Genomic DNA, 72089 nt, shown 5'->3' with positions numbered 1-72089 from the left:
ATACTACTGCAACAACATTTACTACAACAACTACTGCTGCTGCTACTACTACTGATAATAATAATAATAATGATAATGATAATGATAATAAAAACAGTGATAATAATGACAATGAAGTCTATATAAAGATAATGATATCTATTATTGTCGCCATTATTACTATCGCTATTATCATCATCGATGTATTTTGATATCTCGCATTCCCTACACACGAGATTGCCCAATTCCACATTCACAGGAATGATTGCGCACATGAAATTGTTATCATTAATTTTTCATTTCTTTGAAAGGAGTGGGGAGTGGAGGAAAGCACGACTTGAATCTAGACAAAGACTAATGAGAGACGAAAAATATCACGTGTTTTTGACCATCATTTAGGCCTACCACTTAACAGGCCTTTCCTTAACTGCAAGTGTTTCTATGATAACGTTTGCATCAAACAACCCCATACTCCTGTTTCTCGAAGAAAAGTAACAACCACAAACGAACCCAAAACCGTAAATCCAGGAATCTTCTTTTATCTGTGAAACTGAATGATGTGACAACGATAAGGAAGAAAAATAAGCACGTCTTGAATAGCTCGAAAACAAAAGGAAGGAATATATTTTAATTAGATAATAAATATAGCACGTGGAAGTGGTCAGTAGAACATGCATCTGCCTATACTATATAGGGAGAGAGAGAGAGAGAGGGGTGGGGGGGGGGGGGGTGATGGAGAGGGAGAGATGAAAAAAATGAAGTTTACCCCGGAAGTGGGCTATTTGGTTATCTCAGGGCTCTCGCTGCCAATGACTTCCTGTAACAGGTCAATCAATCCCACAGATGGAGAACTTGGAACTTGATGGGAGACAAAAAGCGCGGGAAATAGCCAGTGCTAATAGTAGTAGTAGTAGTAGTAGTAGTAGTAGTAGTAGTAGTAGTAATAATAATAATAATGATGATGAAAATAATCATGATAATAATAATGATAAGAATAATAATAATGATAATAATAATAATAATAATAATAATGATAATAATAATAATGATAATATAACAATAATAATAATAATAATAATAATAATAATAATAATAATAATAATGATAAAAATTTTATGTATATATATATATATATATATATATATTTAAAAGTTGGCACATTTCTTGCATATGTATCTATATATCTATATCTATATCTATCTATATATATAATATTATATACATCATCTCTATCTCTCTCTACAGTAAAGAAAGAGAAAGCCATTCAGATAAACTTTATCATAAATGTGTATTCTCGACATAATCTGCTTCCATGTTTTGTCATTTTTCGTCATTGACATATTGTATAAGGTCTACTGAACGCTCATATTTGAACCTATTTCTTTGGAACCTATCCTACAAGCCTTGAATTTTAGTAGGTTCCTCATATTACACGTCATTTATGTGTCCTTATACATTGTGCAATTTTATTTCATATCGACGGTTGTGTTAAACGCATTTTTTAAATTTAATCATGGACTAACAAAACTTGTACGAAATGTGAAAGAAATATGGAACAAAAATAGACAAATGAAGAAGTATATATGATATTACAAAGAGTGGTATTTTACTATACAGAGTATGCTCGCCATCAAGGCAACAATCTCGCGAAGGCACAGACCGACAACGCAACCACCAATATTTCTTAATTCCTCAATCCAGAGATCGACAGACAGTGGGGAAGAGCATTTTTGGATTTCCCTTCCTCCTTCATCTCGCTAACGCGATAACATTACGTTCAACGTGGAAGTCCTCGTCGAAAACGACGATTTCATTATGCCGCGGCGACTCAAACATTAGAACTATGAATATATCAAAAAGCTTCCAACTTGTAGGAGTAATCTAGTCAATCAGAGCAGAACATGACAGCAGCGTCTTCTGATGGGTCGATGAACGGAATCATTTCCCTTTCTCATGAACTTTTGGAAGTATTTCGTTTAAAATTTCTTCTTTTTTTTTTTTCAACAGCGGTGCCAGCCAAAGATGTGAATTGTGATAAACGTCTGCTGACGTCAAATATCATTATTATGTGTAACATTTGAGATATTTGTAGATTGCAGTGTGTCCTATAAATAATATTACCGTCCATCCACGCGCGCGCCACCCAAACAGACAGACACACTCGCGCAAGTCAGCGTCGGTAATAATTACTAGACTTGAATGACATGAATGATGCGGAATAAGAATAAGAAAGAGACAAAGAAGTAAAAGAAGAAGAAGAAGTAGAATAAGTATTAGCAGTTGTAGTAGTAGTAATAGTATAAAATGTAGTAGTATAACAGCAGCAGTAGTCTTACAGGAGCAGCAGGTATAGTGTATAGAAGAAGAAGAAGAAGTAGTAGTAGTAGTCTACCCTCGAGGCGCTAGTCTAAAGAAGAAAATATAAATTATGTGTCATAGAGGTGGAGGGACACCGTTCCACTCTATGTTTTGTCTTCTAATCATTTTTTTTTCTAAATTTTATCTTACCTCATGCTGTTGACCAGTGTTGTTCATACCTAGCCTTTTACGTTGCGACTCACCAAATTAACATTATCTTGCATTAAACCTCTTAAGCCCACATCTCAAATGCCATTGACATCGCCAACGAAAAGTCTGCCCATGGTGATGATAGATTTGAATAACCATAATGAAACCATCATCCGATAGGACTGGTATATCAGGCTTAATCTGTAACTCAGGGGCTGCCATCTTCTGTCTTCTATACTGAAAACTTTGCTGGAAAAAAAACCCCACAACAACAACATCTTATGTCGCTTGAGCACAATGTGAAATATCAGGGGTTTAATCGAACCTGTTAAGTTGATACAAGCTACTTTAATGATCGGCCAAGTCTGTGACAAATGAGGTGGTTTTAGAGCCACCGTATTACGTAACATGATAATCCTCCTCATGGACTTTGGAAACATGACCATCTGCACGATGTGATGAGAACCCTCCTCTCATGTGAACCCTCCTCTCCTCTCATCTTGCATTGACCTCGCAGAGAACATGACGAGTAACTGCCCAAAAGTGCTTCGACCTGTATCCCGAGAATAGTGGTGTTGTATGGAGGTAGACCTCCATTGTTGCGGCAAAGATGTATTCCGTGACCTGCGATGACCTGTAGTGTATAGTTTTTCACGTTGTCACCTGGTTGTGATGGTGCCATATCCAGGATGTGTCTGTGCATCTTCTTCTTCTTCTCCCCAACCCCCCCTTTTTTTTTTGAAGATTAACGGGATCTCTTCGTCACACCGCTTGTCGCTTGCACTTGTGACCTACGACGGACAGCTGGAAATACTGTAATTAGGTATCTTAGCTAACGGCTGTACATGTGTATGTCAGGAAAGTTTCTCTTGAAACAATTAGGTGAATCGACGACCACTGCAGTGGGATTATTCCAAAGTTAATATTCTTTTCATATTCATATTCTGTCTGTTTTCATGAATCGGAACTTTGTCTGATGAAGTCTGATTTGCCTTTCTTGTTCATTTTTTTTTTGGTCCTGTCTATCATTTAATTTCTTACCGAGTATGTAGAACACTCCTGTGTCTAGCTCATGACATGCATGGAGAAGTTACGTAGAAGGGATCGAACTCTGAACATTGCCATCGAAAGCTCATGCAGTCCCCATCCAACAGACCCCGACACAGCCACACTCCGCACGAACATTAATTCAGCTTGGCGAAATCTGCATGTTTCAAAGCTTCGAGCCTATAATTTCAACGGGTTCAAGCAGACAAGACCTTAGAAAACTGACAACTCGTGGATTTCCCTTTTCCTCTGGCAGACGAATCTGATAAGGAAAGCTATTAAAGTCAAGAGAAGGAAGTTCACATCGGTCGAAGATGTGTTACTATATTCTTACTAGCCCATGCATGCAGGCTGATACTCAGCTAATCATTGAACAATGGAGGAGGGTGTGAGAGGTAAATAGGAGACCGACCTTGGGGTCAGAATGGTCTTCCGCAGGTCAAGTTTGAAAATTAGTCAAAATAATAACCGTGCAGGTTTCGATATTGGCAACAATCTAAAGACAATGGCATGAGGTGGCATATATTCTGCTTGCATTTTGTCATATGTTTGTTTTCCCGGTATGTATACACTGTTTCACATACACTGATATGTTTCCACCTATTATACGGTGTATTACTGAGATATAACTGATGCGGTATTCGCCAGAGAGTTATGTGTTGCTTCTCTGTCTTCTCTCCCTCCTTTGGCCTCTGTCTTTCTTCATCTCAGCTCTCCCTTCCACTCTCCCCCCCCCCCACCTGGTTCCTTCCTTTTCCATAAAAGTGTCAAAGTATATTATTTTCTCTGTCCGTCTGTCTAATTCCTCGTACATCCCTATCTAAAGCACGCTTGATTCAATGCAATCAAACTTCTTCGAAAAGTGAAGTTCAACCTGGATAACAGCTTGGCTGGAGAATATGAGCCTTCGCTACACGCTATAATGAGTAATGATCAGCTCTGTATATAGAGAACATAATGATAATCCAGGGCCTTCAATTTCCGGACTGGCCTTTGTTGCATGAAAACTCTGTATTGCTGGATGGTATATAATTCCTGCAATTTCTGATTAGTAGTAAAAGCTTCCGCGATTTTTGATTAGTAGTAAAAACTTCCGTTTTTATTCCTCTTACTGAGAGGGAGTGGTTGTGAAGTGAAAAGAAAATCATTGTAATAAAGAAAATGATCATTCAGAAACTACACTGTATTCTAAAAAGCGGGTCGAAACCTGAAACAATACAGATAGCAAGAAATGTGTTGAATGACTCATGTTCTGACCGTTCTTAACCCTTTCTGTGTCAGGGCCTTTAGCAGATCAGTGTACAATGCTATAGGGTCTCTGTGCCAATAATGGCACTCTAAGCCAGGGCTCCACACTAACTTTTATTTTTGGTGGCCATGATCGGGCCACCAAAATAATTGATATTTATTTTTTGGTGGCCCGAAAGTAAAATCTGGTGGCCCGAAAAAAAAAAATCAAGATAAACATAAGAAAAACTAAATCGGTCCTACTAAACATAGAAAAGTAAATATTAAGCATTACTGACTGTGATACAGGTACCCATGTCTATATTCATTTCCAAAATCAAAAACACACATCTGAAATTTATTTTAGCATCTTACGGAGCCGATTGTTACCGCTGTTCATTTCCAAAAGTAAAGGCAAACATCCGACTTTTTTTTTGGATGGCCCGATCTTCATTTCCGAATTTTTGGTGGCCCGACACGCGTTTTTGGTGGCCCCGGGCCACCAGGCCACCGTTAGTGTCGAGCCCTGTCTAAGCACATAAAGGGTTAATTTAGGTGCCAGCACGAGTAGGTAAATCTTTGCATCATTAGCATACGTTCGGGTCAACAAACCTGGTGTCATATTTCCCGAATCCATACTCAGAGTCATGACCATCACCTAGCTTCCATCTTTTTACTTTAGCCTCGTCAGCAAGCTTCCTCTACCCCTTTATAATACGTGTCGTTCGGTATATCTCTGTTTGTCTGTCTGTCTGTCTGTTGTCCTTGTTTACCTCAGCTTTGTTGCCTGTCACCCCCCCCCCCCCTCTCTCTCTCTCTCTCTCCCTCTACTGGCTGTTCTGTCCTTGGCACAACACTTCTTGGAGTGAAAATCCATGACTGTGTTCGCTGAGTCAATGTTGTTGATCAGTCTGCGCATACCTGCTAAACAATTTAACCCAGCCACTTGTTAAAAGTGCATCGACCACATTACGTCCCTTGTCATACATACTGTATCAACCAGCTCAGGTCTTCTTCCTCCAGCGCGCTCCGAACGATGAGGGCACTCTCCTCTCTGGCGCCCGTCAGACCTCCGCACCAAAATATGACTCACAGTACATCACACATTGATACGTTGCTGACGAGACGTACATCCAGGACCCGAATTTGTCCCGAGTCTGCTGATCACTTGTTGATGTCACAGATCATTTTTCTTTGATGAAGAAAAACCACCAACACTTATCCTGCACAGATATATACACAGAAATATTCCCAAAGTCTTATACACATAAACACAAACCATAAACGTACATTCTCGTCATTCATGCACACAGGAACCAAAGATATACATCTCTCATGTACATTAAGATACATTTTATACATAACACACATAGATGATATAGACATACACACACACACACACACGGTGATATTTACACGTAAATAGATACACTTACAGGTGCACGAAATACATGCAGCATGATTTTACGTCCCATATTTTCTTTTTTTTTTATTATTGCTGTTGCATAATTATTTTCAAGCCCAAATTTGTGCAGCAGGATAATGTCTGCAAGTCATGGTGTTGTAGAAGTACGTGAAACCACACTGCTACATTACTGAGAAATTTTATCTCTCAAAGTGATTTCCTCAGCATTTCCGCTCACCAAGCGATATTAAGCAATCATGGATTCGGAAGGTTTATCGATGATGAGCCAAGCGTCTGCCGCATTGTGTTTAGTAAACACAATCTGCGAAGAAGATTGACCCGTCAACTGTCAGGTGACGTGTCTCGGTCATGTGACCTTGTCCATGCGCTACCCGGCCTTTGCAGCGTACAGGCACAGACAGTATCACTTGCCTTCCTGTTTTCTAACCTCATCTCCTAATAGCCCCATAGGTAACGAACTGCGTCAATCGGGTTGATCAAGACGTTGATAAGGTCAGTACCCTGGTTCACCGCATCAAACGAACTGTACACCTTCGCTATGTCCTCGGGCTATCCATCAGACAGTGATTGAGACGGACACGAAAAGTCCATGACCGTGACTGAGTTTCATGCGGAATGTACACTTTGCTACTCGGGTGGAGGTCATATAAATCTTTATTTGTTTCCTCTTTTATACGTAGGAATGATTTAGCTAAATTATTACACTTTGCCATTTTTCAAAGACGCAGAGTTCATTGATTTATGCCGTTGCGATACCTACACCTTGAAATTTATCTCAGGGTTTTGATTGTCTCTAAAAAAAAAATAATAATACCCGGTATGACTACAGAATTCATGAAAGAGCATGTCCTTAATAACATCGAATGTCAATGACCAACTATGCAGCAGTCTGCTGTATACGATCAGTTTTTCTCCCTCCGTTTCCATATGTCGACAGATCTTTTTTTTACGCTTTGCTGAGCAGGTGTGAGAGCCAGCCGTCGAAAGAAAACTAAAATGTTCTTTTTTTTTTTCAGATGTCGAAATACCGGAAGAACAACAGCAGGAGACATTTCGGTCACTGTGCACAATCGTTTATTATTTTGTATAAACATATGGCTTTGTGTTCCGCACACATGGACACTGGTTACTTGTACAGACAGCGGAATTCCTTCGCGAGATCTCACGCCTTTGATACTTGGGGCTGGGCTACGCTGCGGATGCATGAGTTGCTGCTGTGTACGCTTCATTATCTCACTACGAAGTGACTTCGGAGTATCACTTCATCGTTTCCCTAATCACATCTAGTCATGCAAACGTCTGTCATACCGATGGTCAGTTACCATGTTCAAAACTGAAATTCTAGAAGGCAAATATCTGAACGCAGAATACTGGTAGAATAAAGGTGGTAAGGCGTGGTAACCTGTGGACAGCAGTGTTGCGCATAGACACCAATCGGCATCACTTGGTTAAAAAAAAACAAACAACAACCAACAACACACAACAACAACCACAGCAACAAAACTGCGATCAAATATTATACTAGTACTAGGCTTAGGAGGTGGACAAAAACTACTTCTTTTTCTTTCTTTCTTCGTTCTTAGAGTGTACACTTCACAGCCGAAGTTTTCTCACTGCGAGTTGATATGCATGCAAAAAAAAAAACAACAACAACAATAACAAAACAGTTCAGAATTGATTATCGTAATTTTAGAGAAATACCGTGTCGAGCTTAAGACCTCAATGCAGGTAGCAAGGCATCGGGAGAATCCATATGAATTTTCCTGGATCTTCATTCGGTGTATATTCATTCAGTGCTCTCGCGAAGAAGTAGAAGTTATTAAAAACAAAAACAAAAAACAAAACACTATGTCTTTATAGAGCACTATATTATAGTATCGGTAGTGAATTTGCAAAATAAGTCGTAGACAGCTTGAAAGATTAGCGCTTTGTATAATAACGCCATGCAGTGAAATCATTCATACGTCGATATATTTGTTGTTGTTGTTGTTGGTGGTGGTGGTGTTGTTCAAAGACAGTTTGCAAGTCAGTATATCCGATGTTGCTTTGCCGTACCAAGAAGTGTTGAACAAAAGACTTCGGTCTGCTGAAATCCTGCATAATTAAATGACGATACCTGGTTATCAACTAGGACAAGGTTGTGAGAACGACAGCGCACGAAAGTTTAGAGTCACTAGATGGCGCTACATACAATCGCATTCAGGACAGTAGTCGCAGAACCACTCGAGTGCACCTGCACATTTATTGCCTGTGTTACGACGTAGTCAAGTAGTGTCAAACAAGATTTTGCCAATAGAGATTAAAGAAAAAGGATGTTTTAACAAATAAAAAATACGTTCAACGTGTACAATAATATCATGATAACTATCAAAACTGCCTTGTAGCATCTGATATTCCACGCTAGTAATCCAGATATCTTTAAAAGGCGAGTGTCAAAGTCTACTTTGGGAATAGCTTAAATTGGTACCGATGTAAGAGCAGCTGTACGCAAACATTATTATGACGATGAGCTTGCTTCCAAAAGGCGCTAAATCCATTGAAAATGATGGATTTAGCGCCTTTTAGAAGCAAGGTGTGATCTGTGAACGAAACTAACTTGCAAAAAAGTGATAAAAAGTAAAATCCTTGTTTTTCACAGTGATTACACTACATTGATCATTGGATTGTGATGATATCCAAAGATACAGGAGCAAAAGGGGGGGGGGGGGAGGGTGAGGGAGACGGGGATGGAGAGAGAGAGAGAGAGAGAGGGAGAGAGAGACAGAGACAGAGACGGGGCAAAGACAGAGAGGGAGAGAAGACATGATGAGCAAGAAAAAGGATTTCACTTGCATACTTAATACGTATCTCCGGGGTGTATCAGTCGCAACTGTCATTTAATGCTGAAGAGTGCAGGAGATTAACTTCCGCCCTCTAGAGGCAAACTCGTTGCAGTCTCGCGTTTCGCTCAATTCGTCTAATCCGTAAGGTCTGTCTGTCCTTTTTTTCCTCTATGAAATCTCACGCTGAAGGTTAGACATAGAAATAGTGACTTTTATATATATAATAGATGGATAGATATATTGGATCATCATCACTTTAAGTTAATCAGGAAAAAGTACTGATATAATGATTCCGTGATTTTTTTTTTAATGTGTTGTTACCTTTTTCAATGTAGGCCTACTCCTTAGTTGTGGTTTGATAAACTTCAATAAAGTGATATGTATATTATACATGCTATATAGACTTGAGACATAGATAGATAGATAGATAGATAGATAGATAGATAGATAGATAGATAGATAGATAGATAGATAGATAGATAGATAGATAGATATTTCACATAGTCTACATCATAGGGCTTCTAGTCTGTGAGGAACACGATAATAGAGCTGAGACAAACTTCCTATGCATCATGCCACTTTACTCTGCGCCTATCATCACGTAATTCCCCAAGAAAAACTAATTCAAATGCCTCCATCTTCAGTCGTCACTGCAAAAGTAGCTGGTTTCAACTTCATCACCTCCCCCTCTTTCGCTCCCTCTATACTGATAAGGGGTATACTTTCAATTACGGGTTAACCTTTCTCCAGTTTTCAGAAGTTCACGGTTCTTATATTCGTATACTTCGTAAACTTTCTTTTTCCGCAAGTATCATGATAACTTTTAAGATTTACTTTTCCCTGTCAGCAGTCTCATCTTTCAAAGTGCGTAAGGAAAGTCATATCATGACCCAACACACCCATCTCCGTCCCAATACACCTGTCTTGTGTGTGTGTGTGTGTGTGTCTTTTTTTAAAAATGTAGATTGTATATTGTAACTGGTGGGACCCACAATCTACAAGCTTCGCTTTTTAGTGGGTCCCCCATCTCCTTCCTCCAATTTACTTATCACCAAAATGCCTATAATTCTGCAATCCCCATTTGGAGTATAATGTAATCTCCTTTTTAGCTCACCTGAGCCAGAGGCTCAAGTGAGCTATTGCGATCGCCCTTCGTCCGGCGTCCGTCGTCCGTCGTCCGTCGTGCGTCGTGCGTAAACTTTTTACATTTTCATCTTCTTCTTGAAAACCCCAAGACCGATTTTCATCAAACTTGGCAGGTAGCATCCCTAGGGGGTTAGGAACTCAATTTGTTAAAATGGGCACCATGCCCCACCCAGGGGGCCCCCAAGGGGGCCCAAACCCCCCCCCAAAAAAAAAAAAATTAAGGAATCTGTAAAAATCTTCTTCTCTAGAACCAGAAGTGATAGAGCTAAGTTAATACTATGAGTTAGTACATTGATGACTATAGTTTCAAGTTTGTTCATGGCAGAATCAGGGGTGCCCCCCTTGGGACCCAGGGGAGGGGGGTGGGGAGGGGTCCTAATGGGGCCTAAATTGTACATTTTCATCTTCTTCTTGAGAACCCCATGACCCATTTTCACCAAACTTGGCAGGTAGCATCCCTAGGGGGTTAGGATCTAATTTTGTTAAAATGGGCACCATGCCCCACCCAGGGGGGCCCCCAGGGGGGCCCAACCCCCCCCCCCCCAAAAAAAAAAAAATGAAGGAATCTTTAAAAATCTTCTCTAAGATAAGCTAAGATAATACTAGGAGTGAGTACATTAATGACTGTAGTTTCAAGTTTGTTCATGGCAGATCCAGGGGTGCCCCTCTTGGGGGCAAGGGGGGGGGGGGTTGGGAAGGTCCAAATGGGGGCCTGAATTGTACATTTTCATCTTCTTCCTGAAAACCTCATGATGGATTTTCGTCAAACTTGGCAGGTAGCATCCCTAGGGGGTCAGGATCTCAATTTATCAAAGTGGGCACCATGCCCCACCCAGTGGGTCCCAGGGGGCCCCAATGCCCCCAAATTAAGGAATCTTTAAAAATTTTGGCCCTTATTGTACATTTTCATGTTCTACTTGAGAATGCCTGGTCAAATTTTAGTAAAGCTGTGAATAATTTAGATTAGTGACTGCGTGAAAGGTGAACTTGCGATACTCAGGTGAGCGCTAGACCCGCGGGTCTCTTGTTTTTTTTTTTGTTTGTTTGTTTTTTTTTTGTTTTTTTTTTACTACAGGCTTATTTATGTTTATTTCTTAACTTCCATGTACATCTTTATTCATCTACTTCCAATGTAGAGATAGAGAAAAATCAAACAAACTTGAATTTGATTTTTTTTTAAAGTGTGTGTTTGTGTGTGGGTGTGTCCCCAAAGAGTAAAATCTTCACAGTGTATCCTGCTTCATGGGATACAATAGTCATGCTCTCATTCATTCGATTCTTCCTCTACAACTGTAGTGTTCCTTTCCAAGCAACTGCGGAGGGACCATGACAGTTGTGTGTTAGCCGGAAGTACTCTTCACTCGTTTCTTTAGCTCGGAGGATTTACGGAGCGTGACGCTCCTCTTGACTCAGCGACATCCCACCTTCTAGCGAGGGATGAACATCCAAAAATGGAAGATATTGAACAATTTGTTGAAAGGGTAGCGAAGGAGGGGGTAAAAGCTGAAGGGGGGGGGGGGTTAAATCAACAAGAGGAATACATGGAGGGAAGGGTTATGGCCCTCAGAGTGGGGTGCCAGGAGGGGGTGAGTTATGAGATGGTTGGCTGACTGAAGGGGGTAAAAGAGGGAGGGGTTAACATCGATAGAGGAAGATATCATACAGAGGGAATGATTGAGGTAGAAAGTTGCTGAGAGGAAAAACGAGAATAAGGTTGAAATAAAAGAAAGATATTAAAAAATTTAATTTGTAGAGGGAAAAAGATTGAAGAAACTCTCACCTGAATGTTGAAATAGTTTGATAAGGTTGGAGGGGTAAAGAGGAGAGATATAACCATGATTAGAAAGAGGAGGGTGCATTGACGGAGAAATCGATTGAGCAAAGAATGTGATGTTGAGAGGAGTATCACGAGAGTTGGACGCCATCTTAGGGGGAGGGATGCCTAGAAGGGTAATGAGAGAAAAGGAGGTCAAAATAACACCGAAGAGGAGGATTATTACGAGGATGCTTTCCGGGTAATTTAGGAGGGGTCAACGTCCGGAAAAAAAAAAACGCATTAGGCCCTACTTATTACGTGTTTGTTAGTTGTTGTTTCCTTAGCTTCCTTGCAATATTGTCGTAGATTCGTCTCATTGGTCATGGAAAAGAATCAAAACGTAGTGAGTGTGTATTGAGGTGGAAGTTACAGTTTATAGTTTTGCTCTTGTCTTTGTCCTGATGCGATGAATGGAATGACACTCGTCACTTCTCAAAACGTCGATGAATCATTGTGACATTGGTCATACGCCCTCACAGGCAGCAGCAAGGCAAGTGAATTACGGGGGAAGACGAAAGCTTGACGATGGACAGCCCAGTGACATCCTGGATCTAATTCCGTCCCCGTCCGGTTATCTCAGTGTCTGTTCCTGCTGAGAGATCGGTCAGGGGCGAGTCTACGCCTCCACCCCGCCAGGCCATGGAGTGGGCGATCACAGCAGGTCGAGTTTTTTTTTTACCCAGTTTCACTTTCCTTGGTGACTTCTTTGTACAACTATAATTAACGATCGCCATTTCATGTCCATGCTGAGATGAAACTGACAGGGCAAAGTATCGATATAGAGCTTTAGGTGTCTTCTAGATTCATGCCTGGTTTCGTTTAAATCCATCAGCAGGGGGTTGATATGTACAGTCATCGGCGGAGTTGTCTGTGATAACATTGTATCCATTCCCATTTCCTCCTTCTTTCCTCGTAAGATTATTCTCCCTAGTTTGGCTTTGCTCATGATAAAGCACCAACTCGTTTGACGTTCTTGAACATGTTTTTATAAGTGTTTGAAAACTTTATTATCTTTTTATGTCGTACACATACATACAAACAAACAAACAAACAAGCAAACAAACAAAACAGATAAACTTGAACAAAACATCATAACTGTGTTATTGCCCAGTGTAAAGGCATTCAAGGAGCAACTCAAACATGAAAACTCGACAGAAATCGAATATTTTTGCGTAATATTGACAATATTTTTTTTCGGTATCTCATTAAAGAATCAATTCGTGGAAAACGGTTCGCTGCAATACATACAACACACATAAAAGACACACACGTACACACGCACTTTTTAAAAATCCCTTCCTGCGAGCAACCCTGTTTGCTGAGAGAGTTTTGCGTTTCCATCTGTGTATAGTTTATGTCAAAATACAAAATGCTGTCTTAGGGATGTGTCCTCGGTTGTTAATGAACTTGTCCTCGGGAGTTGTGGCGTTTTGTGAAAGCTGCAGCGACAATGAATAATTGAAGTACGTTCTTAAGAAAAGTAAGATTATGAATAGTCCGTATTTGTCGCATGTTGCTCCGAGCATGAGATTCTTACCTTGGTTTCAACCAAAGAGGTGACACTTCCTTGCTACAACGCAGTATGTGTCCCCTCCAGCGATAGCTGTCTGGCTATTAGGCCCGTTCACAAACAACGAAAATCTAAATTTCAATCGCGATCCAAATTTCGATTTTTTATTCGACCGTTCATACACAGGGGAAAATCGCACTTCGCAGCAAGGAAAGAATGATCAGTGGCCAAACTGCGCATGCGCGAATCTTGCATGACCGAAGACTGACCCCGCAGTCCCGATAGAGTTTCGCACGCGCTACGAACGATGGGACTAAAAATACCGATTTCCGAATCTCGATCGCGCTCACACACACGACGCTTGGCAAAATAATCGCGATTATTCTGAAAAATCGCACTAATAGTGCGAGTTGGATCGCGATAAGGATCGCGGTAATTAGTGAGATTTTTCTGTCCACACTGGAAAAAATTTCGAAATTTTGATCGCGATAAGAAAATCGATTTTTAAATCGCACTTTTTCCCTTGTGTGTGAACAGGCCTAATTGACATTGACTGACGGGCATTCGGTAAACCGCAAAAACCTCTCTGAAAGTGAATTACGTACGATGCAATAAAGTGTTCTTTCCATCTTCTATTACACGGGATACCACATTAGGCCAATCAGATCTGACGCTGAGTTATTTCATTGTCGGATCTGCCATTGTTGTATTTGTAATTGCCCTGTATTGTGTCAACGGGTTGCTGTATAATAGTCATTGATGAATATGAGTCTTATTGCTAAAAAGGCGTGCAAAAACCGACCAGGCACAATGCAAAAAATAACCTTTTACAGAGGAGTAAAAATACGAAATTTTATTTTGAACTATACTATAGTATAGGTCTCTTTCTGTATGTCTGTCAACATGACAATTTTCGCCATGAAGAGCAGTTCCGATTCCAGCCATTGTTCCAGCGAATTGTAGGCCTAACTTCATTGATCTCTATTTTTAGATGTTTCCTGTTTGTGTTTTGATGCTGTTTGTGACGAAGATAATGTGATTATTGAAGTGAGAAAACCCTGTCTGGCTTTCGTCACAGGCTTTCCATGTAAATCACTTCCGTTTGGATTAAGACTTGCTGATATCCGTGCAAGAAGGTGACCGTATTGCTGTTATTGCTTCTTACACATTTTTTTCTTTAGCTCGTGCGCACTCTTCATACTCAATTTCATGTCATTTACAGTGACAATGTTATAACTATACCAATATCAGTATTTCATTATAATTATGAATACGAGGACATGTCTCATAGGTTTTGTAGCTCAGAAAATATTCGGGAAGGTATTGCTGGTACGCAAAAAGTGTTGGAATGAATGAATGAATGAATTTACACATTTTTGTTGGTCCGTCTCTCTGTCTGCCTGCCTGCCTGTCTCTTTGTCTTATCTGTCTCCTTCTATTTCTCCATCTCTGTCTATCTGTCTGTCTCCCCTTTTGAAATATCCTATTTTTCCACCTATCATTTCTGTGTTGTTAACAGTTATCTTTCTCTCTTATATAGTGGTACTAACTTCCATCCCAGAAACGGTTAAAAACGCAGACAAGGAAGTCAATGCGGTGAGGATTATTACAATTCCGAGTATAGATTACTGATATTTATTTCAGATATCTGATTTAGATTTAAATGGAGAAGAAGAACTATGGGAAATCTCGTTGGCATAATCATTTGAGTATACATATTATATGAAACGTTTATGCGGTACTTTGAAACCGTATGTTGTAAGTAGATTTTAGGAGCATGAATGCTTCAGACGGGGTGCTTTGTTTCAAGGTCAAAGTCTGATGTCTTCCAAGTATGAAACCATAACGAAACCATGTTGCCATGCAGCCTTTCTGTATACCATAGGGATTATCCCACCAGGTAAAAGGAACATGCGTTGAAATTGAGATGATTATCAAAGTATCAATAAAAGACAGGTACATTGCTGTCATAATTCTTGCCCCTTGGACTTCATTCCATTCACTTCCTTTATCTCAACAACTGCCTTTCTATTGACATTCTTAATCACAAATGTGTCACAATGTTCTTTGCATGTACCTGTATAGTATCTACCCTTAGCCTCTCCTTGTTTATAGCTTTATTATCATTATTCATGAAAAACCCAGACTGCCTCCCTCTCTCCTATATTAAAAATGGCAATGTTGGTTGTCACCCAATGGCCCCAGCCTCAAAACCTGGCCCATTCAATCGATATTCATAAGCAGCTGCTTGGTCTGTAGAGGAATGAATAGCAGTCGTACCTCACTTTGTCACATTTTATTTATCTGATGAAGTCACGTCATACCCTTCGGGCTCATGAGCAGGTGGCATACGTGTCAACAAAAGTTTAAGACCGCATTGCATGTTTAATCTCGTCCGACATGAGGAACTAAAATCAGAGTTTGTTAAAACGATGTGACAAGACCACTTGTCTATATCAAAATGATGTTGCTATACAGGGAGTAGAAGGAGACAGGGTTGGCTGATTACATGTGCTAGTAATTAAATTCTATCTCCGATTCGAGTATCTTGCGAACGCATCGTCTTATTACCTGCTTGGGGAAGAGAATATTGCAATTACAATACACCGTGCAAATATCACAATATGAAATTTTGGTAAAATTGCCCCGGTTGATACTGTTTGCTGCTGATTGCTGGTCACCTGGGGCAAACCATAGGGGTTCTAAGATTATATCAGGTAACATGACGCATTGCGATTAGAAACCATATATAACAGATGATTTCTGAATGTTGAATACCGATAGCAGTCACAAGAAATGTAGAAACTAAATTCTATAGCGTCCTGCGCAAAACCCTATATTCTTGCTGACGCGGGAAAGAGGAATTTACCGGCAGTCAAAGTGCGCCTGCCCGTTTGAGACCCACTCGCCAATCTTTCCAATTACCTCCCCGACATCCGATATCCTATTGATCGATCTCCCTCACAGAATCGCTTTCCATCCGAAACTAGGAATGTCTCTTACAGTTCTGCATTCGACATTACATCGGAGTGTTTTGTTTCTTCGTGATATTCAACTTTCCACGCGTGTTCGTTTCTCATTTGCGTTTATAGGGCATATAGAACAGCAAATTATCAGCAAAGATATTCTCTTACAGGACTCACACTTCAAGTTTAATTTTAACAGCTGATTCGTTATTGTTAGTCTGGCTTGTGCGACGGAATGTTTGACAGATCATGAAGCTCTACAGCTCCATGGAAAGTGATCCAACCATGGACCAGTAGCTCCGTGTCCCAACTTTTGCTGTTGTGTTTTACGGAACGTTGTGTTTTGTAATTCTGTTTTCTGGATAAAATCTGCAGTTGCGATGCACTGTCAGTCCATTTTCAGGTTTTTAACATCTTGTTCCCCGTCCATGGTATTCGACGTGTACTTCTAGTTTGCCAAAACTGTTTTGACGGATGTTTAGAATTCGCAGGATGAAAATGTAGGGAGAGCTGCCGCGTTTCGCAGCGGCGATCTTCAAGTGCATCCTTAAAATTCCTGTAACGTCGGAGAGGAGGACATTAAATCCTACCTGTCAAACTCACCGACAGCATAAAATCTGATTTACGGCCCTCTCGGAGAACTTTATACCCCTTTCCTCGCATTTACCAGGAGCGACAAATCGACTCTTCAAGTACTTGGCCTAATGGTGGTTTCAAGGACTGGTGTAGAGCTCTAAATGGATGGTGGAATTTTGGTTTAGAAGTTTTTGAAAAGATGGGAAATTGGAAGGGGGGGGGGGGCGTTATCTCATTATCCATACGACACTCATGTCTAACCGAAAGCTGCTGGGATCTACTTGATTTTTGATAACCCTCATCTTTGCATTATAGTTTACAAGCAAACTCGTTTACCAATAAGAGCAAAGTGTTTTGCTCGTATATATAGGGAGAGCCGGACTTGTTTTTCTCTAGACTACCCACTATTTTCTTATTTCTTTAGTGATTTTCTCTGTAGAGATGATGACGTCAGTTTTTCCTTTTTCTCTTCAATGAAAAATTTAACTCCCATTTCATCCCATATTACCGCCACGATTGTTCGTCATCAGCCAGTGAGAGCAAAGTGAAGGAGCGAACTGAAAATGACTTTGGTATGAACTATGATAACGTTGAACATGTTGAAAGATTCTCTTCCTCGTCGTCTGCACTGTTTACGTCGCAAATGAGTTTATGTATTTGGTTATCACCGCAATATCTTGAATTAATTAATTGAAGACTAAATCGAGTTATCATAATGTTGTGCTCAAGGCTCGGTCACCGTGTTTGGGATATCATTGTCAACACAAGATGTAGGGTTAATTGCGCGCATAGCCCTAGTGACCAAGCTGTGTCAAGCCAAGAAGTTAATCACACACGATAACTTTTTGGTCAAACTGACATATTGATGCGTGTGACGTGTGGTGTGTCACTCACTCACGTATTTACGACCACATTACATCCGTCCCCTACGAAACGCACGATTAATTGCTTGAGGAAGTAATTGTGTGGAGAAGTCACGTCCAGTGTATTGAGACAAAGGCGTTATTTTGGTGGCTATGTGGATATTGCAATAGTCTAGACATTATTCTTGGTGCATGACACTGTGAATTACCCAGGCATGACCACATCGTTGTTTTTCTCTCGTTATATACACAATCGCATCTCCGTCACCTGGTAGTAATTACATGCATATAAAAATGACCAATGTTTTCGGATGGCACGCACAAACAAGAGGCGAAATATTTATGCAGCCATTTATGTTGAACATGACGTCATCTTGGCATTGTCTTTCTGTGTTTTTTTTTCTGGTGTTTTTTTTTTTTTGTACTCGGCATCCAAACTAAATCGGATTACATTCTCTATGAATTTATATTATCATCAATGATCAAAAGCCATTGTTCCATTTCTAGGGGAAAAAAATAGTTCATTCGTTCAGTCATGTGTTCATTTGTTTTCCATCTCCAACAAACATGTAAATATTTGGGGGGGGGGTTTGTGTGTGAGAAAACAAGTAAATAATAATATCGACACGACAAAGTACAATTAATGAAATTTATAAGTATGCAATTAATGAGGAAGATGAAAGAAAAACGACCAAAAAATTGAAAATATAGAAAATTGCTTGAGATGACTAGGAGTGCCAAAAAAAAAAAAAAGGCAAATGGTTGTAAGGTGCATCCCCCAAACATAATAAAACATGATAAAGATTATAAATTGTTCAGTATGATAGAAATATGCTCGTAAAATTATTACCATCTTTACAAATATTATCATATTTAGTTTAACAGAGGAAAGGTTTGTACATGTAAATATGCAATGCCTTTATTCATTTTATAACTCAGAATCGTGTTATATATCTTTCTTCTTTTTTTTATTTACAACCGGAACGGCTCCAAATATGGTTGTCTCTCATTCTTTCGTCATTGGTTTCTATGTTCTATCAGTCTGCCATAAACCACCCAGTTAGCTTTGACTCCTGGATATAAATATACGATAAAAATCAGAAATCAAATCAGATACAAAAATATGTGCCATAAGATGAGGTTCAATTATGCCAGCTTTCGAATCCACTCGCCTGTCGATATGGAGTATTTCTTCTCCTTTTCCTCTCTCCGATGTTCAAAGATTAGGGGAGAATTGTGACAGACAGCGCAGACGACTTCTTGTGACTGTTACCATGGAAACGAGGCAGAGCATCCTTCGCCTGTTCCATTGCCGCACTCCGCATGAAATACGCCTCTGCATCCATATTATAAGCACACCGATGGGGGAGGAACCCTTTTTATGCCAGTATTTCGAGGGAAATTGAACTTGTTGTGACCATGGACCTACGTAGGTCCATGTTGTGACAAAGCTAGCATGCATGTATATGAACAAAGACGAAGAGAAACTTGATTAAACCTCCTGCATGAGCGTTTTTATATCATCGCATATATGTGGCCTCATTTGTGTGTTCTCATGTAAGTAGTGTTGGCTTCCATGTTGATGTTTCTGTACTTTTCTGTATAAATGTCGACAGAAGGAACAATCCTCCGCTTCTTGACTACAATAGAGCATGCAACGCATGATGGTGAAAGCAGATACACACACATATGACTTTACATATATAACTATATCGGAATAGTCATGTCAACCCTGAATGAGCCCCCCCCCCAAAAAAAAAAAAAAATGGAAAAAAGTGTGACCGTGAAAGGCCACTGCACTAGCCACCTCCAGTCTTTGACAGACTTTACATTTAGTGTAGTCATATTTTGATACTGATGCTGATATTTAAAGACTAACGATTTATAATAATCATGACAATATTGCTGTTGATTTTACCACTGCTGTTACTGCTGCTAACATATATACTGATAACGATAAATAAAAGAAAATGCTTAAGAAGGAGAAGAATCATTAGTATTCATAATAATCATCATCATAAAGATGATTGCTTTCATGTATGGGGATGGCAGTTCTCCCAAGCATCCTTTACTCCCAGTATAACCACGAACTAGAGTGTCAGTCTGCAGACCAAATGGTGGCGTACTTGAGGAAGGAATGGTCAATGAAAGTACCGTAATTGAATGCAGAATAGGACATGACCGTGTCTGCGCTGGTCAGTGTCTGTACTGATGGTAAAAATTCGGAGAAACATTGCTTAGTGTTATTAGTAGTGGTGGAGTTTCACTTATTAATATGTCATGCCAAACTCTTCTATATTATTCGGTTACACGACATTTGCTCATGCGACAATACTACTCCGATATTATTTTCTCCAATTAGGACTTGGGGTTAGGATTAGGGTTGCGTTATTTTGTTTTAGGATTAGTTTGATGTGAGGATTAGGATTAAGGTTAGGGTTGTGTTTGTGTTTGTTGTGTTTGCGGATCTCTCAGTGATTTTAACAATGATAATTCATACCGCTGGAGATTGGCATTGGATAATGGTATTAATAGCATCGCTTGGTTGTATTTTCGATGTCAAAGCTAAGAGTGGCGGTAAAGCAAATGCAGTCTTTAACCTGTCCACAAGAGAAAAAAACACACCCTCGTTTTGCAGGATAGGAGACGAAGAGCTTTTAACGTTCCAGAGTTGTTGTGCTCCAATGCGTTTGCCCTTTAAAGCTGTGCAATCATATTCTGGCTGCCTGCCTCCCCACGCAGAACGAGCCTGCTGGAATCAGCTAATAATGACCTCTAATCAAACCAGCAGCAGAAAAGGGAAAACGGTGAACGACCGACTCGAACTTGGTACGGAAATTCTGAGTTCCTCTTCAGTCTACACCAGGCTGTATGATCAACGCTGTACTGACAGCTAGAGTGTCTCTTTTCTGTACTGCCTGTAGGATCTAGTAGTTTCGTATCACCATCATTACATTCAATGCTTCCTTGACTAGACGTACGTACAGGACGTACATTACGTGCTACATGGACGCACATGCATTGTATCAGCTGGACGATTGATACCGGTTTGATGGCGTTATTCTTCTGGTTATTATGAGGAGGTGATGATGGAGGGCGAGTTAATTGACGAGGATGACGATTTGACAGAAGATGCGGATATTTGTCGTCCGCGCGCGCCGCCAAAACCGGTAGCCAGGGGAAACGACACATGGGTGGGTCGTCACAGCTGTGTGTGTCCTCCAACCGGCCGCTCCACACCCACATACAGCATGTGCGGTGCTCGCCTTCGCTGGAAAAACACTGCACAGCTGCTGGGATTTATACGCTCCCATGACTTCACGAACGCATTGCTGCACGCCGCCAGAGCTCGGGACAACACAACAAAAGCGAACGCGGGAGAAACGGCTAGTTCGCAGTGTAACCACAGAAATCGTACGGAGCAGACAGCGAATCATATCTCCTTCCCATCAGTCGCCGATTTTCCTGTTCGCGTACACAACTCTCCGCAGTCGCGGGCACTAGGTTGTGAGACCGTCTTGCGCGACACATTGCACGACCAGCACGACACCTCCTCGGAGGGACCCCGGTTCACCAGCTATCTCAAGATGCCCGTCCCCGAGTCTTTCCGCTCCGTGTGGAGTACTGAACACATTCCCTCGCTTCACATCTCTGCCAGGCCCGAGAAACTGAAGAAACTGCTAAACGAGAAGGAAATAAGGCGAGATGACAACCACAACATCGAGGTAGGTCACTGGAGAGAGATAGATGCTCAGCTCAGTGGAGCAGTATTTTCTACGTCCATGGTTCGTCAAGCAACCGCAGCTCGCAGCGCAACTGTAGCTGCAGCTGCAGTCAGTGCGGATACCCTACTCTCGGTTCGATACTGAGCTGTGTTATGTAGTCTGCTAGTGAGTGATATTGTCGACTGCTATACGTGTAGGAGGCCCTGTTTATTCTTTACAAGATCCCAATAATTACAATGATGATAATATGCAATGTTGAGTATTCGACGTGAATCAAACTGTTAGGTGTAAGTAGTGTATTTGTCTTTACTCGTGCAAGAACATAAACACTATGATCGACAGCTTGCAAAATCAACGGTATACAATGCGGGTTGAGATGAAGTGGAGAGCACGCACCGACTAAACTTGTCTCCAGCTACAGAATGATTGCATCATTCTGGAATGTACGTGACATCCATTGTTGCTCATAATATCAAGCTTAATTGATTTTCGAGAAAAACGCAGGCTAATGTGTGATAATCCATATCGGTTGATTATACATCATCATGACAGCCAGCTGCCGTTGAGTATACTCTCCACATCCAGTTGCCTGTCCGCGTTCAATCATTTAGCTGGCGTGTGTTTGTTTTGGGCCATGCGACCAATGACTGCAGCCTACGACGGGTTTGAAAAATCGATAGTTTCATTGCTGAAAATGAATTCTTTCGGTTCAAGCATGGAGCTACTATAGAGAGTAGCTCCATGGTTCAAGCGTAATTCATGCAGGCGCATAGACTATACGGAGGCAATATTTCTATACTCTTTATACACAGTTTGGACCCCTTTTCCCGTCTGAGGACCTGTCGCAAGTAGATGCGTGTTGTTTAGGCTAAAAATATACTTGCATGATATTACTGTTTCTTTGTTCGTGCGTCATTCTATTCATTCAATTATCGATCTGTTTTCCCTCAGACTAATGTCATCATTGTCTTCTTTATTGTAGTCCCTATTATAACAGTTGGATCAACTACGTTATAGCACTTCTACCACTTCTTCTTCTCCTCCTCCTCCTCTTCCTCCTCCTTCTACTTCTACCACGAATGTATAATTGATTATTAGTTTGTAGTAGCTCTATGCTTCCACTTTTATGCTACACGTACTGCTGCTGCTACTAGTACTACTACTACTTCTACTAATACTACTATTACTACTACTACTACTACTACTACTACTACTACTACTACTACTACTACAAGCACTACTACTGCTACTACTACAACTACTATTACTACTATAAATGCTTATTCAATTACTGGTATTACTGCTTCTATACTACCATGACTACTGTTGCTAGGTTGTATAGAAGCAACGATTATTACAGCTTCTTGAAATTAAATTACTGATATCCTTGGTACTATACTGAGGTATAGTACCATGGACCCTAGCCATGCTAGTACTATTTTCCCTCCTGTTCTCTTCTACTTTTACTATTGATGATGTAGTTTAAAAAGAGCGCATCTACAGCTGTTGCCACGACAACGGATTGCATCAGTATCCCCGCAGGAGATGTCTTCAGTCAGTTTTTCTTCTTGTCCTTTTCCCCGTGATGAATGGGGACACTGTGTCATGGCTTTGAAGCATTTTGTATCTTTTTTCTTTCTCGATAAACGACGACCACTCGTATGATTAGCCATTCAGGGAGGAGGCGGAGGTCGCCCCCAATCTCCCTGAGCCATCCCTTGCCAAACCACACAACATGCTAATTACAGGAATTTCCCTGATCTTCACACGATCGGAAGTCAATGTGGAATATTGTGGCTTGTGAAATCGCGGATTCATGGTTTAATTCGTAGAGGCTACTAGTATAATGTCCAGGAATCTCTCGTTGGCATTGTGATAGAGTTGGAAGAAAAAACAAGGTAAAGGTACAGGGAATCATGCAAATTCTTGCCAATTTGTCACATTTCACTAGAGGGAAAAAATTATTACCCTCTCGTCCGTCGGTATTTGCTGTCAAACTCGTATCGTTTGAGGTTTGTGGTTTGTAGCGCCTCAGCAAAACAAGAGTGTGTTCTTGTTTTTCCCCGCCAAAATGGTGGTTTCCCTGGTTCCCCCAAGCCGCATCCACGAGTGTTGATGGAACCCTTCCTGTCAGAGTGTAGGGATTTTTGGCGGGACTTCAATGACAATAACAACAAACAAAAAAACGTTATATCGTGTAGACCTATTCAACGCATATTGATTCGAAGGTGACCGTCTGTAAAGACTTGAGCAATCACATCTCAGACAACCACTGCACATGACGGCAGGGCACACAAACGATCAAGCTGAGTAAAAGAAATTTTCACTTTAAAGCCACCGATCATTGTCAGTGTATAGCCTTAAACTTCAAGGGGAGATGCTCAGAGAGAATGAGACACTGTATGTAGTTTAGTTATCAATCTTATGTGCATTCCGTCCTATTTTCAGCACTGGTGCACTATCTAAATGTAACATTTACGGAAACTTCATGACGTCATGGAGCTAACGGGGCCCATGCGTGATAGAGTACGCCAAGTAATTGAATACTGCACTATCTACAATCAGTGTTTAACTTCACTTACTCAGGAAGGAGGAATTAAAGTGTTGTTAAACCATGTGCGTGAAAAACTACACGTGTGCGATTCTTGCTTTGGATTTTTCCACTGACAGTCCATGTAATCTTGGACCTTTCGAAATTGTAATATCGTGAAAGAGGAAGTTAATTTATTTCGAAAAGATATTTAAAGACTTTGATCCTTACCAATCCTGCTTTGTGATCTCAAAGCACTTGAGACGTGAACGTTCCAAGCCGGCCTATATCCTCATAGACTGTGTTTTGATTACTTATGATACGGCGGGCATGAAGCGGTCTGGGGGTGTCTGCTTGATTAGCTTCTTGTCTAATTGTTATTTGCCGAATAGCTTTGACTGGAACTGGCTTCTGTATTTTGGATTACAGTCAAGAGCATTGGTAGCATATCTCGCCCAAGGTTCGTCTTGGCGCGTGTGTCAGATTATGGACCATTATCTCAGTCGACGGCTCTAAGGTTGTCCCATAATAAACACGCTTATCGTTAAAAACCCGACATTTCCAGTGGATCATTTTTTTTTTCTTGATTGCCCCCAGTCATTGATATCATGCATACCTGTAAGCAAATCATAACTCGGCGCTATGACAGCTGCAGACAGTGACTGGCGAGCACGTGGAATAATAAAGAGCGGGCCCTTTTGGGCGACGTGGGAGGTAAGCACTCTCGGGCAATTTTCAGCCCGTTGGGTGCCACGAATGATTTGATTCTGATGAAGGACATGCGCCTATAATGGGGGTTTCGGCATTGATATGCGCATGCTATGATTCCGCAAGACGTAATTTTAGATCGCAGTGACAGTAGCGACTGCAATAGTCTGGTTTGTGTCTTTTTCAGAACCACATATCCATTTATATCACATGAAAATGAAGAGTAGGCCCTACTTATTGCCAATTCTTTAGACAGTGATAAGGGGGGGGGGGGGGGGCTACTGTATAAGTCAATCGTACATGACATGCTTGTTTGTTTTTCTACCACATTCTTATCACATAAACTGATGTATTTGGTGATTTCAGATGAAACCACGCAGACACAAGAACTGTGACATCATTATTGATTTCGATTTCACTTTATTTCATTTTCTTCTTCCACACAACAAAACATAATAATAAAAGATCTCAATTAATCTTGAGTACATATGTATACGAGTTGACCGCACCATCAAAATTAGAGGTAATTATGAGTCAAAAAGCATGTAGGCCTACATAGTAACAGATCAACCTTCTTGCATATTTCATTATCTGTGCTCTGAGGAAAGAAAAAAAAAAACCGAGGAGGCCACTAAAAAGCAGAGCTTAGGCCTATACATTGTGAACAACACATCTGAAGAGGATTAAAAGTATTTTTACACCATGATGTTCGGCTTTTTTGAAGTTCGGCCGTATTTTAATTCGACGTGACATTTTCATTGCTGATAACAGAAAGACAGAGCATTTGAAAACACAGCCATCCAGGGATAGTAGGCCTATATAGTTAAGTATTGTGAGGATGAGGATTGGGCTTTTAACTTTTTGCAAGATACCAAGAAACCACTTATGAAAATTAACAGAGGATACCATTCTAAGAGGAATTCAAAGTTTATTTGATGAAAATCGGTTTTGGAATGGCTGAGACATCCAAAAACAAAGTTTAACAAAAATTAAAACTTTGAATTAAGAGGTTGAGTAAGAGGTTTCTAATTATATCTCACAGAAAAGCCAGTGTAAACCTGAATCCCCATTTCAACTAAAACCGTAATCATCCCCTTAAGAGGACTAAGTGAAAGCCAGGATACTTCTTTTATACACCTTCCTTCATCAAAGTATTTATGAGAGACATGCAGGCTTCGGCTGCACGACCATGGTCGTGTTTACGATGTTTCTTCAATGAAATCCAAACAAAAATGAAGACTGAGTGAGAAGGCATGCGCGGTGCTTGGGTTTGATGCGTTGTTATTTAATGTTCCCGGCGATATAAACAGGAACGTGTAAATCGATGTAAACGTTGATTTAATGGATTGTAAATTGTAAGATAGGCAGTCTGCCAGCAAGGAGGTAAAAAGGTAAAAAAAAAAATGGGGAGAGCTGAATGTGAAACCAAGGAGGTACTAGGCGAAGCTTCGCCTAGTACCTCCTTGGTGAAACTAAGGAGAAAACCCAGTGGACTGTAATGTCAACCACGCGTGGTATGGGGTATTGGAGGGAAGAGGGGTGAGCCCAGGGAGGTGGTATCCACCTCCCTGGTGAGCCCAAGGAGGTATAGCAGGTACGTGTGATGTTCCTTGGTGAGCAGTACTCCTAACTTCCGTACGTGACTCGAGGCTTCTCCTGTTTCTTGGCTTGTTTATAATGCCGTAGCTGCCTGAGCGATGCATGACGGATGTAAACAGTTTTGAAACGCATACATGTGTATAAACATGGAGCTACAGCCCCATCTTGGTATAAACATAACCGTCATTCTAATCTTGTCTGCATTATCGAACTCATGCAACATATACATTAGTTATTTGTAGAATGGTTGTCGCGTCTCGCCAAAAAAAGAAGAAGAAAACAGATGCAGATTTGAAGACCACTGGACTTTTTTTTAAAATTTCTGATTCAGAGCAAACATATCATTTAGACTGCTTTGACAAACAAGTCGGTGCATCACCAAAAGAATATCCTTCTGAAATAGTACTGATTCTGAGAAATTACAAATTACGCATCATACAAGAAGTACTATTGTGCTCCGTATAAATACTGTCAGCTGTCCCATGATGATTTGATTACAAACATGTTGGCGTGAACAGGGATGTACTAGTGTATAGGCGAGCCTAGTACCTTATTTGCGTGATGAAGGAAGTGACTTCCCTTTATTTGAAGGTATTAATACGTTGTGGCTAAGATAAAGCTAGACGTCTTTATACAGTAAACAATAGAAATTCCTGACAAATACGTGATGTGACAAGTATTATGTGTGATGACGGTACATGTATGTAATCACGTTTCACGTCGCTGGCGCGATGATTCATTTAACATTCATAATTACTGCGGGCAAAGTTCAAATGATATGAAAATAAGCATGTGTTTCGATATTTGGCACGTAACATATAGCCACCGTTCCACACCATTTTCTGCAGAGAAGCTGTGAGGTGACCCCGTAACAACTTTAGATATGTAATATGATGACGTTCAGATTCATGTGAGATTGATAACAATCTGCGTGATTGATAGTGAAATCTAATGGGATTTTCTCCTATTTTTATTTTATCTTGAGAGGGGGAATATCTAGAAGGCTGCTTGAAACCGAGATATGATGCTTGTCGCCATGGATACTAATTGACTTATGTTATTCGTAGTGGCGAAGTGTTTACTTTGGCAGTACGTCGGGGTTCACTGCGGGGCATAGCAGGCAGGATTGTACATGATAGTACGAGTATACAAAGAATAGAGATTATGTGATGTAACACCACCCATTACTGCTACTATATCGTATTTTGTATCTCATAATTATCATTATTGATATGGCTTCTATGACTATTTCTGCTACTATACTCTACTACTACCAAAACTACTTTCATTACCATTGCAACAGCAGCAACGTTAAAACTACACGTGTACTGTACTATTGCTGCTATTGCGTCTTCCATCTTTCATTATGTCATTAGCAATAAAACGGAAAATATCCACATACAATAGTAGACGGTAATTTTCCTGCTCTGTTACTGCTTTTTTATACTCTTACTAGTCTTAGATACACAATTGTCATTATTCTCATGCTACTACTACTACAACAGCAAGTAGACATTATCACAACAAAAACGAGTACCGCTAATTTCAATATTAATATGATATACTACTTCAAGCATTGTAAAGTACTTTCCACCATTTTTTCCCTTTTAGCTTCTTGAATACTAGTATGTACTTTGAATATCATGTTTCTCTTAACTTCACCTGGAAATGAAATACGTGATATTAAGATGTACATGAATAAAGTTTTATACTCTGTTTCTGTATTTCTGTGACGCTTTATGGACTGCGAAAGATCGAACAAGAGTGCAGCTGGTCTCACAATTCTCGTACGCGCTTTTGACCAATCAGAATGAATGTCATCATAATACATAGCCTCGTCCGAGTCGCACTAATTGATTACCAACGTTATAATAGTCTCTCTGATTCCACTGGTATTGGCTTCCCGAGTAATTACGTTTAGTCGAATTAGTTTTCAATTAAACATCTGCGACAGCGCGTGATCAAATTGCTTTTCTGCCCCTCCGCCCCCCCCCCCTCCTTCTCGCTCTCTTCCACGTTCGTGTATTTGTCCGTAAATACATGTACTGTTGTAGAGCTACAAGAGAACGAGACTGGAAGAGCTGTTGATCGTTGTGTTTAGGAATAAATTGATGAAGAAAACACATGGTCAACTGACTACAAATTATTTATCTCTTCACTCCCCCCCCCCCCCGTCTCACTTGAGTGTTGTTCATTTATAACATGATGTGGCGAGCCTATTAAAGTATTAGAAACTCTTGTAATAAACAAATAATTCAAGTAAAAGTCCCAGGTAATTTTGAGCTGTCAACTTGAATTCTGCAGAAAGAGAGAGGTGCCCCGCCATGTCGATATATATATAGGCCTATCACCCATGCCATCAATGGTGTTTTCCCCCCGTAAACCGTATAAAGTTCGATGATTTCGATATCAGTAGGCTATAGGCCTATAGATCCTTACTGTGTAGGCCTATCTAGTACAAGTACGTTATATTTACTTTTCTCGCGTTCCTCCATGACGTGTATATAGCGTGTTTGCTTATCCAGGCACCTGTCATAAAAGGCCTAGGTCTCTGCCTAACTCCATGTGGAGTGTTGCTAACGTGAAAAGGCTATAATTGTAAACAGATAAACAACGTGTAATGAAAGCCGTAACTCCCTGGACTATATAACGCGAAGATAAATTGAATTACAAGAATATATTCTGAACGTTATTAACGAGTAGACCCCCCCCCCCCCCGAAAAAAAAAAATTAACGATAACAAAACAACAGCAACAGCAACATACAGAAAACCCGCACAAAAGAACAACCCCAAAACACAGACAACTTCATTTTCATCGCAGTCAGTGTAGGGGATACACACAACAACATCAACAACAAAATAAAAAACAGGACATGGGCAACTGCATGTAGGCCTATACCCCAAAAACTACGGCGAGGAAATCAAATCATGTATACGGAAAGGAATTTATATTTTGCCAAATTCCCATTGACCCCAAACAGAGATCCCAAACACGAGTGTAACGAGATGAAAGAAAGAATCTTTATACACCAAAGGCCAAGGATTTCTGTTTGTGCGAGGGTATGTCCCTTCGGCGTTCATTCACTGAAAATGAGGAAACTTAACAATAAATCTTCGACTGATTACTTCGTAACAGGTGCAGTATTGTGGATATGGCACGAACGGCAGGCCAAGTGTTTTGTTTGGGGCTTTTCCGAGTGGCGACAGTGCGATATTTCCCAATCATTTTCAAAAGCAATCATTTCTGTCGAAAGGCAGTAGCTGCTGCATGGGTTTGGAAACCATAATAACCATTCGTCGATGGATTGTAGAAAAGAAGAACTTTAAAGGGAAGCTGCTCTCCATACTATTCATAATGTCATTGATTGGAATTAGGTGACATCATCAACCCAACCATCTCTGACATGAGGGTACAGGACTTATATGATTCTGAATGGTGTGATCACTGTGTAAAGTAAACTTCTTCTGCAAAGAAGATCAGGGAAAGCGAAACTTTCCTGATCTATACAAAGGCCGAGTGAAGTCATTTCTTTCCTTACATTTACATTGCGGAACGCAATGGTAATGAAAGTGCATGATGAAGACATGATAGAGATGATAACAGTAATAATGATAAGGATATTAATGAAGATAATGATGATGACGATAATGATCATCATCATCATCGTCGTCATCATCATCATCATCATCATCATCATCGTCATCATCATCATCATCATCATCTCCATCATTATCATCATCATAAAATCATATGATTACAATCATAATTCGTCCCATAAGATTTAATAGTCCTATTCCCTGTATCGCTGCCAAAATGTTATTTTCAAATAGCTTTGAATTATTTCTGAACCTTAAATTCGACTCCCTGTCGGGTCGACACATGGGGAACATACGTCGTAAATTGATTCGTCTTTTTCTTTTTTTTTTCTTTTTTTTTGCATGATGTCGCGCACTTCCGCCTAAGGGAGGCGTGCCGAGCTGTCGAGTATTTGACAGACATTAGACTGAGCGATATGAGATTTATGTTATGAATACACTAGAATTGGGCCAATGGTGTTCGCTAGTTTCGATGACTTTTGGAATGAAGGATTTACACCACATTGTGTTCAATTGTTCTCTTTCACGACCCGCTTCGCTTCATGGGTTGTGGCTCTCAGGGAACACATACAAAAACGGGGAAGACAAGTAGGAGATAATACATTTCACGTTCATATGCAAGTCTATTTCCTGATACCAACGCGTGTATTATTATGCCACATAATAAGTCAAGTCCCTTATACATGTATAATGTTTGTGTATAAGTCTGAGCAGCCTCTGACTGCGAAAGGATGATAGTGGTGTGTTGTAATTAACAATTCGTGGATACGTGTTTAGCCTGTTATGTTTTGAAATTTATGAATGACTATATAGGTGACTACAATTAAATCATGATGTATTTTATGTGAAGATGAATGAGAATTTGATGATGTGATCGCCAAAAGAACTAAGGCCAACCCAAAGTACAATTCAAGATTTTTTTTTTTTTTGTCAATCAGATACTTCGACTTTTCGATAATTTTCAAACGTCTTTATCATCATGATCATGATCGTAATCTTTTCTTTTTATCGTCTTGTTCTTCTTCCTTTCATATATTTTTCTGTTTTATTTCTAATTTTCTTCTTTCGCTTTTTGAACCATCTGAATTATGTCTTTTGCAGTGTGCTCGTTTTCTTTTCTTCGTTTAATTTCCCCGGATATATCTGTCCTGAAATCGCGTTGAAACCCAATAGCAGTCACTCTTTTCTCGGTGTTATCCACGCCTCGTCATTATCTCCTGATTAAACGGTCGCTCTCTCTTCACACTCGCTAATAAGTCCCAGCCCTTTACGATCCATTCGCAGCATCATATAGCGTTCTGTTAGGTAAAAGTCGCATCAATATCACTGGCAGCATATGTCTATCTTCGCTCTTCTTTTCCTTCAGACGCCCCTCGATACGTATAGGGCTGGTGATATGATATTTTGAAGATAAGAAAAGCATGTGTATATAGGAAGGCAAGATGGTATATTTTCCCTGTCCATTTCTGAATTCACGTAAACAGTATGAAGAATCTAGTTTGCACTATATATTTACAACGAAATGAGATTTTATAGTCTTAAGAAAAGTCATTATTTCTATTTCCCACTTCTGCGAGAATACTTTATGATTGCATTGTAATTGTTGATGTTGTAGAGAAATCACGCATGGCAGTATAATATTCATTTCTGTCGTCGATGCTGATGGGAATTCTCTCCGATGCTCTACCGAGCTTGCGATACTCTGCCGACGAACCGACGACTTCGTAAAAACAGAAAGGCATTCGTCAGGTCATATGATATGCAAGAAGCCTCAGGAGAAAAACATTGGTGGAATTATACTCTCTGATCTGACGTCACGTCTTGTAGTTTGTGTAGTTTGTGCAGTCTTTCTTCATGACATAGTATTACAGTAACTAAGATAATAAATCCAATAGTGAATATGATATTTTGGTTCAGAGAACGAGTGGAATGACTGTGACGGACAACTTCGTGACGTGTTGTGTGTGTGTGTGTGTGTGTGTGTGTGTGTGTGTGTGTGTGTGAGGGGGTGGGTGGGGTTGAGTTACTTCTTTGCTCGTTGCACCAAGGAGCTTGTGTTTTGAAACTTCTTGGTTGCACCTATCTCGGGAAATCTGATATTACATTGATAAAGTGTAGTGTACGTGTGGCAGAGTAGAAATTGCTGTCTGAAATATCATCGCCTTACTTTGTATTATTTTGATGTGCTAAATTATCTCGTATTGGAGAGGAGGCCACGTTGTTCTCCATCTTTCACTCGATGATAGCTGAAACATTTTGCGCTTTTGTGTTCGGCGATACAGCATGGTCATCCGTTCACTGAAGAATCTTTCCTCGTTACAAAGTATGAGGTATATTTCATATGGCTTCTTTAGCGGCATAGGACGAGCATTGTACGTTTTTCGCCACGGACCATCAGCATTTCTTGCTTATAAATTCCGTCAGGAATGTGTGTGTGTGTGTGGACAAGTTATGGGTCTTTGCTATGATAGATAGCTGTAATCTGAGCTTTGGCATGTAGGCTAATGTTTCGTGTATTGTATATTAACCAGGAACATTGCTGAAATTACACACAATCATGAACTATGATAAATGTGATACACTTGTGTGTAGCTGAACCTCATAAGCAAATGTAGAACAGGGAGATGGATTAATTACCTCTGTAGCAGAACATAGTTATGACCATTCGTTTCGAAATGGGGGGGGGGGGGAGGGGCACCTTCTTTTCGTTTTGCTATCATACAGAGAAATCTGACTCATGACGTATGACTTTGTCATAGTCGCCATGACTTGGGGTGTGGATCTGATTCCCACTGCAAGAGACGACAGAAGCAAGGTCTTCAGGACAAAGATAAAAGATAAACCAACATAGGCAGGCTTATCTCATAGATCGTTTTACAATACCGGCTTGCTCCTTGACAAATCTTTTCTTATTTCATAGAAAGCCAAGGTTTTACACCCGAATGCTGCCACATTATCACGTAGATTCCACCAATGCGCTTTTAAGAATTAAATACAAAACGATCTAGCGCTTTCCTTTGTAATTCTCTCGAACTGCGCCTTCTGCCGTGGCGACTTTGAAACATTGTTGTCGTATTGACAAATACATTCCAGTTGCTAAAAAATAAATACACACACCCATTTGTTTCAATGCACGATGAGCACATTATCGTGACTGCTCTGAACACGAATGTAACATACCAGAACGAGTCCATATTTTTTACGAGTCTATTTCCTTGTCAACAAACGCATTATCGTTGTTGAAGCAGAGAATGAGAGATGATATGCCGTTGGCTCTGTGGTAATGAGCTTTCGTGCTTGGTTCGAGGCAAGCGTCTGTTTCGTTCAATTCAGTCACTCATGGGTCGTGACTGACGGCAATCCTCTGTATTTGATCTACTTGTTACACGATGTACTGATATAATATGGGCCCACAGAATACCATCCTTGTGGTGGAGATATCTCTACACCTGTCTGCCAAGACTAAGCAAAGAACTGAGAGTTCAGTCATCGAATCAGACATGGTCCCATCAACAACACGTCATTATGCTAGAAAAGTAGTTTGCTTGTTTTTTTTTTTTTTTTTTTTTTTTTTTTTTTTTTTTTTTAGAAACAACGACATAGACGGATAAATGTGATATCATGATGGTCCATTGTGACGCAGTGTTATTTGTTATCCATGAAAATTATGCAACATTCATATAGGCGCCCTATACCTATAGCGTAGATTCAATTATGATAACAAGTAAAACAATTTAAAGCGAAAGAGATATGTTCTCTCGCATTATACATGATGGCATGATCTATGGCCTATGTCTGATCAAATCGAGTTGACGTCTGTTAAAGCGTCGGTAATAGTCGCGTGGTTGTCACTTTTTTTTGTGAACTTTTCATCGGAAACAGACTTTCAGACAAGTAAACTTTAATACAATGGTATAATCATGTTAGTATATTCGTAGCACTCGTCTCACATGTAAAGCGCATAATATTTTTATTTCCGTTTTCCTTAAATTATCATATCTGAATCAAATTCATCTGACGTTAATGTCAAAGCAGAGCGATTGCGATTTGTCCACAAGCTTCGCTTTCTAATATATCGGTATACACACAGAGATATATCTATAGTATGGGGATGGTGCGTCAATTTGAGTGCTATTGAATATTTCGTTCAAAGTTCGATTCCATAATTCATATCCCCATTGTATACGTAGCAAGGAGCGCCGCATTCTTTTAGATAACAGATCCACAGACTCCAATTGAATTTATATAAAAGGGGAGGGGAAAAAACCCTGCAAAGTTAAGGTAAATGCCGTGATTCATACGGGATCAAAACAACATGAAGCGACATCCAACAATAGAGTATAGCAGTGGTCTGTCGTGTCTATTTGCAATTCGCTCGAATAGTAACCCCTCGAAAGTAGTCGACCCCCTAACATTTACACCGTCAGTGTCGATATCAAAATGCTTTCGCCTTTTATTTGCCCTCCCTCCCTTGTAGCCTTCGTGCAATTCGGTCTCCATGGTGATCGGCTCCTCAAACGGTGTCATTCCGTTCACCGACAATTTGTCAAACTTAACTTTGGACGGCCACTGCCACTGCAGCTGGAGAGTATTACTATATCAGCCTTTAGCTGGACCTTGCCAGGGAAGCTATATAAGGATATATGTGGCACATATTGTACCCTGTATGTTTGCTGATGAAGAAAAAATATCCAAGAATGTACATGTATGTTTTTGGGTGTGTATTAATTTTCTTTGAGTGTTCTTTGAAGTGTTTGTGTGGGCACTTCAAATAGAGGCTTCCATTTCCTGCATGCCATGCATGCCTACTGGGTACAGATATAGAAAGCCGTTTGAGAGACCCTTTACATTCTCTGACTCGTAATTATTCATTCATGTCCCCGATTATTCTTCACCCCGGAGTTTCACTTATTTGATTGGACTATACTAATTATCAGGATGCCTCGGGCGGAGAAGTAAAAATGATGACAAGATCATATTTTAATTTCTTGTGTTTGTCAGGACATGGGCCTATAGTTAGGTCCTACATAAAAGCGATGTTAAAAAAATCGGGATCCAGCAGAATGTGGTTAGAAATTCTTCTCAACGGACTAATTTATTCCAGATAGTCGGAATAACACAAAATCTTCCAGCTCTATAGCATGTAAAAGATAGAAAAAAAAAACCCTCAACAAACAATGGGATGAATTTGAAGAAAGACTTTCAATAAGGTTACCAGCCATATCTGTCATCTATGTGGCTGGATGATATTGTGATGATACCTTTCAACATGGCTTCAGAACAAGCATTTATAGAGACAGAAAAGAAAGGTCGACATAAAGTGAGAAGACAAGGTAATTTCATAGTTTAACTTTTCATTATACTCTTATGGACAGAATATTATATTAGGTGACATGATAATGACTCGCCCTACCAGCCCCCATACTGGTATCCGACTGCGACGTCCTTCTTTCTACCCCCACGGCAAGGCTGTAAAGACCCTCTGCAGCATCCTCTCTATGAACCTCTTAAAGGGATCGTATAGTTTTGGTTGAGACATTATTTCAGGTTTCTTACATTTTTTGGTGAGATAATGAGAAATCTCTTATGAAATATGAAAGAGCATGTATTTCTATGAGGAATTCAACGTTTATTTGATGAAAATCAGTTTTGAAATGGCTGAGATATCCAAAAAAAAAAATGGCGATTCTAATAAAGTGTGGGACTCACACTTTATTACGATCGCTTTGTTCTACTTTGTTTTTGGATGTTTCAGCCATTCCAAACCCGATTTTCATCAAATAAACTCTGAATTCCTCTTAAAATGGTATGCTCTGTACTATATCATAAGTGATTTCTTGGCATCTCTCAAAAAGTTAAAAGCCCAATTCTCATCTCCACCAATACTGTACCACCCCTTTAAACCGCTTTTGCAAGGAATCAGTCTTCGAAGTTCATTCTTCTTCAGTTCGAACCTTTGTTTGATGAAAGGAAGGCAGGAAAGGACAGGAAGAAAAAGAAGTTCGTGCGAATGTATAGAGAGAAAGTAAACAACCATATTCATGCTTAACATTCTTCCCTAAGCGGAACTCAAACCTCAAGAGCCGTGATGTGGCTGGCAAAGTACGTATTGTTGTGAGAATCCCTGACGCCTTTATGCTATGGACTGGAAACCATGCGATCATGGATGATTAGACGGCTTTTTGGATGGGGTCGTCCAGGCAAGGTGAAATCACGGAGCCACACATTGCTCCATGGTTAAATGTTTGGTATGTAAATTCAATGTGGTCGCGGTCTAATCGTTACGAATAGAAGCAGGGGGGGGGGGGGAGATGAGGTGGCCTTTTCGGCTTCACATGTTTTTTTAAGCTACCACTACGAATAAAGTGAACATAAACTGACTTAGACTTCACGCTCAGACCCGAATCAACATTGTTTGCAAATGACAGCGCTACGTAACTAATGAATGTCTTTTAAGAGGAGGGCCATACAGATCTATTCTAGTATTTTCTTCTCTCTCTTTTTTTTATATAATTTTTTTGAGATGTGCAATCTCGATTGATAGAAACAACATTTGTTGCTTAGTCATGCTTCTGATGATTTTGCAGACAACTATACAGCAGGTTCCGAAGATTTTGGTAGGTGTTTTAAAACTCCGTTATGTTATCCATAGGCGTGGCTTATTACACCCGTGACACCCTGTTCCTTATGCTGTGTGCAAACTCCTGCTGGTTCGTATAAAGTTCTTTGTGGGTCCGGCCTCCCCAGTTGTTTCGGGTAAATAATCCGTTTGTAGAGTTTTAATACAATGTATACTGTCACGTGATTAAGAATGGACAGACAGCGCACAAATCGCCACCTCTTCACCAAAACAAGAGTTGACCGGTTGGTGTCTACGCCTCGGTCACCCGGTCTTGTCTACCGAATTGGGTCACAAACCCAACGTTGGTAGGGCGTTACCTTCCTTGCCCTTTGCTCCCTATCCTACTCTAACTTCCTGGTGGAAATTTGCATCTCAGGAGACGTCATTTCGTGGATGTGATTGCTCAGACCATGGAGCTATAGTCGCTCCATGCTCAAACCAAGGAGGTACATCTTTGGGCAGAGAAACACTTGTGTATAGTTTAGGAAATAGAGAAAAGTATATTGCAAATAAAGTTCCTGTTATCTATGTAGCTTGTCTGTTTCATTTTTTGATGCTATTTCGGCATGAAAGAAGACTTCACGATATTTTGGAAGGCGAAGTTTGTGTTAAAGAAATCGCCTGCGTGGTAACAGGGCCGTTGGATATCATGCTGTATTATGACTGTTGAATTTATAAAGTGAGGTTAAAAGAAAAGAAAAGAAAAGAAAAGAAACGACAAGAAAAGAAAAGAAAAGCCTCTCTCGTGGCATGACATGCCTATTACTTTCTCACTAATGCAATATACAACTGCTAACCGTATTTCATTCTCATGCCACCACTGGCACCCCGCCCTTTCTCCTCTATTGCTTCCATTCCTACAGCTGCATAATTTCCATGTTCCATAGAAAATAATGTGCAGTTATCATGATCACTATAGTTACGGAGAACCAGAACCCAGATGATTAAAGTTCGTCTGAAAAGGAACTCAATGCAGGGCCTATTTGCACTTCAGGTTACACTAATTTTGTTTTATGTCATTTTTCTATCATCTGTGTGAATGGTTATATAGTTTCTATCCCGAAGGTTCGTTATTCCGAAAATGCATTATTCTGAAGGTTCGTTTATCCGAAAAAAAAATAAGGTTCATTATTCCGAAGGGTAATTACTCCGAAAGTGGAATTAGGTTTGTTCATTCCCATGGTGCGTTAATCCGAAAATGAAATAAGGTTCGTTTATTCCCAAGGTTCGTTAATCCAACAACGAAATGAAATTCGCAATTCCAAAGGTTCTTGTCTATATGCATCTCCTTTTCGTTCTCAGATTATCGAACCTTATTTCATTTTCGGATTAGCGAACCTTCCGAATAACGAAACTTATGTTATCATTTTCGGATTAACGAACCTTTGGAATAATGCCACTAATGTTCGGATTAAGGAACCCTATTTCATTTTGGATTAATGCACATCATAGGTGTAGGGATGTTGTGTATTTCAGAGCAACAACCTTCGGAGTGACGAACCTTATTTCATTTTTGGATTAACGAACCTTCGGAATAACAAACATCACCCGTTTGAGTATTATACCCTAGAGAGCTCACATGAATGAAGGGAAAGGAAAGGTAAGGAGAAGAGAAGAGTTTACAATATTTTGATCTTCCGACCGTCGAAAGAAAGTGGATGTTTTTTACTGTTTTTTTGATTTGAATCACCTGACATAGCAAGTAATCAGTAGTGCGTTTCCTCAGTGAAGAGAGAAATGGGCCATATCCGATGAAAACACTGAATTTAAAAACCGCCCTGCTAAATATATCCCGCGTAGCTCCCCGCGGGAAATCGGTCTGATCTTTCACCAGCTCCCGTCGTCAAAAACATACCGTTTCCGACTCTCTCTTCCTTGGCTGAATCACGGTCACAAACGACTCGGCGAGCTCAATCGTCTGTGCATGGGATGCGAGAATCACCGAGTGTCGTCCCGATGATAGTCGTAATCTCGACTGATGCCTTTTGAAAAATGAATGATCTATCAAGGCCATGCGTCTTTCCACCTGCTCTCGGCTTTATGTTTGTTTCTTCGTTTGTGTATCTGTGTCGCTGTCTCTGTCTCTCTCTTATTCTTTCTGCATATGATGTTAACTTAACTTAAACTTAAAGCCGTAATTCGTACAGTCATTCTCTCTCATTTAGCTTTCACTTCGATTTGGGATTATTTAGAATCAAAAGATAACACTCAATATATCGACTATGTTATTTCCATCTCTACGTTCTCTTCCCCGTCCACTTGCATGTCGCCGACTTCAAATAAGTTCGTTGTGTCTTGATCGCTGAAGATTTTGATGAGACATGACAGGCCTATATGCACACAAGAGGCCGGCCATGGGCCATGACTGTCCGACATCGTCGTGTAGTAGTAGCCAGACTCACGCGGCTAAATAGACATGGCGTGTCCTTGAGAGTTAATTCGATTTCCACATCGTCTACGCTGTCATTTTCTTCACTGCTTCTCGTCTCCACCACCTGGAAAGTATTGTAGAGCCATGACCGTTTACTGACTCCGTATTTCTTCCCCTGTGTGATGATGAGGATGATGCAGATCACTCACACAAGGAGCATCATCAATATCAGCATCCAGATGATTTTGTGTTGGACTTTTGCATTTGAACAACTATATCAATCGGTTATACAGTTGCAGTGGGGACAGAGTTTCAGAATCCGTGTTGATTGGAATAGGAATGTTTTCAAAATTCATAACAAATCACAGTGAGCGAGGGTGATGATTTCGCATCTTCACATAAGAATGCATGATTGAGTGCTCAAGGAAACAGAACAAAAGAACAAAACATGCATACATTGTATGTATGAATTCTTCACAGGTGAACCTGTTCAAAAAGTGGAATTGTGATATGACTCCTATGTCATCATCTCCTATGCCATCATCCTAATATGTTTTGGCTGTTTCAGAGTATTGGTTGATCTGCTCAAGGACCACAATAAGTTTTTACAAAATTGATTTTTGTGCTACATGATGTGAAATCATATACATCGTCTCGAACGCCCCTTTAACTTCTTTAACAACCACTAAAAGTTATCAGTGGAGTTATAATCTCGATGAAGAACTCCATTCTCAAATTAAGTCAGCATGGATAACGCCTATCAGTCCTGCTGTACTTACTTGGTGAATAGGGGTGATTCCCGATTGCCGTGATCACTTTTATGACATGAGTAGACAGAATTTGATATAGCAAGGGTATATCAACTATAATATTATGTCATATAAACCTCTAAAATGTATGAGAACTTCAATAAGTGCACACAGTGTCGCTGCAGGGTAACAATTATCCCCGACATTTTCAAATGTTGTAAGAGGATATGTTTCAGGGATTATGGGGCTTTGAAGTGGAGGTATATCAAACAAATAATGTCCTGATCTATACTGAAGATTCCCCTGTGTAAATAAAGGAAATAACATGTTTTTTTCTAGCCACACATGTAAATGGAATGACCGATCAAAGATTATTATCACGTTAACAGTGTTTGTTTGTTTGTTTTTTTCCGGGGGGGGGGGCAAATTCTATGGACACGTTGCGTGATATGTCAATGCTGATGTACGATGAAATAGATGAACAAATCACTAATGAAATCAACAGAGTAATCAGTAATCAGGGCAACATTGAAAGCTTTTTCTCTAGGCTTCATACCCAGTCGTCTCTATACATACTTTACAGAGGGATGGACATTAATTTGTGGTCAAATTAAACCAAACCACAGAAGCTTTATGGACAGCATCATGAGCATGTACTCGGAGATCAGGTCATGTTTGACTCACGCCTTGCAGCGTGCAGACCATCTGTTGGAGAGGTCAAGTTAGGGTGTAATAAAGGCGAGAGTGGCTTCAAATGCCTTCGCCCATGAGGCTGAAATACATTTAAAGTGCAATATCCTGTTCGGAGGACTTTAAGGATTTGATGGATGTTAATACGTTTCCCCCGTGGGCGAGGCTATTTTACCCCCGCGGATGGCGAGTTGAGATAGGGCGAGAAAGGATGCAGGCAACACTCTTTTAGGGGTTTACGAGGGAGTCCAGAACAGACACTGAACATTGATACTCGGCACGGAGTATGAACTGAACTCAGTTGAACTGAACTGAACTGGGGGGGGGGGGGGGTCATCAAATTAGTCAGCGCTGACAAGTTGTCAGTCTCTGATAATAACCATAGTAACAGTCAGTGACCAGAGCATCTTAGCTAATCAAAACCAAGGATTTTGCTGAAATCGTCAGAGACTGACAACTTGTCAGCGCTGACTAACTTGACGAAACACCCCCAGAACTGAACTCAGTGATTCTCAGCAACAACGAACAGCCTTGCTGTATGTGTATATTGTGTTTATGTCTGTCTGTCTGTCTGTTTGTCTGCTTCTTGGTGGTGGGTAAGTACAATGATGACGAGAGCCGGCAAGAATGATCAGAATGGTAAAGGGATGAGTGGGGTGGGAATATCATACCGGTAGTTTCTTTGGTTAGGAGACCCCGGCAAACAAGACGAGTTATTTGCTTGTTGTTCTGTCATCTTGTTTCGATCTCATGTCGTCAGTGTTGGCATTACTGTCTTTATAATGCCCTTTCTGTCCGTGTAAAAGCAAACAAACCAAACATCATCATCAACAACAACACTACTATATTATTGATAGTAAATACGCTGGAACAAGGAGTCATCGGAGAACATTGGCGCGGGGGGGGGGGGGGTCCTTGGGCTTACACAACAATCCATTTACCCCCTGCCTGTGGAAACAATCCGAAAGTGAACATGGGGATACGATACGACTTTTAGTGCGTCACTCCTGGAGAATTTGATGCGACGTCAAAAGTTCTTTACGAAAAGTTTGTCGAGAAGATTTTCCATTCCCCAAACCTTTGCAACAACCGGCCAGAATGCAATACGCACTTTCCGACGGCAGTGCCATGACCCCGTGACCTTTGCGTGAGGGGGCTTCCCCGAGTGATATCATTACACACCGGTGCACGAGGAAACCTCAAGAGAATTCAGAGCTCCGCCTTCCTTTCACCATAACTGACAGGTACAAGTCGGCTATCCAATTTCATGCTTGATTAGCTAACTCCATTTAGGCGCGATTATATTGTACTCTGCATTTTGTGTAGACCTTCCATCATTCACTGATGTTGCAGCTCTAAAGATGAAAAATGGTAATTATTATGAAGTTGATAGTGTAATTATTTCATTCACACTCTAATTTCCACACAAACAATGACGCTTATTTAGATTTACGCTAGCAGTTGGCACGATACCTCGCCATTCTTCCACAAACTCAGCCCCCCAACTCCCCCAATCGCTCACTACTGTATTCGACAGCTCGATAACGTCAGACAACTAACTGTAGCTTTGCCATTGATTTGATTTTCTAGCGTTCTTCTCCTGCAGTACGATTTCAAATACAATTTCCCTTCGCATTGAGCTAGTTACATCTATATATAGCGGCCTGCATTATGATAACGGTTTACCCCGGGTCGTTGAACGAACGCGTATTCTGAAGAAGCCCGAATTTAGTGTACGATTGAATGAGGGTCGAGTGCATGCAGATCGTTGGTGATTAGATTTCAATTCGTGTTATTATCATCCCCGTGCTAGCCCATCATACTTGATTTTATCATTTTCTCAAAGTGCTCTCAACTCCAACATGAAATTCAGAGGTTCCATATATAGTGAGTATTGTGGGGGGGGGGGGGGGGCTGGCGTCTGTGCATTGTGTGTGTTTAAGGTATGTTAAACAGAGAGATGATGTTCCATAGTTTGCTGTAGAGGTTGGGAGAAAAAAAAATGAGGTAATCTTGACCGTCTTGTAGCTTATTGTGTTCCGTCCGCCAATGAAATAAACCTCGTCTCAAGTCTAAATACAGATATTTTGTCATCATGCAAAGAAGTTAGATTTACACGTCAGGTCCTATCAAAACTCTCCAGCGGGCTGATTGACTACATTGATTAGGGCCGCTATAACATGACCGGGGAGTTTTGTCAGCTTGCCTCAGGGAACCATATCGCATGGCCAGAGCAGAAACGTCTGGAGTGCTTGCCCAAAACTGGCCAAACTCGCTGTGTTGCGAGAGTTTGAACATGCAGGGAAGTGAGCAGAACCTCCATGGAACAGGGAGGTAGGTCCTGACACTCTTGCAGCGGGGACTGCTGATGTGTGCCCTGCTTGATAACAACTTTGCTGAAACAGAGGAAATTCCGATCATGATCTCGTCCAATATAGGGTTTTCAGGATCTTGATACTTCGAGAAAGACGATCAAAAACGTTATAGGTCTTGTTATAGAAAATGACGTGCAATCATTTTCAGATGACGTTTATTATATGCTTTATCAGTGATGTTGGATATAAAGACTGTTTTTTTCTTTGCAACCAAAAAGTTTTATTGAGTGAGGATTCATGGTTTGAGGAAAAGTTTCATTGATAGACGTAAAACAAACAAACAAACAAACAAACAAACAAACAAACAAACAAACAAACAAACAAACAAACAAACAAACAAACAAACAAACAAACAACTGAAAAGAGATCAGGGCAAGTAACATAAGACCCGAAGAAGCGATGTTGGCATCTACACAAACCACCATGGAGGTGAACTCCTTTATTACATACACTACACGCGCTCCCCTATATGCCACAACGCATACGTATCGTGTATTTTCCTCTTCGGTTCATTACAGTGTAGGCCCTATGCAATGTGACTATTATAATAAATGTCCCGTGGGTCGACGATCAGGGCTGATGTTAATGAGGTTTGATTACTTTACCGAAGTACTTGTACCTGGAAAGCCCTTTAGGCTGTAGCCAGTGCAGTTCATCGCTCAAGTTTAATAGAGCGAGTGCAGCACACAAGTGTTTGTTGGGATGCCCTATTTGCCGCTATCTCCATCATAAAAACCATGCCATGGTATTCTACATCATTTCAGTGAGGCTAGTGTTTTACCAAGAAGGATACCAACTACAATGTACCTCCTTAGTTTTACTACCTCTCTCTTCCTCGTGTGTCTAACACTTACTAAGATCTGCATACAGTGTAGGTTGTAGGCCTATATTTGGCAATGGAAGTTTATTATAGTCAAGTTGATATGTCTACAATGTTGTGAAAGATGAAATCCCTCACAGTTTTGTAGGTAAAAGAGTGAAATTACATGGACGGAGACAAATAATACACTGTGACAGCTAGCTCTATCCACTATAATCTTCTCTTCACTCCATCACTTTATTATGAGTGATGTTCACTATTCCGAAGGTTCGTTAATCCGAAAATCAAAAGAAGGTTGCATCCTAACGAACCTTCGGAATTACGAACCTTTATACACTGTACCTTCTTTACTATTTCATTTTTTGATATTAAGGGAACTCCATGAATGAATAATCTCATTTCATTTTAGGATTAACGAACCACCGAAATAGATTACCTTACTTCACTTTCGGATTACTCGTAACAAACCTTCGAATTAAAGAACCTTCCTTCATTTTGCGAAATAACGAATCTCCGGAATAACGAGCTGTAACCACAAATGTTGGGACAGGAGATTTGTAATAATCATACTCCATGCAAAAGAATAATTAAGACAAGAACGATCGAACCAGTACAGGAAAAATTTTAAAGGGAAGGTATAGATGCAGTTCAGGGAAAGTCTGCCAGAAGTTCTCGTCAATAAGCCAGTTCGTAATTAGCACATGTGCACGTTGGTACAAACAACCTTTCTATTTTGTCAGTTGGTTAGGCACTTCACTCATATTCAAAGCAACACAATGCGTTGGGTTAAGTTTGTCTGGCGTAACAATTCATGGAATTCATGTTAAAAAAAAAAAAAAAAAAAAAAAAAGATCTGGCAACGCTAGACCAGGTGACCAGAATGTCCGTCAAACAACCCTCGGGGGGAAGCATCCATTTCTTTGTTTTGAACTGAATGCGTTAATTGGTATTGCCAAATACCAGGTTTGCAGTCAGGTGGATGTAATGGCAAGTATCATGAACAAGGATTGCGTGAATAATCATTATAATATGACAGATGCTTATCTCCGTGAATTTAAAAAACCATCATGCGTTTTGGTACAAATGACCTTTTTCTGCTCATGCGCAAAGTAGAACTACGAACTGGCTTATTCTGCTCCTCGACTGACTTGATGAGAGCTTCAAATTCTGGCCTTGTCGTCCTGCTCACTGACCCAAAGACTGCTTTGACACATTCCGTTCAAAGGCTATGATCCCGCAGAGTACTTGGCCGTTGGCATTGCAGAAATTTGGTCCGTCGAAATTTGACCTTCTCGAACAGAACAGAACGGGAAAAAAAACTGTCAGCAGTTATTTCAAGCGCAAAGAGGTCATTCTCTCGTCACTCCGATGGACACAGACAGTGTGCATAATTATTGATATTGTGGAGCTACATTTCACAAAAAATTCCGCAGATTCTTTCGTCAATTCGTCATTGAGCGTTTTTTTTTCCGACCCCATTCCCTCCAGTTGTTGCCTCTGCGCTCTTTTCAAAAGTGTCACGAAATGTACACGATGGAAACCCACAATCGAAACCTTGTCCGGAGTTGACATAACACACGCCCACGATCTCACACGTCCTTGTGTTGTGTGTATGTATTTCAATCTTTGTTCGTCTGGCTACTGTCTCTTTAGTTCCCGTCTGTTTGTCCCAGTGCAGGTATTTATAGAAATTAGATAAAATAAAGATGTGTATAATGCCCAGGTTTGATTGTCGCTCCGCGTCTGTGCATCAGAAAAAAAAGTACGCATGTTAGTGACTAAATGAATGGATAAAAAATAAAAATTAATGTATATATATATATATATATATATATATATATATATATGTATATAAATTAGATAATAGAAATTAATGTATATATATATATATTATATAGGGCCTATAGTGTGTGTATGCTTGTGGACGTGTGTGGTGATATGTTCTCTTCATTTTCATGAAGACAATCTATATCAAACGTGCATGGAAATCCCGTGTTTAAGATAATGCACCTAAGCCACATATTCACGATACCTAGCACTTTTCCTTTTATGAAGATAGCTAATGACTGGTTTACAATCAAGACTATATTCTATGATGCATATATTGAAATGATAAATGGATTGCGTGACTATCGATTAGACTGTCGGGATATCAGCATAGGGTCCTACAGGTATATTTTCGCCCACGTCCTCTGTTTACCCGGCACAGTCAAGTCATTAAACACACACACAGTCATTTCCAGCCTCGCTGTTCCCTTTCACTCATTTACCTTCGTTGGCATTAACTTTCAAGCTGTGCGCAAAACATCGTTTTATACAGGTCGACGTACCTTGCTTCTGGCTCAAAGTCCAATGTCGGGTGCAGGAGAGTACTCTCATTCTGCCAATTTGTATTAATGACACTCGCGCTGTAATTTCACATTCTCAGACAAGGCATGGTTAACTTACTGTCTTTATTTGGCAACGATTCCGAATTGCTCCTATATTTCCTCCTCGCCACATTCACCCACGTCTTTTAGTCAGTACGTTTCTTTTTCGCTCCTCTGTTATGATACTATATTTGTCTTTTCCTCCCCAATTCTTGAGGCGACTCTTTATACTTGTACAAGCCCCTCAAGGCTGAAGTTGACTAGAAGTGCGATCGACAGTGTTTTGACTATGTAGGATCGGTGATAAATAAATTGGTTTCTAACAAATGAAATGTGTGAAGACTGGGTGTGATGTAGGCTGCCTTTCGTGAGTCAGTGGATGGAAATAAAACTTGGAAGTTTTCATTTGTATTCAAACTGGAAATAGATGCAGGAGGTCTTCGTATGTTTGGTGATACTTTACACCCAATTTGAACTGTTCCTTATGGTACAATTTATATTCTATTTGACATTGTTGCATATTTTCCCTATACATTTTCTTTATACAACCATACCCAATAATCTGTATTAATTCGTTGGAACAATGAGTTTTAACATGATTATCGTCAAATTTTGTTATACATCGTAATGAAAACGGAATGCAGAAATAAACTGAACTGAACTGAGCATAAGGCTAGCCTTAATTTGGCACTGTGCTGGAAGCTGAGGAGAACGCTTTATGTTACGACTTGATTCCGTCAAGTCGTTAAGTGTTGTACTAATTTTCTCCTGAAATGAACTTTTTTTTTTCATCTTTTAGATTGGACATTTAAAATATGACGTTCGGCAAGATAAGCAACAAACAAGTCAGGATTTGTGTTGTTATGCTTGCTATGCGTTTTGTTTATCCTGGTCTTTCTGATATATGATGTGTCAGTGTAACGGATTGATTTCTCTATAGTTATAGCTATACGAGACGAGCGTTATGTTACATATATATCTGTAATCAATATGCTGCCGTTTGGTCACCAGAATTGTATCGTTTGTTTCTTTGCTGTAGGAGGTGAGTGAGTCGGAGGTACCTCTCAGCCGAATCTACGCTTCAGAGAAGAACGGCAATGGTGTCCACCTGGAGAATGAACAGCTCCCTCAACGGTCCCCGCCTACCAACATCGAATATTCGGAGTCCGTGTCCCTCGTACGCGTGCCCGCGCACCAGGAGTACCGCTACGGCGTGCACTGCGAAATCGACAACTCTCGCCGCTACAGGGACGAAGTCAGACTCGTACCGGGCCAGACCAATCCCGGCCGGTACTACTCCACGATGACCCAGTGTTTCATCAACAGCAAGTACCGCCGCTACCGGGAAACGGTTTTCATCCGACTCAACGCCCCCAGCTCCAAGCAGTACTCCACATCGGTCTTCGTCTTCCCCCAGTCGGTCCGAGAGACGTACGTCAGCAGCGTGGAGCACACCGCCGAAGAGACGATAAAGTGGTACAAGGTCGGCGTCAACATGGAGGCCAGAGACTATGTGTCCGTCAAATTTGTGCAGATTGAATGAATCTGGACACTAATGTGTGGACTTGAACGATGTGATAGACACCAGCCACTGTTATGTGCAAGTGAATTGAAGTGAGACTATCACTACCATGATAAGAGACAATGATTATATCCAAAACCATACAGCGGGACATGGATGGGCGTGTCACTGAAGTCGGTGACGCATATTGAGTGTGTAATGTTACATCTAATCATGGAGCTACGTCTCCAGTGTTATATTCCTAAAATAAGAGAGTCCGTGCAATCACGTATGATTGCAATGATGATGAATTCCAACCAGATCCTACTACTTTTATACTGTAAGGAACTTTCGGAATAATTATCAGCCTGTTTAGAAACGAGTTCTGAAGGGATGTTTTCTTTTAAAATGAATAACTATCTTTCACGTCACAGTGCAGTCACTACCTTCTCCGGAAGCTGCACAGTGTATCCCTATCTGCGATACTGTCCATACTCATAAGATATCCATCGACACATAATATGGTATCTTTAGAGATTTACCACTTCTACTACTACCATAATCGTCACCATCACCACCGCCATCACCATTGCCATCGCCGTCACCATCACCATCACCATCATCACCATCATCACCATCATCTTTGAGTTGAATACCAGTAAGAACAAAGCCCCCACTATCGCTACCACAAACAGTAACAGCTCACCGTGAAATGTATACTTATTCACTTTTGCTCAGGTGCCTGCAACGAATATATCCTCTAGAAAATGGAATTTTTTTTTTATTATTAGATTGATATCAATTGTAGTTTGATTAATATCAGATTGATGTCAGTGTTAGCCTCAATCAGTCGAATCCATTACAACTTCCGAGGTGTCGATATTGCCATTCCTTTGTCAAATAGTGATGTAAAGGCTGAATTCTTAGCTAAGCGGTGCTTTCAATACATGGAAAGACAAGATATAAAACATATTGTAAGCTTCAAGTTAGAAAACATATACTGCTGGTACTGTATAGTATTCCGTAAGACTGCGTATCAAACTACAGTACCCATTTCTTAGTGTTGAATTGGGATCATCGTAGAGAGTACTTAGAGGTCAGATTTTACAACCAAAACAAATCTGTGTGTAGGCGTTAGTTAGTTAAAATCAGTCCATTAAGAGTCGTTTTCTGTATGGATCGTGGTAACATATTTTCGTGCTTTGAATTACATACTAATTACATATTGAATACTTGATATCTAAACCCGGAGAGACTGTAATCCTAGATTGATCGTGGTGTGGTCCTCATACGTGTGTGAACAATGAACAACAAACGAAGGTTTCTTGATTACGTTTTCGGACAAGCTTCATGCTGTGTTCGTATATCCCTTTCTTTATGATGCATGTTAATGAAAATTAACGCGATATTAATGGTGTTTGTATGGAAAGGCCTCATCTAAAACATCTAAAACATATCAGTTTCAGTAATAATAATGAAATATAGTTATCACTGGAACAATATGCAAGGGATAATCTTAACGCCCAAATAATATGATACATGTATTTCTCTGCGTGCTGTAAGAATGCATGTGAGTTGTCTATGCCACTTAGCTCTTATAAAACCAGTCTCTCATTGGAAAAATACTTATTGTAAGGGCCATATCTTAGGGCCTGCACTGGCCGACGAAAGCATTGCAATTGTGACGTAACGATTGTCACTGATCATCGAGCTGTATTCACTTTGAGTGATATCTTCAGGGATCGTATCAATGAAGGGAGAGAGAGAGAGAGAAACCCAATACGAGTTGATCTAGAGTATGTTTCACGTGGACAAAATGGAGGTTGTGATAATTATGTTCATTCCTTTGTCATTTTCATTCCAGAAGGACAGGGCGAAGGTGTCAGTGATCAGTCCCTCGCAAGAGGCCTAGTACTTTTACTTCAAAGTTTATAAGCGTGAGCACACATCAAGAAACTAACACACCATCGATCTATTTGCTAATTTTTGCCCGTTCCAGTTGTATTTTTACATGAGCTTGATATCTTCAATAGATTTTGCACAGACCATCTCCTGACTGTTTTTCTGTTAAAATCCTGCCCGGGATAAATGCTAGCCAAAAGCGTGTCAAACATTCGTTGATTACACACATTCCTCCTGACAGCATTATACATAGTGGAATTCAGCAAAGTACGAGCAACTACGAAACTCTTCCATCACTTACAGTCTGCATTTTGACATCTCACCAAGTCTGTATTGTGACATCGTGTATTTAGCTTTCGTTTGAAACGATGGATTCAGAGTGATAAAACACTCACAAATACTGTTGTGACCGTGTTCTGGTCGTCACTATCGCACGGAATGCTGTTTGTAGCTCGATATCCCCAAGGAATGTATAAAATGTGTCCAATATATTTTGTTTGTGATTGATTTTGTCCGTATAAGAACAGTGGGAAGTTAAAAAGAGAGAGAGAGAGAGAGAGAGAGAGAGAGAGAGAGAAAGCTTGTAAATGACTACACAGAAAATAACCACGCTTTTAATGGGTCATAGGGAGAAACAACTTATTTTCGCCAGCAATATTATACAGTGTATAAGTTTATTATGACAATAACATGTTAGCACGTTTTGATCTCGGCGTCATCTCTTGGGACCGGCTAAACTGCAGGTTGACAGTATACCACACGTACTATCACCTCGCCAATTCTAGCCTCACGTGGGTGTTTTAACGACGTACAACGTGATGGACGCCGTACATTATTGAGCCAGGAAAGGCCGATCAATGTTCGCAATGCAAGCGTATTGTTTGTACATCTTGTATATATTTCTTTTGTCATTTCATTTGTCATTTTGTGTACGTGTATAGAGTAGTTGTTGGATTGATGGAGTTGGCAACATGCTGCAGAATGTATATATTTGTTTTTATGTGACGAAACTTAACAACGAATAATAACTCACTAATTATACTCATATAAATACAGTACTGTGTCACTCAGCTTTAATTCTTTCGCGATGTCTTGTACACTATATTTATTATGCGAGCAGATCACACTCAAGAAAAACACACATTTCTGAATAGTTTGCGCAATAGAAACCTTACACGACGTAAATGACACCGAAAAAAGACATTCAGATTCCATGAACAAAGAGAAACAAGGGAAGAAAATGATTCGGGGTTTGTACGGACATTAAAGTAAATGAAGGCAGAGACTGCCTTTATGAATGCAAGTCATCCATCATTGCGTACAGTTTATACAACTATACAAGGATCCCATGATATAGCAAACGTGACTGATGTTGCGTGCAAAATACTCCATACATAATAAAATATGTTTGTGCTTTAATTTTTACTAATTTCACAACCTCTACAAAGACTCCTTAGACGTACGTAAAGTAAACGTAATATATCAAGTAGGCCTATATCATATTACGCATCGTCAGACGATGGAATTGGTTTTTTTGTTTTTATGGACATCGGACAAAAACAATATCTTTGTTTTATTCTTGACACAAGTAAGGAAGGAATTCTTTCTTTGATATTATCGCGGTGCTGTATCTCGGATAGCGCTGTGAATGGCTTATCAACACACACACAAAAAAAGAAAGAAAAGAAAAACAAAACACAGGGAAAATTGTGATTTAACTGAAAAATATTTTTTTGTTTTTGTTTTTGTTTCAATAAAAGAATAACATGCGACTAACCTGAAGAAAACAGAGACACTGTTGTGTAGATCTTGGTACGCACAACTAGACTATTGTATCCAAGTGCAAAGTAGTGACAATACAGTTGCAACTGCGCACACATGCAAACTGGAAGAGGTGATGGTGATAGCATCTATTCTATAAATCTTGACTTTCTTGCTTCTTTGGACATGAAATCAACCAGAATGTTAAAGTTTCATCCTTTCCTTCCGATTATCGTAGCGTTGCAATACAATAGCGACAAAGACAAAGAGGGGAAAATGCTATAGGCGTCAAAACATCGATATATATATATATATTTAATCGAACAAATTTTATTTTTGTGTATTTCAACGAAAAAAGTTGTGAGGTGATAACATCATCGTCTCTTCTGATTTGCATGTGTCGTTACAATCAATGCATCATTTTGTGCTGAAAACAGCTCATGAACAATTATGCAAAAAACAACAACAAACAATCAAAAAACCCAACACAACAAACAAGCAAAGATCGATTTCATTGGCTATTGAACCGGGGTGAAACGGTTGCCATACTGTTCATGTGAAATTAAGCTAATGTAGAAAATCGGCTACCAGTACCATGCAAAATGATGATTTAACGAAAAACGGAAATTATTCTCTCCTCCCCTTGTGGTGAAGAGTAAAGTCAGCTTTCGACAACCCCACCATTGGCTACCACGCCAGGCACATCAACTGGCCTAGTTAGACCTCTAGAGGGCGCTATAGTTGTGTGTTTCCCTTTTTTTTCTCTAAAACATTGGAAACTTCACGTCACCTTGCATGTTAACACTAACACGGTTTTTATATGGTTCAATATAAGTTTTCATGTACGATCAAATGTACTGGATAATCATTTGCAATCAGGAATTTCGGTTTGTTTGTTTGTTGTTGTTTTTCGTTTCCAGAAAGAGAATTACTTTCATGCCAAATCAGACCAAAACACTCTGTGGTACACATTGCGCAGAGACATTTACAATATGTGCACACAAAGGTTTGCAATCTCTTCAAACGTTCACTCATATGGTCGAAGTTGGCCGTGGCTTAGCATTTGCAGATACAATGTATCACATTTACCGAATATCCAACAGAGAGTTGGAAAAAAAAATTGATACACAAGTTATATCCTATAATCTCTTTTTTTTTTTTTCCTCTCTCGAAGTAATGAAGAACGAACACTTAATTTCCTTCCGTCCTACCCATGCGAGACACATGCAAGCAGGTCTACAAAACTCCCCCACTCGTCCCAAACCACAGTCAGATACGGGGGGGGGGGGGGGCTTCTGGTGATCGTGAACATTGAATTGAACATGCTGTAGGCAGGCAAGTATGAAATAATGTCAGCAAAAAATACGCCACCCTTGTCATACACTACATAAAATATCAAATATATCAGTACAGCGCTCTTATAGGGCTTATACCCTCACACACTCACGAACTAAAAAGTCCTGGGGACATTGAATATTATACAGCAAGATATCAAGCATGCAACATCTGCATTTAGGATGACAATAAAGTACCAGAGTAAACGCATTAAACTGTAGAGAAAAGTTCAACGGAAAGACAACACTGCCATTATAAATTTGGAATGCAATGCCATAGTGTAGACTCGTGTGATCACTGCACACGACTTCAACTAAACTCAAGGTATCGTGAAGGTTTATTGCACATCATCTCTATTATATACATTTATAATCTTAAAATGAAATGGACAGCTCAGAATCTGACGCGGTGCAAAAGGCGCCATCTTAAAACTCATTTTTACATTATAGACTCTGTCTATCCGTATACATTACTTCCAATACACGTGTTATCCTTCTCCGTCCAATAAATGCACTCTGTACCCGTCTTTCAGCTTTCTATACCGTGGTAGTAGCTCTGCAGCCTCTAGCTCTGATACACTATCAGTTACAACGTATTTTGATCTAGTATACATAGACGTGTATAATAATTATCATATTCTTTTCATTTAGATTTCACTGAATATAACTCAGATTCTACTGCTATCGTCTGTCCAATGACGTATGATTTTCAAGGTAGAGAGTATTCAGGCTCACTATGATAAAAGTCCAACGTAAGTGTGTCTCTGTGGTGACGTCACAAGCTCGACACCCCCGAGTCATACGGCCACCGAGTCATACAACCCAACAGTTAGAAATACAGCTTACGAGCCATACAGCCGACGAGCTAGACACTAAGTGAACAAGGACTACGAGCTCGACATCAACTGAAATAGGTCCACGAGCTACACATTCCATGAGTTAGACCCTAGGAAAATAAGGCATATATGATCTCTACACTATATAGGCAAAAAAGGTCTAGCTAGTGGACCCGTTTTACATGGTGTCTAGCTCGAGGGCTGGATGACTCGAAGGTGTCGATCACATGGGATAATCCCTTCTGTGCTAGCATGATTATGTGGTAAAGCATTGGTTTGACTCTTTATCTTTGCACAACTTGAAATGCAATTAAAATAGACAAAGATAAATGGACAGAGATAAAAACAAGAAGAGAGTACATGCAGGCTACTATTATACCGATACTCTCTTGGCACATACGGTGTAGGCAACATTCACTTTCTGAAATCGTGCATGTGACAGACGATCGATGCGGTAGACATAGTAGATAACTGTCACCGCAAGGGGGCGTCCTCGTACACGAGAAACAAGAATACTAAGTAGGCTGGATGGGGGAGACAAAAACTCCGGGCACGTTCGTTCACCACCCATGGGGTCACAGTTCGTCATTACTTCATGGCAACAGTTCGTCATTACTTGATGGCAATCACTATCTTGTGTCGGCCGCTGCCAGCTCTCGGGCAAACCTCAAAACTCCCTCCTTGTCGTGTCGGTTCTTCACAGATTCCATCAAATATCTCTTTCGCCGATTTATCTTATAAATTCTAATCCGCTCTTCCTCGTCTTTGGGATTGGAGCACGGATTATCCCATCTCAGGCTCTCGTTGAGCGCCTCCGAAACGTCGTCTAAGTCATTATCGAGGTCCGAAGATTCTTGACTGTTGGCCGAAGCGCGCGAATTGCTCTTCGATGCGGCCCGACTGGACTTCGGAGCCTGTCGATGGCTGTCGAAAATGTCTACAATGCATTTCTGCAGAAACTCCTCGTGCGATCGGACCCCCGAACCGCTGCTGGTGTTACTCTTGCTTTTCCTGGCGTCCACCGACCCAGAGGAACAGGACTTAGCTGTAGACTGAGAAGAATGGTTCTTGTCAGGTGATATCCGCTTGCGACCTGCACATAAACGTGGGAGAGAAAGAGATGAGGAATATTTGAGATTTAATGCAGCATAGTTCCTATATTACCCCTTCGATGAACAACAAACTTTTTGTTACCAAACTGTAAGAAATATCTGATGAATTTTATGACGTTTACCAACAAACTTACAAAGGAAAGAAAAACAAACACAATTTACGAGCTCGAGTAGCACTTGGGCGTTGTCGTCGTACCTTTTTTCTTGAGTTTAAATTGTCTCTCATGTATATGCACTCTACTACAATACAAAACAAAACAATACAGTGAATGTTTAATACACTCTTTCCATGAGGCTCAGAGCGCTTACAAAATTACAAAACTAAAGATATTATGAAACAGAAATACTGAATGACAAATAAGAAACAACTTGAATGTATGTTAAATGCAAAAGAAATGCAGTGCATATCCTTGAACGTTTGAAAGCAGAAAAGAACATTCAATAAAGATATACCTGTGCAAATACTTTTCACGATAACTTGTACGTTGAACGGTTTTGAACACAATTGAATGAAAAAAAAAATGAAGAGTACGATTTTAGCCAGTGTTTTGACTCAATTAATGATAATATCCTGTTCATAAACGTCTCTGTAACATTTTACAAAAACAAATTAAGTGAAAAAACAAGTTATGTTGGAAAGAATAAACATCAAGCAACTATAGTGCCATTAGCCGGAATGAGTAAATTGAAATCGCAATGGCACCTCACGATGTGTGTTTGTTTGAATTGGGCATGTTGAGTATACGCTTACAAGCAAACGCAACAAGAAAAAAATAATAAAGAAACACTCGCACACCCCAAACACACACAGCACTAAAGCACAATCACAGTTATATTCCCTATAAGGTTTAAACCTGCATAAATGACGCACAATTTTCCTCTGACTTCGTGCCCGCTCCGGCAAGTCTGGTCAACTTCTTACAGCTAGTGGGACTAGTCGCCCCGCCAATGTCCTGTGACGTGCTCACTAGGAAGTCGTTGTCGATGCTGGGCAAGCGGAGAGGCTCTCGATTGCCCGACCTCGGCATCGTCGCTGGCTGAGAAGCTTTGTCCAAGCCCATCAATTAGGCGACTGATGTCTACCACACTATCTCCAAATATCTATCTATAGCTGGCTTTGCTATTTCAGGAATAACATGACATGTACATCAGTGTTTGACGAGCATGCAGCGATCAATGTCCACATACTATCGATGCACTCCTCAAGTTAAATGCCACAATCTACGCGCCCCAAAGAATCCGCCAAATGATTTTGACGCACAACATGCCGTCTTTCATAGATTTGTATTTTTTTTTCCAGGGATGGTAAATATGGCTACATCACTGTCCAGCTCACCATCTGTCCGTGATGGCAAATGGAGATGTTCTATTGCACTACCTTGGAGACCACGATGATAACATTCCTATCTCGCCTCACTGAAGTTTTATCACAGGACAACCGATTGCACGTCATTACTTACAATCACTGTGTTGCGATGAAAATTCTGTTTCCTTAGTTCCCTCTTGGTAACTTGCGAAAATGTTCAGAGTTGGATTTATTGAATCAAACCTGTCCTTACTTTGACAAAAAGAAGAAATCATGGGTGACACACAAACGGAGAGTCATCAAGTCGTTATCCGTGTGAGGGATCACTGGGAGAGGTCGATAGGATTTGAATGGGACACCATGCGGCGTGAATAGCGTCACATTGGATAACAATCCCTCTTTGTGCCACGCCTTTTAATGTGACTGGAAGCTGAATAATTAATAGATCTCTGGATTCCCTGTCAATATTTCTTAGATCGGCCCACTTGGTTACTGCCGTCGAACAATGAGTATCCTCACAGCACTTAGTATTGTTACTCGCTTGAGGTGAGAGATTTGTTTCAATGTCATGTGGCTTACATCGATCTTCGCTGTACGTCGTCTAAGGATCCAAACCTGGCGCCACTTCGGTCATATCAGGTGACTCCGTGTTCCCCCCTCGCATCGGGGCACGATCCAACGCACCCCTGCCAGTTGGGAGACAGTAGTCATGTTTCCCCTATAACTTTACTCGATTGGAATACATTTCTGCTCAATCTTACTGATTTAAAAAAATAGTTTTGCACGGCTTTTTGTCATTTTAATGACTCATTTTTGGAGACAGTCGCCTGAGCCGATGTTTGTGTCTTTCACTGCATTAAAGCGCCTTGCGGTTTTTCTTAGCGCAGTTTCACCGCAGCTATTGCTCTCGTATTGACAGTGCTTGACAACTGACCTCTATCAAACACTGAGCCAAAAGTCATCTGAACGATTTCAAAAGCCTGACATGAGTCCATTTGATAGTTCTTGAATTTAGATCGATTCAAAGCAACACGTCCCTGGCATTATGCCGGTAATTGTCTTTAACATCGTAGTGATCAGCCATTCCTACGGATATACGTAGGCATCACTTTCTCTCTCAGTGGATGGATATCTCCAGGATTTTAAAGGATCTGACGCAATGGTTCGGATCTCACACGCCTTTTTCTAGATCTCATTAAAGTAGTCCAATTCGTGCGCATGTGACAATATCTGCTCCGGTTTTCTGGTAGTACAGCGAGAAGGCGGTGTAAGCACACTGCACAAGCGAGCATCATGTAGTTCTATATCCCCTGTTAGAACTGCCTGTCAAGAAGTAGGAATTCCTGGTACAATATGTACCACACAGACACCGATGCCCATGGTACCCCGGATGGTTCTGCAGAATAGACAATAAAAAACTTCCACAGAAAATCCAACGCAATCTTGACACAGTTTAACGAAGGAAGTGTCCTTTAATAAATATTATCATAGTCCAAGCAGAGTTAACAGCGCTACCTCCTCCTAAGCAACGTCTCTTCCAGAATAGTTTGATGATCTCCCAGAACAACTTTTCGCGAAGAAGAATGCGTCGACACCTCTCGACGACTTTGGCGAATACAACGGGACACTGATAAGCGTTGCAACACACCTGGCAGCGATTTAATACTATTAGAACCTCGCTAATCAAAATCTCCGCAAAAAGGTGGGCACATCAAAGGAGATGCCACTTCTCAAGAGCCCGCGTCTGTAATGAAGCCCTTCCATCAATAGCTTTCATTATTTTACTATTCTTTTGTCCACAACATTACGTAAGTTATATCTGTGCTCTAAGGCAAACTCAGCCCGGACAAGGGTCGGGGTTTATGGCATTGTGATGGGCCGATGTCGGCCAACAAAGGCCTAGCATTGAAGAAACCTTCGAGCTTCTGAAAGAATATCAGCTCGTCTGAGAGTGAGGTGGCGAGACAATTGTCGGGACCAAAGGAACGAGGGCTAACCTCCTTGGCGGATCGATTGGCAAAACAGGCTTAGGAATATCGCTCGATATCATTCAAAAGCACCCAGCATATACAGCATTATTCATTTTGACATGACTTCAGGGTAGGACATTCATAACATATCTCGGTCCATACAATATACCCGTCTCATTTGTTTGTACTTATAATAACAGTGAGAGCAAAGGATGTTGAGTGTGACAGACTCAGCAACATTCAAGGCAACATCTGAATAGCCTTCGGACAATGAATATACAAATTGTAGTTCTAGTTGTGTGTTCCTCTGGTGATGCTGTTCATGTTATTTTTACACTACAGATGTTAATTGCAAGGGCAAATGATGGATACTCGTACTTTGCGGTCCATGGGCAATTATTTTTGTCAATATATTTAAGCGCCCCGGCTACTATTTATGGATATATATGCTTTATCTCAATTCTGTCATTTCAATTCTTTTTTAAAGTTTTTTCAAAATACATGCTTTTTCCAAGTCCAGAACACTTACATTGCAACTTTAAATATAGCTACAATAGCTGAACTAAACAATAATACGCTCCAATTTGTCGATGTTTTATCACCTTGAAAAGCATAGCGAGAGAAGCTTTATCGTCACATGAGTTAAGCCAAAAAGACCCGGGAGTGTCGTGCTCACCTGAGAATCACAAGTTCACCTTCCATACATTGTTCCAGACCATAGGCCTACAAGAAGGAGGGGGGGGGGGGGGGGGAGGGTCTCAAGGCCTCCATGGGGCATGGTGTCCATTTGTATATTTATCACACTGATTTAAAAAAACAACAACAACCTTCCAAAGACGTTGAAAAATTGATCATGCATTTTCAAAAAGGAGATCAAAGTGTTAAAACCTAGCCAAAATTCGGTCCCAGCTCTGTGGCCACCCTATTCAGATCTACCATAACCTTGAAACTACGTTCGTTAATGTACTTACTCAAAGTATTTCTGCCTTTATACAGTTTTTTTTTTTTTTTCAAGATTTTCCGAATTGGGGAATCTTGGTATCCCCCATGGGTCCCCAGAGATGTGGGGCATGTCATTCATTTGTATAAATATATACTCTGTCACCCTCATGATAATGCCTGCTATTACAAATTTGGTGACGAATCTGACCACGTGTTATCAAGATAAGATGAAAATGTGATAATCAGGTCCCAATTTTGTCCACTTTTGAACTTCCACTGTATTGAAATAAAGACATAATAAGCCCTAGTGAATACAAAACACCTACATAATAAACTTAGTGACACGTGACATGAGATTTTACAAAGCAGTGCAAATTTTTGTAATCTTTATCTTTTCAGGCAGCTGGTTACATGAATACATGGTTCACGATGTGGGGACTACAGCCCCCCCCCCCCCCCCCATACATGCACTCTGCCCTTTTGGCTCTTACAATACACAAACAAAAACAAAACAAAACAAACCGAAACACACTTACACATATGTACACACACACACACACATAACAAAAATATAACACGACTCTGAGGTTTCCACCCGCAATTATTCCGATTGAGGCTGCGGAGGTGACAACGACCCAACGAGCACCACCCCTACCTCCACAGGCTCCCCCCCCCCCCCCACCTCTCCTTACTGAAATACGTTTCGAAGCCTTGTGTACACTGTACTTCGGATGTACTCGTCTATAGATTTTGATATTTTCACTGATCGTCTCACCTCCCGACTTGGCTGAAAGGCTCACACGGGTAAATAATTCCCCGTAGAGACGTGTGTTAAAATTCAAAAAATTCTGTAAAATAGATGGGAGAAATGAGGTGTTTCGTCTTCACTAACCTGGATAAGTGAGCTATACCCTGTCATCCATCAAATTTCCAAGGCAGGTTCTTCATCTCAAACTCTGTCTAAGGGTCCGCAAAGCCTTTTTTTCATCACTCAAAAAAAATCACCTATTTTCTGTACATGCACCCAATGAAATATAGTCCCTTCAAAATCCATGAGAGAAGCTTTCATCTTCAAACCAAAATGCAGTTCATAGAGGAATTCATACAATATCTGCAGCTATTCAGTGTTAATGCCAAACTGCATCATTGATTTTTAATTCATTTTTTCTTCAATTATTTTGGTATCTTTGGTACGAATTTGTGAAGGGGTCTGGGACATTCCATTTTATTTACAAGTGTGAGCCCTGAAAATTAGTGAAAGCTGTCTAGTCTGTCTTTGGTCGCAAGATGGCGCTCTTCACGTACTGCTAACTTACCAGAATCGAGCGTGCAAAGTGTGCTGGCTATCATTCACCTGATTTGAATTACAGTGTGCATATTTGATATTGGCATAGCCAAGCTCAAAGTTATGAAGAATTTGATGGCAAGGATCACCTGTAGACTTTTGGTTCATTGAAACCTAGACAGCCAGTTCCTCCAGGACTGTATATTAGATCGCTTAAGTTTGTTTCTAATGTAAAAGTAAATTGAAAAAAAAAAAAGATCACTAAAAGGCAAATGATATAAAAATGTAAAAATTTCCATGACTTTTTCATGCTATGATAAGAATAATCATGATTTTTGCTAGTTTTCATACAGCGCATTTCACACTTGTTAAATATCTCAATGTGCTTTACAGATTATTATTAAAGGCCATATCTATATAATTTTCTATGACTTTTCCAGGCTTGGGGAAAAAAAAAAAATAAACCATTTTCAAAATTCCACAATTTTTCCAGGTTTTCCATGACTGCAGGAACCCAGTTTTAAGGTGCACAGGTTCAGAGAGGGCAAAATATATCGTAAGTAATACAGTGTTGACCCTTTCCAGGCCTATACATTTTCCTTTGATTTGATTTTGTGCTGACTGTTCAAAGCGAAGGAAAGGTCTTATGAAGTTCAAGGACATAATATGGATGGCATGTATCAGATCAATGCTGGTGTAATCTGCAATCAGTCCTGAGAATTCAGATACAGGTTGATGTTTTCAGATTTAAAATGTTGGCACAGGCACATCATCATAACAAATGATTAATGTTGTAAATTACTGCAGCAGCACTGAAGTGAAATCATGAAGATAAATCCACTTGTCAACGAAAAAGTAAGAAAGTGTGCGGGACAAGTACTCTACAACTATACACAAAACTCAGGGGTGCAGAACAACGTGGGGTGGGGGGGGGGGGTGTAGCCTCCCCCACACTTTTTCTGGTCAGTAAAGAAGAAAAAAAATCTATTTAGGGGGAAAAAAATCACACCCTCCCCCACCCTAAAACACATCCTGAACTGCAGCCCATGAAACTTACAGACATTTGTCAAACACACACACACACACACACACAAACACAAATTTGATGTCAATAATTCAATTCCACAAAACAGTAAACAAAAGAAACAAAAAACATAATGCCTCCGGCGACACTCCGTGACGGAGGCATAAAATTGATAAGCAAGACGAGAAGTGGAGTCTCTCAAAAGCCAAGATAACACATACCATGTAGTTCTAGACCTAGACATACAATCATATAGGTTCTAGATCTATGCCATTTTCTTTCATTTCTAGTGAGCACACAGCTACAACTGTAGTACAGCCTTGTACATGTACAAAGTTGGTAGTAGTTATAATATTGGTATGAGCCCTAGAACGGGTGTAGACTACCAAGTAGAAAACAGTAATGTTTATGATATGTGTCCTATATTCTTTACCTGGTCGAATAAATAATAATAATAATAAAAATAATAATAACAATGATAACAACAATAATAATGATAACAATAATAATAACAACAATAGTAATAATAATAACAATAACAATAACAATAACAACAACAATAATAATAATGATAGTATACTCCAATTAATAGTCAGTGACAGTCATAACAATATTGGTTGTAGTTGTATTATGATTCAATGAGATCTCTTCATGACAGCAATATAAATCTAGAGGTGAAAACGTAGAGTGTGTAGACCCCTATTCTTGGAATGCTGCTAACAGGCTACACAGAAAAATCTGTCTGTCCAAAGGAGTGTTTTTTTTATCATTCTTTTTTTAAACTTAATTAGAGCTCTTCTCCGGAGGGGATTCTGTGAAGCCAGATGTAGTCTCTGCAGAACATATCCCCAACAAGATACAGACCGATTTTTTGGTCAACTATTAATAGGCCTGATACTACAGGTCTAGAACTAACCCAATAGTATCAAGATTAAGAGGAGAGTTTTTCTTTAGAATTTAGCTCTGATAAACCTACTTTCAATTATGGGTCTGGTCTTTTTAGATCAACAAGAACACGGGTATTTAATGAACCCCAAGGCACTGCCATGAAGAGGTAGCGGCTTCGCATTCCGGCCAGTGTTAATACAATCTGTAATGGGTAATTAATTGCGTCCAGCCCAAACGCAAGCAATCCATCTCCCACACTTTCTACAACTTTACAATGGAATGCCCTGGGGTTGATGGGTAATAACTGGGCTGCCAACTCTCAGGCAAGAAACTCACACAATTCATCAAATTTTGACTGTATCACTCTGAGGAAAGAATTCTCAGGCTGAAACGCGAAATCAGAAAGTGAGAAAAAGGAATGTCCCCAAAATCTCTGATCATCCAAACATGCAACTAGACACCTAGTCCAAAATTTCGAGATTTTCCCACAGCTGCATGTATGACAGGCACACCCTCTCTAGACTCTACTCTATGCACAAGTTGAAATCTTCACTGAATCTGAAGTGGTGTATGCACCAGAGTGCACCATTTAAAACGTAAAATTGTCAAAGCTCCCTCCAGTGGAAAGGGGGAGGGGAGAGATATGTAACCGTGCATCACAAAACAAACAAAAAGTAGCACCCCTTGCTTTCACGTGAGGACTCAAAAAAGGTGAAATGGTTCAACCAAGTCAATCTCGAGTTTTACATACTTTCTGAAAGAGCTATCCTTCTTCTACATTATTCTTCAGTTTGGGATCTTCACATGAATGGGAAAGTGTGTTTTTAGCAGTTGTTCTTCAACCCCTTTTGGGGGGAAGAGTAGAATGATCAGGTACAATGTATGTCTTAGAGGCCACTTTTCATGTCTTGAAATCCTTTGCACACTCCTCACTTTCAATCAAGTGTAATAACTTTTGAAAAGATGACGCTACTGCTTTGAAAGTTGGCATTAATCATGGCCAGAATGTGTTAATAGAACATATTCAATTTCAGCTTAATCTGATAATCCCTTCTAGTTCATTGTTATTGCTCCAGTGGTTTACATCCTGTGTTTTGTCCCTTACATTGGACAGCTAGCACGGCTTAGTAAAGATTAAGTGCTTGAATAGGCCCTGTACTTCAGAGCCTCTTTTCTCAGTTCACACTTTTCCAGAGTGTGTGTATTCTTTCCAGTACTTACTAATTAGGTAGGTTAGGGGAGGTCATTTGAATTGATACATCATTTTAAAGCTTAACAATTAGGATCTAGAGTCTGCTCTTTCAGAATCTGTCATTAACTAAAAATCCATATCTGGCGACTTTTTGTTGGTTTTGTGGTGCAGGGTCACATATACTTCCCTTCACACGATCCCCCCCCCCCCCCCCCCCCCCATGACCACCGTCGCTTCGATCCCTCTCTCATTATTAATTATAACAGTCAGTGTCTCACTACCGGTTAGATCACTCCAACCCTAACCCAAAATTGGCAGCCTGAGCTGAATATGACAATATGAACGAAACATGAAATTTTTGCTGTAAATAGCTTGATAATTAGGCTCTATTTCACTTGACGTTTGACTAACGAGACTAAAGAATGACTTTAAAAGTAAACTTCTCACCAGTCTCCAACGCACTGTCCGAATTTGTTTCGTCGGGACTCGATTTTCCACGTTTTCGTTCTTTGTATTTGCTCTTCTTCTTCTTTTTGTTAGATTTCTTAGCTTTTTCGCTGTGTCCAGACGATCTTCGGCTCGGCGGTGGTTTCTCATCCATATTGGGCGCTACATATTGTAAGACAGAACTCAATTCATGGTTGCTTTATTGATAATAAAGTATCACGATGGCAAAACGATCGTTTTTTTTTCGTGCGATACCGAATGGAAGAACTTCAAAACCTCTTTACTGCGAAAACTTATACGCGTGGGACTACGATACATGACTGAATACACGGTTACGACGTACGCCGGTCGTGACCTTTGACCGTTGCTCGGCGATCAAGTTACAGAATTTCGTAGAGGGCGTCAGACTCGCCAGACTCGCCATTGATGGCAGAAAAAAAAAGCAGCAAAACAATCAACAATAATTTTTTGGCTGCAAGGCCTGCTGCAGCAGCTGCAGTAGCCGCTCAACCCTCGGGATGAATATGCTGGAAAACCTTGTTTTGTTTTGTTGTGTTTGTCTTCCCTGACCAGTCACTGATGTATGTTACCCCTTGTCCCTTTTCGGCCACGCCCTTACCTTGTGCTTGAATCTCGAAAAGAATCTCTTAATATTGCCGATGAGACTGATGGTCAATTCATCCGATGGATTACATAGATCTCGACTATACAGACATGCCAGGTCTTGTGAGTAGGGCCTACACACAATCTCTTCATCCCAAGATAACTGAGAAAAAAAGACAAGTATTTAAGTTAAGTTTTTGATAAAAATCATCTCGCAAAATGAATCCCCATCTTAACCAAAACTATTCCTCCTTCAAGGACAAGTAATCATCTTAATAAACATGTGTCTTGAATGTGTGCCGCAATTATTAGTATAGATCAGGTTACATCAGTACTAGTTTGAGGAAAATCGGACAAATCCGTTCAAAAGTTCAAAAGTTTAAATTTTTTTTGAAGTTTCAGTGCCGTCATCACTGGATGAAAAGTCTATAGGCCTACTATACTGTTTGTGATTTCACACGTGTCTCGTAATATAAAGAAAACATAAAGCAAATCCATTTATTTCAACTTTTCACTCATAATAAAGATTACTTGACTTGCTATTTCAGAAGGCAGGGGGAATGTTATCACCCTTAACATGATATTAATAATAGATGGAGGGAATGTGTGCAATTTTCGAAAAATGGAATTTTGTGGAATTCCCTTTGTATTGCTTTCTTTACGGCATTCAAAGCAACTGCATAATTATATAACTGCAACATCTTTATAATATCTCCAGTTAGGGAGATCACCTTTTCCCCGACAATTGTTTATAGGTGTTAATGATCTTTTGTTCAGAGTGTTGCTCATAGCAAGGGACGCGGGATTGATCCTCATTTATGATCAGCTCTCGAAGAATAGCTGCAAATGCAATGTAGACACGTACTGAATCACCATCTTTCCAAGGATTTCGGTAAACACACCAGCAATAACACTCAAACAAACTGACTGCGATAATGATCAAGCCCGAAACCAAGATGGGGGGGGGGGGGTTAAAATTAGTAAAAGTGGACATTTGCATTAAAACATGATTATGTACGTATATAATCATTTATAATCTTCACTATATGTATGTCCTTTACTCATTCTTTGGAGGTGGATGCATGCGCTCACCGGCAATGACAAAATAAACGGCAGTGAATGCATGGGTGACAGATATCCCGAATATATTCTCACAATAATTGTTTCGTGATTTTCTCTCACACAAAAAAAAATGTAAATCTAATGTCCTAGTCTGAAAAAAAAAACTTCCTCCCAGTTGTGTCGAATTTGGGTCATACTATAGCACTTAAGGTATCTCGCTCAGCCGTTGACTCGAGGAGTCAATTTAAGACTCTCAACCATTTTACAGGGATGGTACAGTTTTGTTGAGATGTTGCTGAGGTTTCCAGTATATCTTTTATGATTATTTTTTTTTTAATAATGAGAAACCTCTTATGAAATAATGAAAGGACATGTACTTCTAAGAGGAATATCCAAGTTTATTTGATGAAAACTGGTTTTGAAATGGCTGAGCTATCCAAAACAAAGCAATCCTAATAAAAGTTGGGACCCGAATTTTATTAGGATTGTTTTGTTTTACTTTGTTTTTGGACATCCCAGCCATTTCAAAACCGATCTTTCATCAAATAAAGTTTGAATTCCTCTTAGAATTGTATGTTTTTCAACATTTCATGATGTGGTTTCTTGTCACCTCAGCCAATACCATCTTTTTAAATGCCGACAAAGCGGGAGGGGGGGGGGGGCGGTGGGTCGAAGATGAAGTGTTAATAAAGGACAAGTCAACCTTCATAATCATACATGTGCATGGATTGAGTGAATGCAACAATTACATTATTTTAGCAGAACACATCAGTGAATGTTTGAGTAAAATCGGACAACTCGTTCAAAAGTTATGCATTTTTGAAGTTTCTCCGCCATTGCTGGAGAAGACTACTACAGCAGCAGCTGGTGATCTCATAATCATTATGCGTAGAACGATATAAAGAAAAAAGAAACTTCAACATAATATTATTTTCACTTTTCTTTCATAGTAAAAGAGCTCTTTGACTTGCCTCTTTCTAAAGGCAGTGGGAATCATATTACTCATAACATACTTCAGTAACGAATCAAGGGAATGTGTTTTTTTTTTTGAAAATACGAAATTTCGTGGAATTCTCGTTACATTTTCCTTGCTCTACATGTGACATACACCGCAGAAGTCTTCTCATCCAGCAGTGACTGCGCAGAAACTTCAAAAGTTTTTAACTTTATTAAGAGCAAGCTCGCTATTCCAAATATGATTGCATGATTGCACGACTCGAACCACCGTTACCAGTTTTTCATGTTGCATTGTGGGTGAGTATGAGTACAAAGTATAGCATAAATCGTTTTGGATTTTTTTTTAATAGCTTGGAACCACTTTTGTTTGCTTTCAAAAAAACACCCTAAAGACAAATACAAACGTAATCATTAAAAAACGAATATATTTTGTGCAATAAAGAAAGTTAAATACATGTATTCCCAGGTTCATAAAATTGTGGAAGCACAGTGACGCCCCTTAGCGATTGTTCCTACAATATGAATGAGCTCCCTCAGGCATTAGCATCAGACATGCTGAATTAGCTGAAATGCATGAACATTGTTTCTTCACTGTAACCACGGTAATCACTTCTGAGATCAATAGCACGCAAAACACAAGCATACGCACACGTTCTTTTTAAAAGCCAAAGGCTGCTTTGAACTTAGATTTATATAATATTTTATTAATTTCACATTTTCAGGGATCACATTTTTTTTCTAGTAAATCATATTGATAATGTATTTACAAAATGGAAAACTAAAAACAAAACCCCTCATGGTTATCATCAAGCAAAGCACAAATATAGCGTGAGAGGCAGTTATCAAACCTAGGCTGTTGAAATGATTCTGTCACTTGTTGGAAAAGAAATGAAAGTTAGAATTAAAGACTACAAGGGACTACAAGGGAAAAGAACGAACACTTTTTTGATGTTGCACTTACAGTGTAATAAAAGCAGTAGGTTTTACGGCTACCGGTGATGACTGGCCATGATTTTGTTTGCTACAATAATGTTACTGTTTTTTTTTTTTTTTTTTTTTTGGTACATTCTGATTTAGATTCTGGCAATCCTGATTGATTCGCTTCAGGTCGATAAGAATGTTTGTATAATGCGGTTTGAGTTGACTTACAAAAATGTACTTTTTAATTCCGAATTTTGTAATATTGTGGGCTTACTAGGTCTGACTTCTGTAACTGTTACTATTTCGGCCAGCTCAAATTTATGCATGAAAATCAACTTAAACATGGCGTAGAACTCTAAATCGATATCAACTGATAATACATGTATTTTCATTTTGGTTGGCAATTTTGCATTGTCAAAAGGCTTACATTTCTTGTATAACAGACCAAAAAACAACAACAGACAAACAAACAAACTATAGAAACGATAAGAAGGCAAGCTAAAGTAAACAATACACACCTGTGGTTATGCGTGGCAACATCTAATCACGTGGATATAAAATGTGGATTTTGTTTTGCAGTCGTCTGAAACCAGTGCAAGTTATAATTGCTATTCAAGTTAAATACGTCATAGATTTACTATATGATTTCATGATGTTCTACGGCATTTAGCATCTGCATAAGACTTTTGAGTCAAGTCTCACATGAGATAGATATCATTTTGATTTTTCTTGATCTTTAAGGTGGTAATAGTAATAAAATATAACAGTGATTTAAAACAGTAGATAACAATACTGTCACATCATACCACTACTTATTAAACCTTACTGCCGTTTGAGGTGCACATGATATTATAGTAAGCATCATGACAATTTTTATACTCACACGAAAACACAATGCAGTATACAGACGCATAACCACAATACGCTGATTGACCATGTCTTTCTCACATTATTTTTGTAAAATAGATTTTCTCGAAGACGAATCGTGGGTAAGAAAAGAGAACCTTTCTGTGGATTTGAAAAATGGTAGTGAATTAAAGTTGCTATTTCTTAGTACTGGCAAATCATGTTTACTGCAGAATAAGAAAAAAGGCGATGTAGCCCACTTTCGTTATCTGGCGAAAATGATGGAAGATGCCAGTTTTCAGCATGGCACTGCATTCCCATCATTCGATTCAATCATCACATAATACAGCAATGCAATTAATGGAGCATTTTTGTCCCATTCTAATTAAATATTTCACAATATTTCCTATCATACATTGACACACTGACACTGTGCAAATTGTAGTCGATTATTCGATTTTTTTTTTGAAAGACACATTTTATTGTACAGAGGGATTGCCGGTCTACACAATATTGCATTAATTTCGTTCGCATGTTACGGAAACACCAAGGGCTGTGTTCTTTGCCTGCTAAAAGTGTACTTGGTATCGTTTAGGAAGTGGGCAAGCCTGACATTGTATGGTCGATAAAAGTCGTCAAGGATTTGCTGCGTAGAGTTCCACATGGTACCCCCACCCGCCTTCCTCGAGTTAACGTTCTGAGACTTTCTGGCAGTGATGTGTCCTATCTGTTCGTCAGTGAGGTCACCTGCTCAAACATCAGAGAGAGAAAATAAAAAGGGATAAGACAATGCGGAGACAATGCTTTGTAGCTAACAAATCCCGACTGCAAATTAATACATAAAGAAGAATTCCAGTCCAGTAATAAGTTAGCCTGAAAAGAAACAGTAAACTTTTGCAAATTGCATATAAACAGTGAAAATCTGATCAAAATCGGATAGAAATTAGTGAGGATATGAAATTATTGCATGAAGTTTCGCTAATTTGCGCAGAATGGTTCTCTTCCAGTTGCTATGAATATTATGCTCATGTTTGAGTGAGCTGATGATGTTATCACCTCACAATTTTCATTGATCGTGTAAAGAAAAAAAATGACAAAAAATGTAATCTTTTTGCTTTCAAAGTGTAAAACATGATATTATTCCTGGTTGGATAGTTTCAGATCAATGATTAATTAGATATATGTCAGGATATGAGAGGGCTCTTATTGCGTTTGCGTTTGAATGAAAACCGGAAATGCCACAATTTTATGTGAAACCTATAAATGCCAAGTTGTGAGGGGATGACATCTTCCCATGACTATCAAATTTTTTGTCTATTCATTTTTTCCACTAAAAAAAAATTATTCACATAAACATTCACGTAGAAATAAACGTCACGCCACATGGTACATGGTATAATGATACGATTTGACTGGTACCTACAAACAGCCTAAATGATAGGCCTACGGTTCCAATATTGGATATAAAACCTTAAGTTGTTGTTTTTCCAGACATTGTATTCATCTACTGTCTTCGCTTGCTTTATTTGCATGTTGATATTGACTGTTCATTAATTGTTTCCTGAAAAATTAGCAAATCTTCAAAATGTCATAACTTCATTAATTTTCATCTGAATTTGATAAAATTTTCATTTTTTTTTGTTGTTGAGAAAATTTTACTTCTTCTTTTCAGACTTTCAACTGCACTGAAATGGTTTTATGATTAGCTTACAATGATAATGACTCAGATGATTATGTAGTAACATGTTATTCAGTCAGTAACGACTTTAATATTGAATGACAGTGAACTATGTGAATCTATATTAGATCCCATTAAGACAAACAATGAACAGAATGATATAACTTAACAGGCACAGCAAATTGAATTGGAATTATGTTAGCTGTAAGACATGGCAGATTTATTTTAATTCACATTCTCACGAAATTTGTTTAACAAATCTTTATCTTTTGTCTGAATTCTGCCGTAAATTTTATAAACTTCCTCAACTGCTTGAATACTCACGGAGTTGGAGAAAGCGAAGAAGCTTGCGGTATTCTCCGGCAGTATCTGCATGCCAATCCTCCAGTGTCATGAAGTGTACGCCACTGCGCCCGTAGGCTCGTATCCAGTCTTTTACGTAGAACAGGTACAGACTTTTATGCCGATTCTGTAAAGATATCCACAGGCGATGCATTTGGATACCAATGTCAATATTTGTTGAACGAAATCTTTGCCAAATAAATCCGAACCATTATGCAAAATTTCAGCTCTGTATGATATCTCATGCTCAAGAGAAATGCTTCATTTTCTTCAACTTTCTATACAATAACATTCTTTGGACCTCACATGATGAATATGATTTAAAACGTACGATGTCTATAGGTATGACATACTGCTGGAAATTAGGCTGCGTGTGAGTGATAGATTTAAACAGGTATATATCGTAATTCATATACTTTGTATTCACTTTTGAATTGCTCTTATATCAGTCGGGGCTTTTTTCCACTAAGTTAAACAAAAAATGGATACTGATATGATATCGTTGAACACACAACATGCACGCACATAATGGCACCATCATTATTCTATTAGAGAATGCGTCATTTTTTTGGAACAGACTGATGAGAAAATTTTCTGTTAATCAATGCCAAAGCTCTAAACATCCACCTTTCACCCTTTGCAGATTAGTAACGTGACGAAAGGAGAATGATAAGGGGAGAAAGGACTTACACATCGTGCCACATAGGTACAGTATTCCTCACGCTGCGATGACAGGCATTTCCGGAAGCAACCGACATGGGACGACACTGTTTGATGGAAAGCGCTGTCACTAGTTCCACCGTTGTAGTAATATGCCGAGTAATCTCTGTTTGACAGAACACACAATAGACAGACTGGTGCTGACTGGTGTCAAAATTTTAATGTGAATTTTCCCGCTTCAACATCACGTCTTTCATTGACAGAACTTTTTTTTTTAACTTAATAAAAAAACAAAACAAAAAAAAAATGCGCGTGAAACAAAGTACAGTGTCACCAACAGCAACAACTAAAACAAACCCACAAAAAATAAACCTCACGCAAAAACATAATATAATTATGACAAATTATCATACAACTAATAGTAATATCGACGCAATCGCTTTTTCATGTTGCAGTTGAAAATATTATTCCCTGCAGTATTGCTCCTCCTGGAGATGTACAACGTATAACGCTTCTTTAAACTGCATTGAAATCGTGTAGAAAAAAATACTTGCATTTCAACAGCGGTGTTACGCAAAAGTGAAATGTTATCAATATTACATCGTTTGATTTCTTTTCAGTGGTTCTGGTTGAACATGCGCGTCACGGGTATTATCAAGACTATTGTTGCACACAAGTCGTCGGTAATTTGTGGATCTGCCACAAAAAGATTCTATACAATGATTTGCACTTCACCATGATATCAGGTTATCTGACCATGAATGGAACAGACAATGAGGGGATGTGGTCCAGAACAGAAAGGAAATAAAACAAACTTCAAATTTATTTCACGGCATGAGATGAAAAACATTAAATGTCGCATAGGCTGATGTGCTATGTGCGCCCTAAATGCGTTCTCATTTCAGAAGCTACAATTCAACAGCACAAGATAACCACTAATGCATTAAACTGGGTTCATCCTTGGTGATGCCAAGCATTTATTGGAATTAAATCTAAACATCTTCATGTTCACAATAACATATAAGCTGGAGTTTGCATTATACATACGCACACACGTCATGTCATACATATACTGTATAATATATACAAACGTTGATGACACGCCTCACCGATCGGTTGGATTCCTTAAGACCATTATTATCTTTGCTGTAGGTTGGATGGCGTGAATGAGGTCGGCATTGGTGCGGTGGTCGAGCTCTCCCCGCCATTGCTTTCCATTGTCCCAAGCTGTGCTGATCGACGCATCACCTGCAGGGCAATATGCAATAATGTATCGACTGAACAGTTAAATACATTGTATATAATGGTAATTAGACTGTGGACGTTTGCCTCCTGAAACTCAAATATTCTTGCATGATGTGAGCAGGTTGTGGTCAGTGTGTCGGACAGCCTCTACAGTATAGCAAGCTTTCTTCTTTCGTAATAACCTTTGATATAGCGGTACGTGTATATGAATACATTTTCAATCATAGATGTGT

General features: G+C 39.8%; 2 protein-coding genes across 2 annotated transcripts; one reads left to right on the top strand and one right to left on the bottom strand.

Annotated features, from left to right (window-relative positions):
- Positions 1-20972: 20972 nt before the first annotated feature.
- Positions 20973-47588, top strand: LOC140227007 (uncharacterized). Its single transcript, XM_072307439.1, has 2 exons — positions 20973-21611; positions 47082-47588. The coding sequence occupies exons 1-2, from the start codon at positions 20973-20975 to the stop codon at positions 47583-47585; spliced, it is 1143 nt and encodes a 380-aa protein (XP_072163540.1). The 3' UTR covers positions 47586-47588.
- A 5651-nt stretch (positions 47589-53239) lies between these two features.
- Positions 53240-63830, bottom strand: LOC140227006 (uncharacterized). The gene is made up of 2 exons (XM_072307438.1): positions 63543-63830; positions 53240-54469 (listed from the first exon to the last, which is right to left on the bottom strand). Exons 1-2 carry the CDS (start codon positions 63694-63696, stop codon positions 54006-54008), a joined length of 618 nt encoding a protein of 205 aa, XP_072163539.1. The 5' UTR covers positions 63697-63830; the 3' UTR covers positions 53240-54005.
- Positions 63831-72089: the final 8259 nt, after the last annotated feature.

Source organism: Diadema setosum, chromosome 4 (assembly GCF_964275005.1).
Source record: "Diadema setosum chromosome 4, eeDiaSeto1, whole genome shotgun sequence".
Classification (NCBI taxonomy): Eukaryota; Metazoa; Echinodermata; class Echinoidea; order Diadematoida; family Diadematidae; genus Diadema; species Diadema setosum.
The sequence above is the reverse complement of the archived record's forward strand: the minus strand, read 5'-3'. Positions and strand labels throughout refer to the sequence as shown.

Coding starts and splice junctions, on each gene's coding strand:
- LOC140227006 (XM_072307438.1), bottom strand. CDS start 63,696: ATGGATGAGAAACCACCGCCGAGCCGAAGATCGTCTGGACACAGCGAA. Junction 54,470..63,542: donor GGACAGTGCGTTGGAGACTG/GTGAGAAGTTTA, acceptor GTTTATGTGCAG/GTCGCAAGCGGATATCACCT.
- LOC140227007 (XM_072307439.1), top strand. CDS start 20,973: ATGATGGAGGGCGAGTTAATTGACGAGGATGACGATTTGACAGAAGAT. Junction 21,612..47,081: donor ATGACAACCACAACATCGAG/GTAGGTCACTGG, acceptor TCTTTGCTGTAG/GAGGTGAGTGAGTCGGAGGT.